This window comes from Centrocercus urophasianus, unplaced genomic scaffold (genome assembly GCF_019232065.1).
Source record: "Centrocercus urophasianus isolate 14NV4802_14NV808 unplaced genomic scaffold, USGS_Curo_1.0 seq_14, whole genome shotgun sequence".
NCBI classification, from domain to species: domain Eukaryota; kingdom Metazoa; phylum Chordata; class Aves; order Galliformes; family Phasianidae; genus Centrocercus; species Centrocercus urophasianus.
Genome location: NW_024884586.1, coordinates 39,822,820 through 39,894,908, shown reverse-complemented (window position 1 = coordinate 39,894,908; position 72,089 = coordinate 39,822,820). Strand labels below are relative to the sequence as shown.

The 72,089-nt window shown below is 37.7% G+C and overlaps 1 protein-coding gene across 3 annotated transcripts; it reads right to left on the bottom strand.

Moving 5' to 3' along the window:
• Positions 1–37,332: 37,332 nt before the first annotated feature.
• VRK1 (VRK serine/threonine kinase 1) lies at positions 37,333–70,142 on the bottom strand. Of its 3 annotated transcripts, none has more exons than XM_042814616.1 (13): positions 70,072–70,142; positions 64,309–64,470; positions 62,345–62,400; positions 57,814–57,883; positions 57,309–57,396; positions 56,093–56,201; positions 55,859–55,951; positions 54,751–54,883; positions 53,428–53,548; positions 52,295–52,353; positions 51,932–52,110; positions 46,412–46,505; positions 37,333–38,932 (listed from the first exon to the last, which is right to left on the bottom strand). In XM_042814616.1, the coding sequence occupies exons 2-13, from the start codon at positions 64,463–64,465 to the stop codon at positions 38,850–38,852; spliced, it is 1,242 nt and encodes a 413-aa protein (XP_042670550.1). In that variant the 5' UTR covers positions 64,466–64,470; positions 70,072–70,142; the 3' UTR covers positions 37,333–38,849. The 3 variants fall into 3 exon arrangements, with proteins under 3 accessions (XP_042670550.1, XP_042670552.1, XP_042670553.1); XM_042814618.1 differs by lacking the exon at positions 70,072–70,142 and adding an exon at positions 69,783–69,858; XM_042814619.1 differs by lacking the exons at positions 37,333–38,932; positions 46,412–46,505; positions 70,072–70,142 and adding an exon at positions 46,517–48,824.
• Positions 70,143–72,089: the final 1,947 nt, after the last annotated feature.

The following is a 72,089-nucleotide window of genomic DNA, read 5'->3' as shown; positions in this document are numbered from 1 at the left end:
ACCCCTCATTTGATTAATTCTAATAATTTTTAGTCATTATTACTTTTTAACATATATTGGTGCTGCAGATTAAATATTATTTATAGCTTTAATTTGTGTCCTGTTTGGATTGTACAATCACAGGGCTAACGTAGCCATCATTATTATCATATTGTTTTATACTGCTCCTAAAATTAAAATCCATTCTTGTCTTTAAATGTTTTATTGTAGTTGTCTTTCTTGTTTTGCATTGCATAGTCCATGATTAATTCCGTTAGCCAAGTGCATATGGCCTGCTTGGCTATCATCCATTATCTTCATCATTGTTGCCTCAAAATGAGCACTTTATTATTACCTTTTTCATCTTTCCAATTACCAGATGTGCTTTTGCATTCCCATACTTTTCCTACTAGACTGAGATCTACATTTAGAGTAAAAGTCCCAGCTCATTAGCCACTGAAGACAAAGTGAATTTTCCCTGACTAAATACAGAAATCTGAGGGTCAGTTCCAGTATTAGAGAAGCCTTCTAATTTCTGAGAAACAAAATCAAGAATGACTGTATTCTCCCATACAAGAAAAGCTTCAGTTTTTCTCAAAAGATGGTAGTTCAGTAGAGCATAAGAGGAAAATTTCCTCAACAGTTCCTTTTGCTACATTTGATTCAAGTATCCTTCTGGATCTGTCTCAGAAATCTTACCTAAGGCAGGTAAGGGCAAACCTCAGCAGCTATCCTGTAACTTATTTCTTGGAATGGCATCCAAAAAAGGAAAAAGAAAAAAACAAAAGACTGAAATCAGTTGTGCTAAACATCTACATAAGGCTGACAGCAGCATCTCTCACTGTGAAAAGCCTTTTTCAAAAATTCCATCCTAAGTTTTCAGGTTCAGGTGACGCAGTGTCATTCAGTGTGCCAATACCCAAACACTTCTCTCACTGAATGCAAACTCCTAACCATGCAGTGTTCACTTAGTCACAAAGTTAGCTGAGGTAAATACGACATGCAGTGGAAAACCTTGCCAAAGTAAGGGAAATACCTTTTTCTTGCTCATTTCATTCATATAATTTTAAGGAAAAATCACGTGTAGTTTTCTTTCCCCTTAACACCTCAGTTCACTCCAGTATTATTTCTCAAATTGTTTTCACAGGGCTATTAATTTCATTTGTTAGTAATTTTACAGTCTAATCACTGAGCATTAAAAAAAAAAAAATACCATATCATAAAGCCACAAATTCTTATGATTGATATATCTAAATGCCCATGAATTCCTTCTGTATCCTGAGAAAGGTTCTTTAATTGAAAAGGAAAGAAGAGAATCTCCACTTCTATTTTCTCTAAAAGCTTTGTATCATATATCTGTTTCTAGGCAAGAACCTCCTTACTGACGCACAAGGCAATGATGGAGCAAGACCTGTGCATAACCTGGGGATACATAAGGGAAATGTTATATGATAAGTAAGGGAAGAAGCTGCCAGACACAAACATGCTAGCTTCTGTCTTCTGACCTAAGTATGTTGCTTTGGGCATTTTAAAAAAATCTGTTAATAATCACTGTGAAGGAGGAAGCAAATATTACAATAGGGAAAAAAAAAAAAAACATTGAAGGGATAGCAGGATGTAGATTGAAATGTTTAGAAGTAACTAGGGTGACAAGCTTGCAGCCTCCCACAGTACTCTGGCTTTGAAGAGGCAAATACCTATTTGCTAAGGCTGGGTAATCAGAAACAGCAAGCAGAGCACCAAAAGCAGGGGTCCATTGCATCATGAGTTACCTTTGAAACTCAGAGAGTCCAGGAGAGGTCTGAGGACTGAGAAAGTGCTGTCACTTACAGGAACAACTTGCAAGTTCCTGTACTGTTTTCGCACTTAGAACAGGCTTTTTAAACTATTTTTTGGAACTCAACTGTTGAAGTGACACTTCATAATTCGCCTTTCTTGTGCTGACCACAGCCTCTGAAAAACAAGTTGTTTTCTGGACATCTCAGAGTTGAGACTCCCTTCTTCTCATAAAGAAGAAACTTTGCTCCTCTGGCAAATTGTTGCCCTTGATCTCTCTAGATCTGATGTTTATACCTTTATGACTCTCTATAGCCTCTTACTCCAGGCATGGTGACATTTACTTCAACAGAGCTCTGCCCAAGTGTTGTGCTGTACTGACATATCCAGACTCGGTTCTTCTGTGCCTGCAGAAGTAAAAGATGTCCCGTATGTATCAAGATGACAGGGCAATGTGTAAAGAACTTTTACATACAAAGTGTCTTAAGATAACAGATCAAAAGAGATTGTGGAAGTGATAAATGTCACTTACATGCTGGCAGATTAGTTTAATGGCAATGTCTGGTTTTTCATCTAAACACCAGCAGGAAAAACTTGACAAGACTGGGATAGTATGGCATGGCTACTTCTCTCATTTGGGCTGGTATTTGCTTTATCTATTCATCTTAATAAGTTTGCTCTGAGCAGAAGAGCAACTCTGCATCTTGCCTCCTGGCAAAAGATACACAAAGTACCTTTCTGATCTGAGTGAACAGTTTACATTTCTTTTTTGCAGGAATTCAGAAACTTTCTATTGCTAAAATATCTTCCCTATTTTTTTTAATTTTATTTTCTTGTAATGTGGTTGTATTACCAATGGCAGACTGTCTTTGGTAATCCTTTGTTCTGAACTTTTGTATCCAGACACTTTGTTACTAAAACTTCGCCATATTATGTTTTGAAGGTTTTGTAGCAGTAGAAAGTGGTGTGCATCTATGAGCATTTGTAATAGAGAAAAGCCAAGTGATAAAGTGCACCTTTAACGTAATGACAGTAATTCAGTCTCAGACAGTGAATGCCATTATACTTGCCTTTAAAGACTAAAATCAGTCAATTGAAATGACAATTATGATAATCCTCATGTAATGAAGATTATTTTGAAACAAAAATCTTTTTTTGGTATGCGTACCTCTTAATGTGTGTATATTTACTGCACCTAAGTACATTCTTGCCATTCTACTTGGCTGGAAATTTGATACAAGTATACAAGTATTCCTATCAATTCAGCTGGTTTCAGCTATTATTTGTGGTAAACTAATTCCACGCACAAAAGAAAAAAGCTAAAAAAAATTTTCCTAAAAACAAGCCATATATAAGTTTTGGCAAAATACTGTGAGCATACAGCTTGGAGAATTGGGTAGCCTTTAAAAGTAGCTCCTTTGGGTGGTCTTTGCATGTGTGACATGATAATCCCTCTCCAGAGCATTCTGTGCTTTTACCCTGTGTTTTGTCATAATCTTCTACAGGGAAACGCAGTGAGCTTCCAACAAACCACCTGGATAGCTCACAGTAAGAGATCATTCCAGAAAGCATTAATCTGCTGGAAGTCAGATGTCAGTGGATGGCCTGTCACAGTTACCTGTGCTGAAGGAGAAATACACCAAACATCTGATTTTAGTTAGCCAACATAACATTTTCAGAGATGTCCACGGGAGTATCAAGGCACATAATGCTACAAGACTACAATCAGAGTTGTGATTTTTCTTGGGTTTCTCTGAAAAAAATTGTTCAATTCTAACAAATTGAGGCACTCACAAACATTGTACAGACAAGTAAAATGTCACAAAACCCACAAGGACATACAAATATGGTGAAAAGGGAGATTTGTTGGAGTAAAGGGGATGATATAGCAGTCCAAGATAACCATAGGCAGCTTGGCTCAAAAGTTGGACATGAATGTTATGTAAAGATTCTGCGCTATGAAACAACCCTGACATGAAGTGCAGTAGAGATTAGTATTACAATTACAAAACACATTTGAGAGCTGTAAGAACACTTCTGTCTAACAAGAAAGGTACTTCAAGCTGTAGCTATGCATTTTGCATATTACTGGCTGCTTCAGTTGTTTCAGGTTTAAAATTGTCATATCGATACTCCCCACACATTTCTGAAAAATGCTTTTTAGGAAAATTGATAGGTAACTATTGCCAAATGCTTCTCATTCATGTTTTTGTACCTTCTACCTCTTTGTTGATTTCAAGGTAGAGAAGTAATGAAAATCCCCCAGGGAATCCCTTAAGCCAGGTGGTAGTTTACCTGCTATGTTTAGCAATCATTCAGAATGTATTCCTTCTTTGTTGAGGGATGGTAATTAGGACCACGTGAATTTATATTTATTTTGCTTGCAGAGCTTTATTAATGCGAACTACACTGGAAGTGGATGGATTTCAGATGGTTATATCTTCTTAGACCTGACCTAGTTCTAATAATTTGCCATTCAAAAGATGCAGAACTTACATCTTTGCAGGAAGGTTGTTACTATTTGTTGTAAACAGTGGCCTAAAAAGGTTGCTGTATGCAGTCAAATACACTGGCACATTGGGAAACGTGATCTTTTCTAAGGCTATTATTCTAATCATTTCATCTAGTCCCTTGTCCAAATATATTATGCACTGGTACAGAGTTAATTTAATTTTTTTTAATTCCTGCAACAGTACAATAAGCACCGTGACAAAGCAGGGTGTCAAACACATGCTTTTAGGAAGTTATTCATTGCCTGTTAATTGTACAGTGCAATTTTGTCAGTGGTCTGGATGACATCACTCTGCTGACTGCTTTGTGGAGATGTTTAATAGCTGGAAGGTTAAATGCAGTGGAATTCACTTTCAATATGTCGCGTTACTGAGAACAGTTTCACATGCGCACATTTCAGTCAAAGAACTGATTGGGCCCTCCTGCATTCTTGTTCCTTGAGTTTTTAAGCTTTCTGAGTCCTGATCCTGTCAGCAAACTTTCTCCTGGCTCTGCATGAGTTTCCTGTACAGAGAGCCTAATGCAGCAGAGAGAACTTCAGCTGGAATGTGTGCCAGGGTGCCTTCTTGGGCAGCAGAACAGCCCCAGAACTCACTAATAAATTTTTGGGGAGATTTTAAAAATGGTGTCTAAATCTTTCAGGCCATAGACTGTCCTTGCCTTACATCAGCAATCACATGGGATATTTCAGCTCTGCTGTTCTTTCTCGCCCTCCACTGTTCACGTGGAAAAGGAACAAAGTCCGTCTCTTTTTGCCACTCCATGAAGTTGCATTGTACCTGAAGGCCTGACACGAGAGAACCACAGGAGAGGACTGAATCACTTCTTTGCTATCCTCAGCTCGTGACTAATACTAACACTGAGAGCCTAATGCTGAGAAGTGTGCTGAGCACTTCAGTGGGAGTTAGGCACTAAAAGTCATCCAGACCCATGTACTTCACCAACATTTTGTCTTCGAGGTTCCACGAAAACATCAATTAATCCTCACAACATTCCTGAAAGCTATCCCTTACCCATCTTGTCCTGAAGGGAAACTGAGGGAGATAATTAAAGCCTTGTAATGAAGTAACACTTGATGACCTGGAGCCCAATCTGCTACTGGGTCAATAGGCAGATTATGTTCTTGGACTGACTAATTGTAGGTGCCTAATTGTATTAACACACAAAAGCAGCAATTCATGGAGAGAAGAAAAAAAAAAAAAAAAAAAAAAAAAAAAAAAAGCAAAGAAACTGCCACCCCCAACAGTCCTTCCTTCTGGGTGAATTACATCACCTCAGGGCTCTGATTCACCATCTCTGACAGATTTAGCTGTGGAAACTAAAGAAAGTACTGCCTCTACAGCTGCCTCGATAGGTGTCACAGATGACACCCCTCCCCAGAAATGAGACAGCAAATACTCTCCCTTATTAAGAATAAAATACAGCATTGCATGCTCTTATCTTCAAAAAATACTGTAAGCCTAGAATTGAAAGTGGAGACTACCGTACCTTCAGCATGTGCAAGAAGACAGAGTGAGTCACTGCCCACTTGTGCCTCCGCTCCTCTGTTTATATTTCCTATTGATAAAGCATTCCTCCTATTTCACATTTAAACTTTGTCACCTTCAACATTATGAAAAAATCACTAGAACAGGACTCCAACAAGCAAGTGAAGGGAGTTTACTGCTCAACTCCATCTCGAGACAGTGGACTGAACACTGGTTGCTCACACAGAGCTGCTTTGAAATTCCAGCCTTGACGTCAGTAATTTTTTTTTAATTTTTTACTTTTTTTAGAAGAAGCATCACTGTCTTGCTTAAGACTTACTACTGTTCTAGCTGGTCTAAATGATTTCAACTGAAATAATTGGGTTGCACCTTAGGGATTCAGTCAGAGCTGATTTCTTTGCTGATATATTTGCCAGAAAAAAAAAAAAAAAAAAAAATCAGTTTCTCAGTGGAAGAGCTCAATTTGCCAGTTCCATGGCAAATGCAGAAAAAATTAGATCGTGAGCAAAAGAGAATGCTCTGAAATTAAATTCTTCAGAAGTGTGTATTCTGATTTTCAATCCATTGTGTTGAGCACAGATTTCAGCAACTGACTGAAGTATTCACCAAACAATTCTTATCAATAACAAATACGCCAGTGTTCCATTATTACTGATCTAATGTAGGGGGGAAAAAAAAAAAATCTTTTCACCCTCAAGTTTAGGATGTGTTTTCCTAAATATTTTTCCCCCCTCCTCAGTATTACTGCTGTCTAAGAAACTGATGCATATTTTACTGACTTTGAAACAATGCTTAGGGTCACTCCAAGGGAAAAAAAAGAACACTCAGATGATACTACCTGTCTCACACACTGAAATTCACAGCAATTGTGTTTCATCAGAAATACATGATTTCTCACCCACTATTACAGTCAAACCTAAGTATAAAAATTCTGTATGAAAATTTAGACAAGCACTACATTCTGTAGTCCTGAGATTTCACAGAGTAACATTTATCATTTCAGAAGCATCAGCATAAACATGAGTGCAGATTGCTGGGGTTTCTATGCAGCTATACCCATCCTTCAAACTTTTTTAACCTACCTTGTGGCTAATGACCTCAGGTGGGAATATGAGAGTATTGCATTTAAAAAGCAGGAAACTTGCAGACAGAAGCCAACAGTAGGCTTTTTCACTCTTCTATATGCTCTGAAGAGACTTAATCAGAATGTTTTCAATATATTTTCGCTAGAGTTGGACTCAGCGAAACAACAAATGCTTTTTGATTTTTGATTTTCTGTTGCAGGAGTCTGACAAAAGCAAAACTGTGTGTCGGGTTCTACCTTCTAAAACTCTACAGAGTCACAGAACACTTCGTGATTGATCTCTGCTCTTAAAGATGGGGGCTTTGCTTCATTGTTCATCTTGACACCACAGCCCTGAAGGAGATGACCAGAGCCTGCTCCACATGCTCTGCTCTAACAGCGTCTCTCATTCAAGTGGCTGGTGATCACATGTGACTTAGGGGATCCCAGAGCCTCTAAGGATACCAGCCCATCTGTAGACTAAAGGCCAGCATTTATTAATGACCAACTTCGTCTGCTTTTCTTTTGCTAAACTTTACCAAGAAGAGAAACTGTGGTTTTCAGATTGCTCTGAGACCAGCTGGCTTTTAAGCATTGGGAAATAAATCCCTAGCTGAGAACCACCATTAAAGACAGCAAATTGATATTGTATTAAAAAATAGTTGTAAAAGCCACTTGCATAACTTTACATTTTCATACACTTAAAAAATGCCAATTTATTGAAAAAAAAAAAAAATAACAGTCCACTTCCATCTAGCAGACTAAGCCAATAATAGTGATGTATTTTACAACGTATGATTTTTGCCATGCAGTGTAGAGTTATCAAAAAAGTAAATAAATAAAAAAATCAATGCAACTAAATTGACAAGTTTGTCAATGACTGGAACTTCCTTTTTACTGTTACTTCACTAAACTGAATTCCATAGCATCACAATCATTAATTAACATCCTGCTCAGATGATTTGTGTAGCCAGGAAACAACTGAGTCATATCTGGGAACATTCAGGGAAAAGGGTATATTATTAGCAAAGACAGCAGAAGATAGTCATATGTAGCTACAAACAGTTTATTAAGTTCATTGCAAAAACTTTTGAAGTTATCAAGGCCAAAATTTTCAAAATAAACCTGCTGGGTCCTCAGCTGGACTCTCAGGAAAAAGTAGGTCTATGTCTTTCCAGAAGATCTGTGTCTGTCTCACACAGAATTATAGCATTTAGCCAGATAGAGGCCAGAAGATCAAGTAATTCATTTAGAAATTAACTAGCACAGTGGCTAAAGTACGTAGTTGTGTTTCATCAAACTCAGAGAATACAAAAGTCAAGAACAAAACTTAAACAGGATCACTGAAGAAAGGTTTGTAGATTCTGAATATAAACTCTTTGGGATGCACAACTCAACATTACACAGGGTTAATATGGACTCTGAAGGACTGGGCTGCTAGTGTTAGGAAACTCTCAAACAGGTGAGAGGGATCAGGACTTGCAGCTGTGATATGCAGCTATCTTATCTTCTTTATAGCCTTATTTTTAGGGGAGATAGTGAATTCTGTTGTAAAGATCCTTTTGTTTTGGTTTGTTTTCCTGTATACATTCCAGAGGACAAGGAGAATGATCCTTACAGAATAAATATGTTGTTATTTGCAATTATGTTTCCGCAGCTAAAATCAAGCAGCTGGATCAAAGAGATCCTCTGGGGCACATGCTAAGGACCATGTTTTTCACCTTGGTCTTTTGGGCCATGCCCTTAATTGGAGCTTAGTGTCCCATTAATGATTGTGCCCTCTTGGGATTTATATGATCATTTCAGAATTGCAGTTTTTACCTAACGGGCTGCTGAACAACAAAGAGTCCTTGTAGCTGTATCCCAAAGGCCCCCCAATTAAATATATGGCACTTATCAATTAACCTGATGTTTAAAAACCACAGTAGTGGTGGCTCTCTGTTTAGGAAAGTCCCTGGTCTAAACCAACACAATTTAATTGTCCTCTAATGCAATTCTGCCCTTATGCAAGGACCAGCTTGCATGTGATGCTAATAGTAGGCTTTACGTTTTGTGGTGATCAGGTTAACAGATTACTGCACCATAGGTATTAGTTTAAAGGCATTACAATACTGAAATTAACCTTGATTGTATCTCAGAGTTTACAATATCTGCAATTTTATAGAGTAAGCAAGTATGCAATGAGTTCCTATGAAGTTTAAGCCACTGCAGGAGTAATAAATCACAGGTCTTCCTGTTAGATCTGGAGGTGGATATGAAAACCAACAAAAAACCGAACAGATTATAAATTCAGTAATCTCAGTAGTAGAGTGGAACAACAGTGCTGACACATTTCCATGCTCAGGAAAGTGAATTCCATCACCTTCCTGAAACACCTGTGACAAATCTTGAAAAAGACTACTAATTATTTAACCACAAAGATACATACAGAACTATACAACAAGTCAGCTTGTCAAAAATTTTCAAGCATAGAAACTCATCCATGTTCCCGTTTTTATAAGCTCAAAGAAGATATTTCCATAATTTCCTAAAATATTTGCTGCAATTTCAGTTTCAAAAGGGTTTGTGACATAGCCACAAATAAATTTTTATCTGCCAATGCTCGGAATTTGTGGAAACGAGTAGAGAAAACATACATAAGGTTTATGTAGGACCAAAGAAAATGGGTCTGCAGCAGAAATACGTATTTTCATGGGGCTAGGAAGACAGAATTAAAAGCTTCCAATGTTTCTTGCTTAGATGGCTGAGTTTTTAGTTCCTAGCATATAAGGCCTTCCTAGCAGGTCAGTTCTCTGGGCCACACACTTCAACTGATAAACACATTAATAGGAAAAAAAAAATTGGTTCCCTGTAAAATGAATAAATAAAAATAAAGCCCAAAACATAGAACAGAGCAATCTTTGCAAACTTCTAGGAATTAAAACACAAAGCTAAACTCAAGACATGGAAGGAAACAACAAGGCATCCATGTTTCACCCACAACTTCATAATTCACCAGCACAAGGGATTTTCCTATTGCTGACAAACTTCCTCTGAGCTTCATTTCAAAGATCAAAGCAAAGATCTTAAAACTGAAAGCTTTAGGAAATAAAATAAATAAATAAATAATAATTTAAAAAAGATAGCTCTCAAATTCATTCAGTAGAAAAAAATTATTATTTTCCAATTATGTACACTGTTACGGGAGAAATCAACCTTGTGGCCAGGACAGTGTAATCAGCCTCTGGAGATCCCAGTGCAGAACCATAGATTTTTTATGTGAGCCTGATACCAGAAAACACCAACACCTAGATGAGTATGATTTCTTTAAAAATCCAAATTCAGTTCTTGCTAGTAAACTGTAAATTCAAGATGTGCACTATGTGAAGCAAGTATTGGGAAAGCAGAAGAAATGACATTAATTCTGAGCTGTGATCTGAATTTCTATTAACAGATTAAGCTTCACTCACCTTAGCAATTCCTTTCAAATGGATGGTCTTAGAGCTGTTTCATCACTCCAAAGCTTTTACATATGACAAGGATAATGTGAGGTCCTCTCCTCTAAATAAGGGTCAGCTGAGCACAGAGATGTAATTGGTCCTAGACAGGGAAAGATCTAGGCTGACTGTAGAGAACTAGAAGTTCTTCATCACTGATGGATGGAAATGGTCTCTAATGTGATGAGGAATCCAAGTAAAGGTCATCAGAAAAATTCTTAGGATATCTCCAGGATCCCAAGAATGTTTTGATCTGGCTCCTAAACTGATCTTTGAGTCTATCTCCAAAACCTGGAACATCAGATATATACAGGAAATAAAAAAGAGGGGAAGGAATGTGGGATTATTGATGTGGTCTCTCTGGAGAGCACTGGAGAATGGGGCAGTGCAATTCTGTTACACTCTCACTGCAGTTCCCTCCACTGTGCTTTTTCCTTTCCCTTTTTTGCTTCTTCCTCTGCTACAGCTCGTCTGACATTTTTTATCTGTTCACACCTTGCTGATTCAATTCATCAAACTGACAAGAAGATATCTACTTGTTTTTGCTGAAAAGTTTTCTATTTTTCTGATGTTCTACTTATTGAATCTCTTTATATATGATCAAACGAAGAGGTCAACGCAAGGTGAACAGCAGAGGTATATGAGCAGGAGAGAGAACAGACCTCCACCTATCAGCCATAGCAAACTATGAGTCTAGTCAACAGCCTAACAGCTCATTTCTGTCAAAATTAGGCGGGAGTACTCTCTTCATGCTCTTTCTCACCAGCTCTTCCTTCTTTCTGCCTTGCTACAGCTGCAGTTTCTGCTGGGGACCCCTCTCTTATTCAGTGTCTCTGATGTCAGCGCATCTCAATTATAAGTCAGCAGAGAAATATCTAATTTCCTTTTCTTTCCCTTTCCTTTCCCTTTTTCTTTTTCTGGTCTAGTTCTAGTTCCTCAGCTAGTAGATAGCTGAGTTGAATTGACTAATCAAAGAACTCAACAGGAGCCAGACCTGCTCACTGACAGATCTATGGAGCTGGGACTGGCTAAGAGTTAGAATGTAGGACAGTTAAGTTCCACTCCTGGACAGTGAAGGTTGATTCAGACAGTCCTGGAAAATGGTACACAAGAAAAATAAAATGGCTAAAAGTTAATTTCATAGAAAATTTTGGTGATGTGATTTTGTGTTCAACAAAAGAAGTTCCCACCAAGTCAACCAAATTGCTGAACCAACAGGAAATAAATGATGGCAAGTAAAATGAATTATTTTACAGACTTAAACAGATGAATTGGACTATAAAGTATCCCATAATTGCCAAGTTTTCCCAAGGGAAAGGACCACAGTGCAAAGCTCAGCCTAAGAAAAGGTGACAAAAAAAAAGGCATAAGTTACTGGTCATGGTTTACAACTTTACCTGGTTTATAACTGCTGCTTTGTGTGTCCACTCATCTATTATGCCTGCAGCAATTACAATGCATTTGCATGAACTTCTCTGTGAGCTAGCTAACATTGTTCATGTCGTACAGAATTGAGACATAGAGTTCAAACAATTCACATTAAGTCCCAGGGAAAATTAGGGGAATGCATAGAATCTGTCCCTAAGATTTAACAAGTTCTCTGGTGTTACAAAGGACATATTGTTCCTAGTTCTGAAGACCCCAATGAAGGCAGTGAGCAAAGGACACAAATAATAGAAATCACATGAAAAAGCTACCCTTATCAAGCTCCCCACAGAAGCCTTGATTATTCAGTATGTGCTGTCTTTCCTCAAGTGTTTGTATTATTAAAAATTTGTATTGTCTAAGATTTAAAATAAAGAAACTTCAGTAAGTACACTGAGAAAGCTGCAAATGCACTTAGAGGAGAAAGCTGCCTTTATCATTACAATAATAGCATGAGAGCTTTACAAAAAAAAAAAAAAAAAATCAAGTGTACAAATTATCCGACATTCATTGCGTGACATCCTGACAGCTATGTTAGTCCTGTTAAAAATATCCAGGAGGACGCACTTTGCAGATGGTACTTCATAATCCTCTCACTTAAAAACAGTCATTCTCTACCTCAGCTAGAGCACAGCTTGATGAAGGCCATAGGACACTTGGTTCAGCCAGTCAAAGCTGCTTGATGAGGGTGTCTTCGGATAGTTAGTAACTTATTCATTCATTCATTTTACACAGGAAAATTTTTTATGAAACTTGGAGAAAAAAATCATACCCTTGCATCTTCTTTTCACCTAAGTGTATCTGCGGCCAGAATCTACAATCCAGTTCAAATAATGCCTGCCTCTCTGAGAAATGCAAGTATGAAAATTAGGTTAAAATGCCCTAGACTTTCACCTCTGGAAACATGACCTCAAACCTGGCTTCCTATATGTTATTAGTGAAATGATTGACTGTTCAGTGCCACAAAGCCAATAAATTAGTGGGCAACCTGATAGGATTGATTGCCAGAAAATGTTCAGAAATGGAATACCTTGCCTGGGATGAGGTGTCCAACCAGAACCTTACAAGTAACCCTCTGGAACACTCAGCCTTACAGCATGCCCCTCTCTCTTTCCCATTCTGCTTTGCAGCAGAAAAATACATTTGCCTAGAGTATTATACAGTAGAATATTTTAAAATAATACCAAGCAGAGAAATATAATTTTCTTAGCAAACAAGATGTCAACTCAACAGTACAAATGTCATATTTACATTCATCTTATTAAGATTTATACCATTTAATGTTGGGCTTCAAGAATTACTCTATAAACAGAATAATTTTCATATAAAAGGGATAGTATATTTTTAAATCAATCCTGTAAAAACTCACTCATCAGTGGTTTATGAAACTTGAGTACACTGATGCTTCAGTACTCAATTAATGTCAGGCAATATGGATTTCAATCTGGCTTGAAATATATTTAAACAAATGAAGTAGATACAAATGTTGGCTCTTTGGCCAGACAGAGCTAAAAATCCATTTTCTACTCCATTTATAATAAGAAGTAATCTGAATGTAATTTATCTAAAGCACAATATGTTTCCCTAATTTTTACATGTAACCATTACTTATAGTTTAAGTAATAGTTATATCCATGGATCTTAGTGCACTTAATTGAAAATGCATAATATTAAAACATAAGGCTCCATCCTTCAAAAATAAAAGCATTATCTTAAGGAATAATTGAAGTAGAGGAGTGGGGACTGGGAAAAGGCAAAGCAAGGAACCTGAAAAAATTCTTTAAATGCAAACATTTCTTCCCCTTTATGTTGCATTAGGATCATGTTTGAATGAAATTAGTCTCTCTCAGTCCCATATTTCAGTTCAGATTACAAAATTCTCTCATCTGATTGTCACATTTTGCACTGAAGTCAAATCCTTCTGCAGCAGAGTGACATGTCAAGGGTGACAGTGACAAATTGTCACTAAGTAAGGAATAACACATGACAGGGCGTTCGGCCATAATGAGATATATGCATGCCTCGAGAGCGTTTGCAGGCATGAGGCTGAAGGGCGATTTCTCCCAGCACTCATAATGTTGTTAGGTCTCATTAAGACTTTACATGCACTGGAATAGATTTCTAGTGATTAGAAGAAAAGAAAAAAAGATTTATGAATGAGTAAATCATGGCAGCAAGTTTTATTTTTATTCATACTTACCTAGAAGTTTGTACAGATACTAAGGCTTGGGAAAAAACAGGAGAGAGGGTCTTTTATCTCTCTTTTAAATTTTTTATGCTACTGTCCATCACTGCACTGGCACAACTACCATCCTTTCTAAATGAATAGTATCAGTGAAATTTTTTGGCCTAATGAACTTAGTGGTGTTCTCTGACACGTACTCATTTGTAGTCATAAACTCTACAGGGGCAAGGTGTTACTCTTCAAATACATAATGGTTTTATTAATGTCCCTTTTTGTTGATGTGGGTTTAGAGGTAATAAAGGGGTATGCCAAAGTTCACATAAAGGTCTTTAACTTATCCTTTGTGATTTGATTTCTAATGACTTTTTAAACTTAGTACCTCTTAATTAATTACAAGATCAACCACTAAAACCTGCCAAGACTATTATAACATAGTGACTTTTATGAAGCAGGTCAGCCCCGTGGTAAAAGGGACATAGGAAGTCATATATTCAGTTCAGCCAGTGCCTCTCACCACCAGGGAAGGAAGAGAGAATTTTGGTATGGAGTTTATTGCAGTCTTCACACTACAGATCCAGTTGACTGAGGATTCAGGGCAAAGTAGTAGAGGTTTTTTTTGCAAATAAAAAGTTGAAGTCACGTAAAAAGAAGTGGGTAAAGCTAAAGTCTTCTTAGAGTCCCCACATTGGCAAAATCAGGTTGACTGACCTTTCCATGCCTCCATTTCCTTGATTATGAAAGGCTACGATGAAGTTTAATTTCTTCAGCACAGATAGCTTTTTTGGAATAAGAATACACCCATTCACAGTGCAAAAGTTTGGGATTAAACAGTACCAATTTGTTTCTCCTATTTTAGAGAAAAAATATATAATTTTTTTGGTCTAAAATTGAAAAGTAAAATCTCCTTCCATTCTTCCCTACAATATATGTTCTGTCTCATTATGCTTTAAAAGACAGAGAGGTATCAGGATACAGCCAACATTGTGATTGCTCATCAGCTGTCCCAATATTTAGGAAATTTCAATAATATTAACCAGATTTTACATCTGAATAAAGCTAGTGGATGATTCACAGAGCATTTGGGACACCTTATCCTAAACAGAAATCTCTTGTCTGTCTGAAAGGGTGAAAATGCAATCACGACACACAGTGAAATGGAAGAAAGGGCGCTTCGGATGAGAGGAAAACAAAGACAGCCTCATAGTCCAGAAGCTGAGACTGTCCCTGCTTGGATGCCTCAAATAAGAGTATGTGCCTGTTAAAACAAACCTCGGTGGCAACTTACTTTATTAGTCACAGTAATACTCTGAATTTCTATAGCATATGTCCTATAAGAGCTTCATTGACTCTTAGCAGAACAAAATCCTGAGCAGAACAGAAACCCATCATGATATCAAGTATGCGTCTTCATAAGCAATAGGGAAGTCACAGACTCAGCTAAATCTCTGGCAGAACAGAAATAGGGAAAACATACCTGCCAGATATAAGCCTACCAGAGATCAAGAAGCATTTGGACAACGCTCTCAGAAATATGGTTTGAATATTGAGTAGTCCTGTGTGAAGCCAGGAGTTAGACTTGATGATCTTTGTGGGTCCCTTCCAGCTTGGGATGTTCTATGATTTTTACCAGCAGTATATTCTTCTGGATATCCAGAACTTATTTATCAAATCTCATTCATGCATAAAAACGGAACTGATCTTGAAACCTTTTTCCTGTTGGATATGAAACAGAAAGAATTGGGGATGTGGCAATGCAGAGATGCTAAAGAAAATAATTTGGGCCTATCAGATTGGCCTGAGCCCATGCATTCAAATCCTTACTCATTCAAACAAATCTTGCTGAGGTATTTTTCTTCCTGACAGAGACAACAATTTGTGCCTTCACCTCTCATCCAGCATTTCCCAGCCTCTAAGCAGCAGTGCCGATCAGCAGCCTCGGCTCTTCCATTTAGACAGTAATAAAGTCACAAACCTCTTGGATCAGGGAACAACCCCTGTGGCTGGAGCTGACAACTTTGGACTCGTTGGTCTCTGTGCAATAAATGAGTTATGCAAGTACATAAATTTCAGTTACTCACTGCTTTGGAAAGGAATTTCTGGATTATATTATCTGCAGTTATATCCTTGGCAGTGGGACCATTCATGCATTTTTCAAACAAGATCGGCACCTGGGTCATGGCATTCACACAAACGGCCTGGTTTATGCTCTGGACTCTTAAATATCCCACAGAAATATGTTTCACAGATGGGATGGTCATTGAAACAAACTGGAAAGTGAACACAATGATGGCAGTTTTATGCATTGGCAACTTGTCTATCTTAATTTTAGACATTCTTGATGGTTGTGTTGGCCCTTGACAGCCACAGCCTCTGGATATTACAGAATGGGATTTATTTTTTTTTAATGTAGTGCCATTTATATCTATTATATTGTAGCCATCTACAAAGTAACATATTCTCTGCTGCTATTTATGGAGAAAAATTATGACTATAAGCTTAACTGCTGATTAACACCCATGGACTGCTTTAGTACTTTGTTATTTACATTACACCTGTTCTGGTGCAAAAATTCAAAGTCCATGCTGAGCAGCAGCTTGCTCAAGACTCTCTTCAACCTTGAACAGCTCCAGAGATGGGGCATCCACAGCTTTTCTGGGCAACTTATTCCAGCACCTCCCTACCCCCTGAGTAAATACTTTCTTCCTAACATCAAATCTAAATCTACTCGCCTTTAATTTAAAACCATAATCCCTTTTCCTATCACTACAGTGCCTGGTAAAAGTCTCTCCCCATCTTTCCTATAGACTCCTTTATGCACTGAAAGTCCACTATAAGCTCTTCCCAGTGTCTTCTCTAGGATGAACAAGCCCAACTCTCAGCCTGTATTCATAGGGGAAGTCTTATGGCTCCAGCCCTTTTTCCTCTCTGTAACCGTCCTCTAGAGCAGCTTCAACAGGTCCATGTCCTTCTTAGGCTGAAAACTCCAGAGCAGAACACTGCAGGCTATATCTCGCAAAAATGGAGCAGAGAGAGGGAATAACTTCCTTCATCATGCTGGTCACACTTTTCATGCAGCCTGAGATACTTCAGCTTTCTAGGCTGCAGGCACACACACACTGACAGCTCCCATGCAGGTTTTCATTCACCAACACCCTAAGTCCTTATCTGCATGGCTGCTCATCAGGAATTGGTTAAAGTTTCAAGGAGCTAGCTCGACTCAAATAAACAAAGCTAAAGAAACTGCATTTTGAAAGTAGGCAGGCTCTGGATCCCTTCTGAAACAAAAAAGCAGAGAGTAAAATGTGAGGAAAAATGCTAACAGGTCCACAGGAATGTGGATGGAGGACCTCAAAGGGTATTTACATTAGTGTGTACATTTGTGTGGACATTGTACATAGTGTGGACATTTGGATACCAAAATACAATCAGCAAATGCTGTTAGATTTTGATGAGTGAACATTCCTTTGTGTGGACATATATAATGTTTACTCCTGTTAGAGTAAGGAATACAGAGGAGGGTCTTAGATAAGGTAAGCTTTATGAGCAGTGCAACAAAAAGAAGGTGGAAAAGATCAACATTCCTAAAGGAAGAAGTTTTATTCTTGCTGAGTGACATTAAAACAAGGCTGGAAAATAGATCCTAGCCTCTTTCCACTTGATGTCATAGTTTTTCTTTTTTGCAGTCCATGGTAATTATATAAAGCTTATACTGAAGTGAGAAAAGGCTCACTGAAATGCTCAACACATTCTCAAAGCCTCTTCTCCAGAGAATATTTCTCCAAGGATACTGCTGCATTCAGCCCACCTCCGTTCCCAGACACGTACAAAGCTACCCAGGAGGGATGGGTAAGGAAAAGAAACAGTCTGCATAGCTGAAGTTTCCAGATTTATCAGTCTTGAAACTGAAGGTTGAAGTTAAAAAAAAATTGCTACTTACATCTTGTACAAGGGAGGAGATTGCTCAAATAGAACGCAATGTACTGCATATCACTAAAGAAAACACAGGCATGCAGGGCTGTGGTACGCCTTGTCTGTCACCTGCACAGTACCTGTCTGCTTGCCAGACCCCAGCCGTCACTCTGCCTGGTGTTTGCTATCTCAGCACTGCATAGCAGGCAGCATGAGAGGAAAGGAGCATAGCAAAGGACACAGCAGACTAGACAGTGCCACATTTGAGCCCTTAACTTCAGCAAGACTCACAGAGACTACTGCATTCCTTATGACAGGAGGAAGCCCACAGGCTTTTAAAACACTGGTTGCAGCCAGACCAAGTCCAGGGGACAAGAAAAATGGCATTTAGTGACTTTCCCACAATCTCCAGCCAAGCTTAAAAATCTGTTCAAATGGGAATTGAGTCCTGAGCCTTTAGACAGAAACCTCTTTGAGCTGAGAGTAAACCAGAAACAGTTCTAGGGTTGTCTCTTTTTTTAGTTTGGATGTGTTACTAACACAGTGTAACGCTACAGTCAGCTACACATCATCCCAACTGTAAAAATTAAAAGAGAGCTGTTGAATGTCAAGTGATGAAGCACTAAGTGTCACAACTTCAAAAGTCCTGCTTTTCTGGCAATATTTACTTATTCACATGACACATTAACATATGTAATAAGTACATAAAAGAAAAAATGTCATATGGAGAAGAGAAGTCAATGTGTGCCCATAATGTAGTGAATAGTATCAGATTTTTTTTAATTTCTTGACTCATATACCTGAAATACAAACCCTATGCTACAATAACACCTTATTCTTCTGTGACTGTATAGCACCTCTCACTGTCAAGGCTTCGTGACTATTACTCTCTCGTATGCCTACATCTAACAGAAAAGTTTCACTTTCACTGAGTTTCTTCTAAACAAATTTTAAGAAAAAAGATGGCATAAAATAAAGAGCTATTCTCTATGAAGTTATCTGAGCTCATCCCATCAGTTCTTAACTGGTATAAGCAGCGCATGTTGGCAAGTCACAAGGTAGCTTGTAGTAGACTATGGCCAAATCTTGAAAGTTCATTTTGTACCAGCTTTTCAAATTGCACACACTTAACTACACATACTTTGCTTGCTTCCAAATTATGTCTAAGGTCCACTACATGCGTTATATGGCAAAGATCAGCCACTTCAGTGAAACTTGTGTCTAAATATCATCGTTAGAATTTTAAGGCAAGAAAGAGGCAATTTTATTCTGCCAAATTTGAAGAACAGATAGCCTAAGATATATGCAGCAGTTCAGCTTCACAGTCAATGATCTTTATTCATCATTTGAATGTGAAAATAGAGTGCAAGAAAGAAAATGGTGCTACAGCCTTCCCCATATTTGACACTAACAATCAGTTCCTCCAAAGAGAACATTATGGTTTTGGTACATTTGCGAAGAAATAGAAACACAAAGGTGAACGCTGGAAATATATGAGCCAGAAACAAAACAAAATAAACAAAAAAAAAGCATTATATTTTAGGCCAGTACATCCTGGGCCCAAACTTCTCTCCAAAAGAATAAAGACTGCATTGATATTCAGCTACTAAGTTAGAACAGATACATGTTGCCGTTTTAGACTTCTAAAGAGTGTGGAGATCTGTGGTTAAATAAATCTCCCAATTTTTAAACTAGCAGAACAGTAGCAAAGATGGTGTCTACGTGCTATTCATTATATAAACTAAAACATTTGACAGTTGAACTGAGGCTCTCACAGTTACCTTCAAACTTGAACTTCGACTTGACCTAATCCCATATCAAATGATAACAGTTTACCATCTGTCCTTGGTCAGCCCAATGGAAGACTTCAAAGGATAGATTTAATAGCATATAGTTTGGCCTTGACATACAGACTGTATCTGTTCCTACTTAACGAACAATAAAACCTTGTATTTCATTTCTTTTTTTTTTTTAAACAGATGGAGGGCTGGTGTCTTATTCCATTCTGTCACCCCATCTGGACGCCTTAAATGTGATACTAAGGGAAGCATAGGGTGAGCCCACCAAAAGCTCAGGTCACGTTGAGATACAGTGAGAAAGGAAAGAAAATAGACTGATACCTATCGTGCTTCATGGTAAATTAAAGGCATTTAAGGCTGCCATAGGGGAATGTGGAGAATAAATCACCACTAACTTCTGAAATAACAATGAAAGAACTTAACAATGCATCATTAGAGTGCGCTGCAAGCTTTCAAGAAGTACAGATTCTTCATCAGTGACACCTAATTGAAAATATACCCTTTTGCCAGTTAGTTTATGTGGCATTTTGAAAAGCAACAACTTTCAAGTCTAAACAGCACAGGAATCACTTTCTTCTGAGATCTCACCTGGCTGAGTTTACCATACAAAAAATTTCTTTGGGGAATTCATATAGTGTTTTACTTTCAGTGCAAAATAAACAAATCTTCTGTTTTCTGAATGAAAATTATAATCAAAAGTTCACAACACTTTCCTGTGAGCCACTCCAATGCTCTAATACATTGACAGCAGTTTTGCAACTCAGAGTAGTAGATTTTAACTATTTGTTGTAGCTCATGAATGAAGTAGTCTAAGCTACTATAGGGCAAAGAATTGACCCCAGTAATTCCTAAAGGAGAATATATTTTTCGTACTATAAAAATAAATACAGTAATAGAGTAGCAGCATGATTATAATAAATATGTTCTCCGTGCTCTCTGATTCTTTTGCCTGTAGATATTCATAGAATCATAGAATACTCTGACTTCAAAGGGACTCACAAGGATCATGAGCCCAACTCGTGGCTCCATACAGGACCAAATAAGATCCAAACCCTATGTCTGACAGCACTGTCCAAACACTCTTGAACTCCAGCAATCTGGGGAAGTGCCCACTGCCCTGGGCAGCCTGTTCCATGCCCACCACCTTCTGGTACAGAACCTTTTCCTAACCCCCAAGCTGATCTTCCCTTGGCACAGCTCCATGCTGTTCCCTCAAGTCCTGAAGCAACAACTGAGGATGAGGTGTTCTCTTTTCACATCTCTGAAATATCTAGTATTTAAAGCACTGCTGGATAAATAGCAAATGGGTTTCCATTTGGTAAAAGATCATTCAAAATTTAATCTGGGCATTTACATATGTAGGCTTCAAAGTTCCCTTGATCTATGAAACAGTGAAGAAAAACTGTACCAGTGGTAGGGTGCTTTCATGCTAAAATGATGCCCCTGATACTATAAGCAAGAGCATCCACTCCCCAGTTACCTCTGCTCTAATACTTGGGCATACTGAGTTCTGACAAAAGAAAAAATCTTGAGGAAAAAGTTAAGGATGGAAAAATAACATAAAGGCAAATGAGTCACAAATATTAAGAATTCATTCGTATTCCTTCCCAGTGTCTGTATCCCTTTGTGTCCTATATGTCTGCTGGATATAAAAAAGGAATTTAATTCTCTTTCCTTCTACCAGAAGATGTTGGATCAATCAGCAAGGACAAAAATGTATCATAATGCTGTTGTGCCTACTGAAGCTTTTGCACACAATGCCAAATGCACTGACCAAAGCTTAGTAAAAGTATAAACAGTTTTCGGCTCAATGAATGTCTGTACAGATCCCTGAGAGCCTTTTTGAGAAAACTGTTTACCACATGAACCATAATAAAAGAAGAGGAAAAAAAAAACAAACTGATCCAGACCAAGTACATTTCTAAGTTTTCCATGACAAAGAAAAAACATTTTTTCTGTACTGAAACAAATTGTTTCAGCAACTTCTCAAAAAATGTGGAGAAAATGAAAGTCTAAACTGTTACAAAAGTGCTGCTGCCAACTTTCCTCGTTTTCACCCTTGACTTTATTCAAAATCTGCAACACTTAGGTAGATCACTTGGAAGTGAACAGCGCTGTTTTCAGTCTCCCAGGATAGCACCCCAGCCCTGAAGCAATGAAGCTGTTTGAGGTATGAATCTCTCCTACTGACGCTATTCCACTTTGGGAAATAAGCATTTCCTAGATCAAAGACTGAAACTTGAGTGGGTATCTTAAACATAAGACTGCATAATTACTTTATATAAAACATATCTAGCTTGAAAGCTCCAATGTAATCTCAGAATCAAAACACACTCTAGCTTGGGAGTTATGTACTCTTTTGACACACAGAAAGAGCTTGATTTAAATCCCTGTTGGTGGTTCTGCAAGTGATAGGGGACAAAGATTCCATGGACTGCAGCTTGGAGGTGCTGATTTTTCAAGAAATAAGAAAAAAACAACAAAAAACATCTGCATGTGTGCTGCAACTATGGGCCTTCCATGCAGTAAAGATCAGGAAAAAGGAGGAATTATACGAGAAAATATTAGACAGGCCAGGCAACACGAAAATAAACCCCCAAATCCCCACCTGAGCCATGAGGGAATGGCAACTTCCAGTGTTACAAAGGGGGAATCTTAAATGCATTTGCTTGTTGGCAAGGGCAATTTTTACCTCATTTTCTCTAATGGAAGTTTCGCCTGCTTACTTTCATGCCTTTACTGCTGTGACTGAGGAAGCAACCAAGCCATGCATCTGCTCTGAGAGAAACCCTGCAGCCATGCTTTGATGCCAGGGTTGGTGGTGAAGCGGGGAAAAGGAACCACTTCAAATTCCCATGGTCTTGGAAGGTTTAAAAGATTCAGCATTTCCAAGGATTTAGGGTCAGTTGGGCTCAGGAATATGTTTGAACGTTCAGATAACAGCATACTTGTTTTCTTAACAACCTGTCCTTTCTCATCTCCAGAGCAAAAACAAGTCAAGTGTGTCTTTATACACTACTTTACTAAAATGGATGTGCAGAACACACTTCATTACAGCCACCATGGGAATTAAAAGTAACTTGAGCAAATGGCCCCCAACTCCTAATTATCTTTTTTTAGACACCGGAAGACAAAAGGCACAAATGAACTAGCTCAAGGACAGCAGAGTCCTCTGAGTTTCCCAGGAAGCATTGACTGCATAAGCTATGCCCTGAGCCATCCCCTCAGAGCCTGGTGCCTCACAAGCTTCCTGGCACTGCAACCAGGGGCCAGGTAGCACCCAGAGGCCTTCAAAAGAAGCCCCTCCACGGGTATGCAGGACAAAGCTGAAAGGAATCCGGCTTTGTGTCTGAGCAATGCTGCCCTCCAATGGCATGCTCGTGGCCATTGCTCAGCCCATGCCTGCATGGACACCCCCTTGGCCACAGATGACTCACCTCCTATGTCCTCAGGCTCCGAACCCCACGGAAAGGCAAAAGAAGGGTGTACATGATAATCAACTGCTTACTATTTCTGTCTTAGGGCTTCTGCAACATACGGTCAGGTGTCTGTTTCAGCCAGCAGAATCCTGTATTCTGACTGTCCAGGCCCTTGCACTGAGGCCACAGCCCCACAGCCTTTCCTAGCCTGCTGGTTCCCTAGCATCTCATTAACAAGCAGCTCATTCCTCATTAATTCTTTCAGAGCTAATGCAAAAGCAAGGCCAGAAGCTGAGGATTTTAACTAAGAACACAAATATTATTTAAAAACCAAACATCCAAATCCTGACCGATCTTAAAGACCTGTCCATAACCCTGACCACAATTATGTGCTCCCCTACCACAGTGTTCACCGCAGTCCCGTCTGGGTCCTTAGGCCAATCCAATCTCTAACTCCTTTCTGACTTCCCTTATTGGCAAAGTTCCTCTTCAGCAGTTTTGTGCGACCTCCCTTCAATATAATCACTCAACCCCAATGGCCCTCTTTGGGTTTTCCTCAACTTACTAAAACATTTTTCCTCTACATTGCCAGTCTCCACCTGAGCCAGTCAGGACCTGTTGTTTATTTGTAGGACCTGGCTCTAAGCCCTGAATGTATGTGAAGATTTATTAGATAAATACATTGCTTGGTCTGTTTGAATTGTGGCTAAATGCTGAAGGCCAATACACGCTTCCACAATAACTGAGGTGCCACAACTTTTAGATGGACAAAAGCCCACAAAAAAATGGCTACATTTATTTGAATACTCTTTGTGGAGAAGGAGACTTGAACTGGGCACACTTAGTGGATTTGCAAGCAGCTGCAGAATATAAATGTATAAGGGAAAATAAATTATAAACAGGAGAAATGGAGCATGGTTGGGAAAATGGAAATCCATGTGCTATACTCAGATCCAGTCAGTGCTCTGCATAGTAGCTGTGCATTTTATGCACTTAGCGAAGCTGGTTGTATAAGGAGCTCAGATACATGGAAGCACTTTTAGCTAACATGAAATACTCTTCTGTCTTTCCCTCAAGTTCCCCCAGATACCTGTGAAATCATTTATCCAATACAGAAATAGGTCTGCCTTACACCACACCAGCCTGCTTCTCAAAATCTCTGGCTGGATTTCTGTAGTTCTAAGGAAAACCTGTAGCTGAGATATATATTTTAAAAGTAACTATGAGTTTACAACGTGCCTTCTCAGATGCTTCTTGCATCTGGAATGTTACTAGCGTAAATATATAGCTTATGTAAGTTTACAACTTCATACAATTTTAAAAAGTTTGGTAGTCTGTAAGCCAGAGCTGTGATGTAGGTCTAGAGGGACCTAAGCTAAGGATCAAAATGCTGGGAAGTTTCAACTGCATTTATGGACTTGCAAGCAAGAGTTAAGCAGAGGCTGTAACCCAAGTGAACAGGATTTCTTCTGTATGTAAAATCCAAGGTTTTCCTACAATAAAAAAATATTGACTGAGCCTCACTGTAGCCATTTAGATGACCAGATTTCAGGCAGCGAACTCCTCCCATATACTCTCCCAGCACTCTGAATGGACACATAGGCTGTCACTTCCCAGTGTCATTTTTGGTCACCAGACACCTCAGATCCTCGGCAGCCCACACTGCTTTGCATGTGATATGGCCATGGTCTTCCTCAGTCAGGTGGGAGGGTACTTTGCATACCTTAATGCCAGCCTTGCAGTGCCTGAATCATTATAGACTCCCAGTGGGAAGGGGAGGAAGGGATGGTCAGCAACTGCCCATCCAGTCTTGGATGCAGAATTCACGGTTAATCTTTCTCAGGTTTTGGTCCCACATCCCAACCCCAAACTTCCCTGGAGCAGCAAATTCTTCCATGGGTTCTACTGTTCCCATTCTTGCTCTTACATTGAGCCATGAGTGATACATTCTACTCTATGGTGAACTGGCAACTGGATTTAGAACTTAGATCTAATTAAAAAATCCCTCATCTTGTGTAACTGTATATTAGTCTCTACATGGGCTACTACGTACAGAAAGATTATGTCACTACTATCTTCTGCTTTTACCACCCCACTGTGACATGCTCTTGAAACCTAAGAAATTACTTTTAATGAGAGGCAATAGCTGGCTTCAAGCAGGCAATCCAACAAGCAGTGGAACCTTCGCATGTAAAGCTATTAAAACACAAGGTAACATGAAGGATCAACTTTACATAGCAAACAGAAAGAAGATAAAAATGGAACATATTTCTGTAATGAGCTAATTGCACTTAATACAGAAGAATGCTGGGATGTCTTCTTGGAGAGGCTACATTCAATGCTGATGGATCTAGGAATGTTGGACACTAGTTTGCATTCCTTACAGTACTTGCGCATCTCTTTCAAACCATTTCCTGACAAACTAATTTCCCACTTGAAATTTCAGAAGACACCAGTTTTGAAGCATGGCTTTTTTATTAGCGTTACAAAACACCTACCTTTTAAACCTAACTTGTAAATCAGCAGATCATCTACTGCTTTTATAGATAATGAAAGTTATATCCCCATTTTCAGAAAATAATATCTATGAATATACACAACTTGTGCACTTATACTACAAACCGATGAACTGATTGCAGTCAAGACGTGACTAAAAAATTAACAAAATGTAAATAATTATTTCAAAAGGTAAATATACGTGGTCTTTTACTCACAGTGTACTAGCAGCTTACTGTAAGTTGGCAAGTATGATTTTGAAAAGACCTTCAAAACGCAAATAAAATAAATACCAGTTCACTTTCCCTATTTGTACAAAGTGGAAGGTTTTGGGAACACAGTGGGAAAGGTTGTGCTGATAGTTGCAAATAGTTAAACAATCACAATTTTCATTGCATTCTTCATCTATAAAGCACAAAGAGCCTCACAGAAGAAGACTACAAGTTTTCCCAATTCCTTTTGCAGAGGTACAAAAGAAGGCTCCTAAATGAAGCAAGTCTCAGACAGACACCAAACACAGCAGCACATTCACTTCCAGCACACTGCTGTAAGCAGAGACAAGGAGACAGAAATGTGGTAACTTCTGCTCTCTATAATACCAGGGGAGTTCCAGAGCTACAATTATGGTGAACACACAATCTAAGTCAACCATTTCCTGTTCACCTAGGAAATTATATTTCAAACATTAGAAGGCTCCAGTAAATTGTCAGCCATGCGAGTTTGCCAGCTTAAGGTGATTAATGTAATTCCCAGCCTAGGAAAGGCCAGACTGGTTCACTGCCATGACTGGTACTTACAGGCAACTGACCAAGAAGAGAGAATCCAAGACATGCACACCTATCCCACCATTCACTTCTGGCAGGCAAAAAGGTTTACAGACTATACTGTATAAATCTCACTACAGACCAATCCTTACATTTGACTGAATTGACTGAGGCTATTTTACTTCACAGGCCCTCCATAGGATATTAACATTGCCCCTAAATTATTTAGCTGTATCATGAATCAGGAGCTTTTCAAGACTTGTGTGAGGGACCAGGAGAGAAAGTGACATGCAATGGTTGGGGATTTTATATGCAGTTTAGCACCTGACTTAGCATGTGATGCTGAGCAAGGTGAACAGTGTTTCTGGTCCGGCTTCCCTGTCTTTAAAGGAAGACAGTACCTAGCTTCTAGATATGAAATCCTCCTACAAAGTCTGTGAGGCTCAGTGTTTGTAGTACAGATTGAATTCTTTGGAAGAAAGACGTACAAAATCATTATTGATCCCAAATGTTTTGTACACTATGTTGCTGCACTCAATAGCACAATCAAATATAGAACATGTTTCTGCAAAGCCAGCATGTAGAAAATTCTCCTTTGTCTCTTTCTACTTTATCAAGCAGTCCATGGAAATCTTTAGAAACCCTAATCAATACTAGTTAAAACATCAAGACTGATTTTATCTTCCATATTCTTTGTAATTTCTCTCAAACAGGTAATACCCTTGTAGGAAGAATACCTTCCCTTCATAATTATAACACACAAAGCTTCAGACATGCACATTTTAGATGAAGGCCTCAATTTCTGAAGGCTCACATTATCTTTCCAACACAAAGATATTTTCCTGGGGGCCACTGCTTTTGTATGGAAAGATGTGTATTTTGTTTTCTTTCAATTTTACAGTGAAAGACAATGTCATGACCATCTCATAGGCTTACTAGCTGTTCATTTCATGAACAATCAAAACCACCTATTGCATGAGTGCAATTTTATTAGAATACAAGAGCCCATAAAGAATGGCCTACAAGCAGAGTGATTGTTCCTTCCATATAAACAGTTTCCAGTGCATGCCTTTTGGATTCACAGGGCTAGTACATGCATTTCGCCAACTCTACAAACTATTCTAAATCAGATCATCACATTCCAACCCAACACTTCTTTTCATTACAAAGTTAATAGCTTGAAATGGACATTCTAGAATTAACACTATGACTGATTTAATTGGTGATAAGAAGAACATAAAAATGCAGCACAAGTGCAAGTCCGAGTGACAGCACCTAGCAATGCTTGAGGCTCCACTAGTAGAAGCAATATGGGAAAACTGAGATTGTTGTAGTTCTTCATTTCTCCTCTCAGCCTGTGAAAGTCTGCTTTCCATAATTGACTTCCACATGCTACTTATGTATATTTCTCAATAGGAAAACATCATTGATGCGACTTGGTCATGTACTTGGTTAGTCTGAAAGCAGAAGTGAATTTTTTAGAAAGCAGTATACGACTCATAAGACGGGAGGGATATGCAGAGCTGCCCAAATCCTTTTGACCAGTGCCTGCATGATTTCCACCCAACCCAGTAACAGATGAAATTAAAGTAATACATGTCAGGGAAAAAAAAAAAAAAAAAAAAAAAAAAAGTTATTTCTTAAATGAAAAGGGGCTTTATAATTTCTGTCCAAAAATAAACAAGCAGAAAAAACAGAAACCCTAATTTTTCAGAAAGGTTGTACTCTGCAGGTTTAGCTACCTCACCAGATGCTAATGAACAAATGAACAATAATACTGGCACAGTAAAGGAACTGGGACTCCTCTACAGACCCCATGCAACCATTAGATTGGTTCAGCTGCAATGTGAATTTACTCTATGACTATCTATAAAAATGTGCGAGACAGGAATCAACTGAAGGATTCTCATTCACTGAGTATAGGACTTGACAGGTCTGAATGTGCATTTTAAATGCCTGAACAATGAAGGAAAGAAATTCTGGTGATGAAAACTTTTTGAACAACAGAAAAAATCCAACCTGAAGTCACAATGTATAGAGCATTAAAGACATCCTTTTATCTTTGGAAATTATTTTACAGTTTACTGAATAACGACTCTAGAAATAAAGCCCTTGTTTACTGTTGCTCCTTGGATTTGCAATGGGAAGGGTTTAAATAACTATAGTTGATCCATTAGGTTTGGGAACTCACAGTACTGTACATTGTTTTAGTGTACTAAATATAGTTGACTTCTGTCACTTTCAATTACCCTTCTGAAAAGGACAGGCGAAAAATAACATCTCTCTTTATATTACTTGGTTTGCTGTTGATTAATTCTTCTCTTCTAGTGCTTGCTTGTTTCGTAGGGTAAGGAGGACAGAATAGTTTAATGGTGGGGGGAAAAAAAAGCCTTAAAAAAGCTCTTTTATGGAATTTAAGCTTGTAGACTTTCATACTTATATTTCATCAGTAAAATGTCAGGATTGGTGATAAGGACACGAAAGTCAGAAAGAGAATGGGTTGAATTTTAACTCTTCTAAAACAGGCCTTCTGCAAGAAACCCTGGATGTAAAAAATTCCTAAGCAGGATATCTTCATTGCTAATGAGAAGCAGAACTAAATACAAGTTTTACATATTTAATATACTGACTTACTCAATTTTGCCATAGCAAAGAACTGTATAGGAACTGTATGCCCTAATTCTTAAAAGAACTGTGCTTCCCACCAGAGATGCTCTCAAACATTTCAGAACTAGTTCAATTCCATTTTGTATCACTTGTGGATGTGCCCTCAGTTATGTACAACTCTTAACACCCCTCAACCTCTCAAAAAGAGGTAGAAAGTAGGTATGAATTCTGGGACAAGTCTTGAACTCAGCTTTTCCTTTGCTAAGGATACAATAGTGGAAAGCAAAGGGTTTTTGACTATGATGTCCTCCAGCCATCAAATGGTAATCAAATGTTTTGATGAGGAGGAAGCAAAAAGATGAATGTATTTTAGTGATCTGTTTAAATCTCCACAACAGTAAATGCTGAACTCCTATCAGAAAGCTTGTTCTGAAAATAGAAAGAAGCAGCAATGATTTGCTCCGAATTTCTCCAGAGTCTAAAATGATAAAAGATACACTGAGTTTTTATCCTCCCACATTGTTTCATTGATCAGACTGGACTGATACTCTAGAAAGATCAAAGAAGAACCTTCTTTAGGGGAAGAAGGGCTCCATTGGAAAGGTTAGAAAAGTCTGCCTTACTACATCTGAAATTGCTTCTTTAATTACCAGGAGTATCCCATCACTGAAATCTCATGTATAACATTCAGCATTGATCATCTTCTGAAGAAATGCAAGGCAAGAAATCCAGATTTGTTAATAAGATCTGGAAGAAGCTACGACAGGGATTAAAAAAATTCTAGAACATCCTATGATAGTGTTGGTGGCAATAAATTGGGCTCATCTGCAAAGGGGACAAAGAGGATGGTGATAAATATCATTTATATTTCTTCATTTTCCTTTGGCCAAGTAGATTGGACTCACCAAGTACAAGATTATTATGAAAGACAGAGGTGATGACATAGATGTCTGCATGGAAGAGCTTGGAATTCTGAATTCTGTGGAACAGATATGTTGGTAACCCTTTTTCCCAACCATCCATTTCTCAGATGTTCCCTAAGCTTTTCCATGATGATAATCTTCTTCAGCCATTGGAATGTCTCTGGGAACTGGGAAACAACAGACTACACCTGTACTGAACTCTGCTACAAGGTATGTAAGTACACAATTCTGAAAGTACACAATTCTGAAAGCCCACTATTCTGAAAGTGGGCTGATGGCTTAAATAACCTGTTAGCAAATCATACACTAAAAACCTGTTCCTGCTTATGATATAACAGTAGGTGTGTTCTTGCTCATAACTGGAATGCCATGTTTAGGGCAGAGTTTGAAGCATATCAGCTCAGAGAAGGATATCTTCTTCAGGTCGTGACAAAGAAAGAATGCAAATAACTTAATAGAGATTCATTTATATTCTGTATGAACAATCTATTTTATGCATGTTTATGTTGTTTCTCCATTAAAGCCCCCCTTCATGAACAGGCAGTCATTCTCAAGACAGAAAATGATGCAAGTCCCTTTGCCACCAGAGGTTCAGATCCTTGTTTCGTTGTTGTTCTACTAGACTGATCAACTGTTGGGTACAATATCCCCTGGCACTGCTCTGAAGAACTCTTACATTTAGACAATAAAAACTGCAGTTTTAAGATGTTGGATACCCTCCATTGCTTGCTGCTGACCTACATGGGCTATTCGTGCATTGGGCTGATTTTTGCAGTAAATAAGGTCCCAGTAGAATATGAGATTGTATACAAAAATATTTGTCCATCTTCCAATGTAGATACTTCAGAACTCATGAAATAATAAGGGACTTATAATCTGTGTTGCCTCTCCCCTGGGGAGTATTAAGACATGAAGGTTTACAAACACTCCTGAGAAGTAATATCAAGACAATACATCCACACGAAAAATTATCATGCCTACAAACTGAAGGAATACTCTGGTGATTTAACGTTAGACAACAACATGGCAATCAGCAACTGGATAAAACTGTTTTCCAGAAGAAATCACTTCTTTGGTACAATTCTTTCATTCCCAGTTTGAGTGCCTTTTAGAAAAACTAATGGGATTGCAGAAATACCATGATGTAAAAACAGTGAACTGTAGGCTTCTTAGATGAGTCTTCAGATGTGACTGTGAGTGAGAAGTAAAGATGGATGGAAGAGGGAAAGCAGTGTCTGCAGGTGCTGCAAAAAGATGGACAGAGGAGATGCTGGAGTGGAACCGAAGAGTAGGACAGAAACTAAGGCAAAGCACCAGTTCTACACCTGACTTCTTGAGGGTTCTCTGCAATATCACAGACCTTAGCAAGCAGTGAAATCCAGCTGACTCACAACGATTTAGTGAGTTCACCAGTAGCCATACAAGACTCTTCTGGTTCCAGGGCTTTGAACACTGTACGCATGGCTTTAATGAAAGTAGTGCTTCTGATATCATTTAGAGGTCTCTTCACTTAAAACAGGAAGAAATCAGATCAAGTAAGACTGAAAGAAACAGACGAAGGGAAGACCCAGGGTGGATGGCTTTATCTTGCTTTGCCAGGGAGACATGATGAAGAGAAGGCAATGAGACCTACAACTGCTATTGTAGGAAAGGTTCACATCTTGAATCTCCAACCCTAGGCAAGAGAGCCTGTCCAGAGCAGCAATCCCATTTCCTCATCTACGTGCACAACAATCTGCACTGGCCTGCACCAGTGCCTGCCAATACCTCAGATCCGTTCAGGCTTCTCTTTTTCATTGCTCTTCAGGGCAATGTACATTTCAATGAGGCTAATAATTAGACTAATTAAGTTAAATAATTAGTCTAATAAAGCCAAACTACTTCTTGGAAATCCCAAAAATTCCCTTGGAAAGCAAAAGGACAAAGCATATTGACTGACATGAGGTAAGGAAAATAATAAATAGAAAATTCATCCAGCACTCCAAATCTCACGTTCTAATACACTATGTGCTATGCATATGAGTAGGAAAACAAGCACCTTTGCGAAAGAGCTTAAAACAAAGCAAGCCAGCATGCAAAATCTGTGAAGAACACAGTAAAAAGAAAACACATTTCAATATCTTTGTTTCTTACTCCTGTGATTCCTCATTACCTTCATTATGGTACCCTTAGTTAATCAATGATGTTAAGTTCAGCTCAAATATAAGTTCTGTGAGCCAGCTTAGCATTAGCATATTCATAGAATAGTTTGATTTGGAAGGGACCCTTTAAGGTCACGTAGTCCAACTCCCCTGCAATGAACAGGGACACCGATAGCTAGATAGGTTGCTCAGAGCCCTCTCCAGTCTGACCTTGGATGTCTCCAAGCACAGGAGATTCACCACCTCTCTGGACAACCCATTCCAGTGCTTCACTGCTCTTATCGCAAAATACTTTCTACCTTCTTAAAAACAGGTCTGACATTGCCTTTGTTCCAGTCACCAGGAATTTCATCCAACCACCATGACTTTTCAAATATCACGAGAGTGGCCTGGTGACTATGTCAGCTAATTCTCTCAGGACGCAGATGCATCTTGTTGGGACCCATAGACTTAGGGAAGCTCAGACACCTCAGGTGGTCGTGAGCCTGATCTTCGCATAAAGCAGGAGGGGCATCACTCTCCCAGTTCCCACCTTTAAACCATCTGCTTGAGGGCTACGTGTTGAGTAGTCACTAATGAAGAGTGAGGCAAAAAAAGTTGTTGTGTACCTTAGCATTCTCCTTTCTGTTGTTCACTCCCAGAACAGAACAGTTTCCACATGAAAAAATAATAAGAAGAAAAAGTATTCTGGTAAGAAATTACCTAAATCTACCTACTCTTAATAAACGGAGAGATTCCTCTAGTGAAGGGATAAAATGGCATTCAGGTGCATATCTACATTTTATCTGCTCTGATTTGAATAGTTCTGCAGGGAAGGCATATGATCTCACAAAGGCTCTAAAAATCCAACTTGTTTTTTACTCTGCCTTTTGAAATACATGTACATGTTCCTTCCTGTTCTTTTCAGTACCTACTGCTAAGTTAAATGCAGGATATAGAGAAAATGTGTTGTGCTTATGCCAGAAATGGATGACAAGTTTCAAAAATTCTTTTTAGGAGGAGTTTGGCTTGAGAAAGGAAAAGAAGCAATCAGTAAGTTAACTCACTGCCACACATAGAACTAGCTAATGCATGAAGGTAACAGGCAAATGGTCAAATCTGTCAAGTGGTATATCAAGTGTTACCAGGGTCTGGATGAGTTCCAGGTTTCACCTCCTTCCGGGTCTGGAAACACCAATTTAAACAACAAAACAAAACAAAACAAAAACATTTAAATTACTGATTACCAGGGCCATCACTGACAGAAGGAAGTAACTGTTAGATCATGTCCTGATATTTTCATCACCATATTGTTCTCCTAAGTATGGTAGTTTGTTTACTCTATGCCGCTCACTATGGCTACCACCAAGCATTACTACAAGTCAGGGTTTGCACATTTGCTATCAGACCAACTCTTGCTGTTCTAAGTAAACAGCCCCATAATAGAGAGTAGTGAACTGGAAGGATAAAGGCATTTCTATTTTTTATGGATATATTTGTTTTCAGAAAGGAATTTGGTTTGTTATTAAAACTATTTTTGTTCAGGCTTAGCAGCAGATCGAAAAAATTAGCTGGAGGGTTACTTACTTTCACGTAGATCCAGTGTTCCACTCTTCTGGCAGAAAGGAAAAGGAAAGTACCTTCAGGATCTCACGAATGTGCACTTCTTGTGCTATCAAGTAATTTCTTTTAACATTCTGCTGTGCAATTCAGCAATTCCCAGAACTGCATGTTATAGTTTGCATTCTGAACAAAGCTAAGTACCTTCCCTTCCAGGGTTCTTTTGTCTTCTAAATGAATCCTTGTTGGTTGTATTTCATGTTAGTCTGTTCACACTGCTTCTGTATAAATGAACATATTAATCCTTAATTTTCTAGGGTTTTTGTTCCATTTGCCAAAGAAGCATTTTTCTTCTCTCCAAAGCTGCAGATGCAGATTACCACTGTGCTGGCTTCTTCCTGTCTGGAACGCTCTGGCAAAAAGAATTAGTTGAGGAAAGTTCACATTCATAAAAATGCGTATTTTCTTTTCACTTCTACCATACGTCACAGCTGTCTCTTTGTGTTCTCACCAGTTTTCTTTCAAACATCACTTTTATGAAACCTACCATTGCTGCTAGCGTCCGAAGAAACTGGAAAGCTGACCTTCCAAGACAGGGTGTAGAAATATGGGTCCTATCAACTGACAATTCCTCCACAACTCTTTCACCTTTTAGTGTATCTATGAGGAAATGTAAACCCTCAATGTAGACTTATTAAAGTATTCACAATGGTGGAGAAAAGCTGTCTGGATTCACCAGTCGGCAGTTTGGGCAGTTGTGGAACTTGAGGTTCATTTCAAAATACTTGAAGTATTTGAGCAGTTGAGCTAGGTGCAAGAAATGAATTCAAAAATGTTTAAAATCTAGTGTGGAAGCCAACATGGGTAAGATATACTCCAATTTGAAAAGAATCAGGTTTAGGTTGGCATGAGAGAAAACAGAAATAAGAAGTACAAATGATACTCTGGTGAGTTCATGTTTAAAAGTGTGGCATGTCAGCATAGAGAAAACTGGTCTGTACTATCCAGTTAGAGCTGTTACATTTTATAAGTCTAGCATGCTCTGCATTGAGGAAAAATTCCATTCACAGAAATAATATATTCCCTCTGCTATGTATTCCTTCAAGAGAAAGAGAAAAACAAACGAAACGTTGATATAGAGATGTCATCCAGAGATAAAGAAGGCCTAAAATGAAGCAAAGAATTTAAGGAATCCTCCTCTTACAAAATCAGATAGAACAGACTCCTTCTCCTTTTGACTATTTTGATGCAAAAAGCCCAACACTAACAACCAGCACAGTAGGTGAAGGGGCAGGAGCTTTTCAAACCAGTTTGATCCTCCAGTCCAGCTACAGGCAGCAGAATCTCTCTTAATTGAGTACCAGCTCTATGTCTTGTTTAACAGCAGCTGGTGCACTATGGAAACTCTAACTTAGATGTCACGCTGCATATGCTAGAAAAAGAGTAACCTAAACTGGTTCTTCAGATGTTGTCTGAAGTTTGCCCCACTTCACTCACAATGAAGCAACTGGTACTAATGTATCATCACCCACACAGGGTACTGCAAATCACCCTTTAAGCAAATATCATCTGGTAGACTCTCTAATAAAACTGTAGCCTGTATCAGTCTAGCATCCTCAAAATAGTAAAGATACATTTTTTCTTAAGACACAGAAATGTCTAAAATACTATTTGTTATAGGATGTTCCAAAGGCTGTTAATCTCCTGCCTACACCTTAAGAATGAAAAAAAAAAAAAAGCAGAAAAATCTAATTTAAACATGTGCTACTAGGAATAAAAAAATTCAGGTTGGTGTTACATTAAATTACTCAGGAGGCTGAGGTATCCAGCCACGATCTTCAGAAAAAAGAAAATTATAGGGTCTATCAATTAGAGAAGCAGTGCTCTGAGCCTATGTGCTGGCATGCTTACGGTTTTTTTAATGTCTGGCAGGATGTTTTACAAACTAAACTCAGCAAGATGACAATTCCACCAGAAGGTGCTTCAGATGGTTTTGCTAATAATTTTGATCAGCTGAAATGGAGAAAAACATCACTTTATTTGGCTTTTCCAGAACCTGTCAAATCTGAGCAGAGCTATTAATTGCCCCCTTATGCATCACCCACCAGCCTTTCCCACTTTCTTCAAGAAAAGACATGCTTCAATTTATTTTTTTCCTGAAAGTATTCTGCATAATCAGCCTTTGTTTCCAAAACGCTGTTTGGTCATTCTTTGTGCACTTCCTTTGCTAGAAGGAAGTACCATTTCTTGAAAATATTCATTGGAGGCTGGTATTGCTACTGCTAGAAACGTGTAAGTGCTAACCACCATATATTGGCTTTTGTTTTAATAGCCTTTTAACCAACTTTGTTAATGGACTGAATGCAATTTAGATATGGAACTTGGCTAAAATGTAGCTTCAATTGGCTATTAAAATTTAAGAGCCAACTAAGATAGCTAATTACAAAAAAGCTCCAGTGATAATGCTAAGCAGAATTAGTAATAGCAAATGACAGTCTGTCTAGTCTTATTCCCAAAGGGAAAGAAACTCTTAACTGAGAAGTCAACCAGACAACGTGCAGAAAACCTAATTGCATTACTGGTATTATAGCATCCCAAATCTGTCAGCTCACTGGGACAAAACAGTGAGTAAAGTCTGTCAAACTACTCAGGAAAGCAACTGACCCCCTCCCTTAATGCCAGCTGCAATGGTTACAAGGAATTATTTGAACTTAATAAGAAATAGTCTTGAAAAAATTATTAAAAAAAAAAAAAAAAAAAAAGTACCATCTGAAAAATATACCTATGCTGAATTTGATTCTCTCTCCAGATATTTTAGAGAAAAAAAAATACAATCTGTCTGCTAAATGTTCAAGCACTAAAAGAAGCATTCTCTGCTTCATTATCAATATCCTCATTACACCATCAGTTGAAGTGCCAACTAGTTCTCCTGTGAAGATTTATCATGTATGGTGGCCACTTTGAAACATAGGTAGCAGAGTCTTTAACATTCCCTACTCAAGTGTCTCCCTGCTGTGCCTGTAAATGTCAGTCCAGTTTTTTCACGGCTGTGCACACAGATTAGAAACAGCAGGAGAGCTTGGGAGTATGACTACAATACCAGTAAGGACACTTGTCTTCATGGCACTGCTCAAGTGATGCTTGGAATGCAGGACCCTGCTGTTTTCTAATATTTACACACAACTGGAGTCATCAAGAGCAGTAAATGCAGTCTAAAGGCAGCTTGCTTCTTTTGTGTGAGGGGCTTTACTTTCAAATGGGATGTCAACAAAAATCTACTACACGCTTCTCTTATAAAGTGATGCATTCCCCCATCACTGTTTTGCAAAACAGTGAGAACACATGTACAAGCACATGCAATATGCAATACATACAGCAGTAATTCAGGATCTGATCACAGCCTTTCACTTGGTCCATCCTTGACCACCCCAAAGTTTAAAGATTTTACAGCAAGCCAGAGAAATTCTTACCTACGAAGACTGCAGATTTGCAGGGTTTTTTTTTGTTGTTTGTTTGTTTTGGGTTTTTTTTTTTTTTTTTTATATATGAAATGGAGACAAAACCTGCCTAGAACAGAAAGCACTTCTCAGTAAAAACTTTTTTCAAGACATTTTGGGTGGGAAACGGTAGGGGCAGTTTATGAAATCTACTGCTCAAAACATTACTTTCAAAGATACAGAAATCTGTTTATTGCAATTGGTTTTGGTAGCATCAAAAGAAAACACACTCCTAAAAACTTGACAGGAAAGAAAGCAAATTTATCAGTAAATAAGTCACTAAAAATACTAAAATCTGAAACAACTAAAGTACAAAGAAATTGATATATGCAAGATAAGAGAATAAAATATGCTTTCTTAACAACAGTTACCAAGAACAGCTTAAAGCTTTTTGAAAAAAATACATTAAATGAGTTCACTAAAATAATAGCTTGATTTGAGGAAATTCACATGAGGGACTTCAGCAATCCTATTTTTGTTTCTGAAATAGAATGCTACACTTAAGAGACTTCAGCCACACTTTAGTAATACCTAGTAAAATGAGCCCATACAGCAGTCTAAACAAAAACGACAAGATGCTAGACCTTTTGAATATGAGTTTCCAGTTTTATTTGAAAACAAAAAATCCCCTTGTTTTCAAAACATTACCTCATTATTCATTCAGCATTTTATGCTAGAGCATTTTTTCAGTGTGTAGCTACTCAAACATTATACTATCAAGCAGGCAGTACACTGGACACCCACACAAAAACCACTACCCATTGGCTCAAATGGATTCCTTTTGGTTTGTCAAACTTCACAGTGCACTCTCTCCAATAAGAATTATGTTCATGCCCTAATTATATGCATTTCTGTGGTACGTAAACAAAAAGTAGAGGTATTTCACACTGAAATTACATACTGGGTTTTTTTGTTTTTGTTTTTTTAAACTTACAACACCAAAAAAAAGACTCAAAGCCAAGCAAAGAAGTGCTTTAAAGAGATTTAGGAAGCTTATATGTTTCTTAGCTATTAAAAAAAGGAAAACCATTATTTTGTTATGAGAAGTGCACGTAAGTCAAGCTTTCACTGGAATTAGATACCTTAAAAAGTTATAATTCACATTTGTTAACTTCTTCAGGCTCTTCACTGATATAAAACAAAACCCTGAGAGGTGAGTTGAGGAGTACTAGTTCTCTTTCTTTCTTTCTTCCCTTCCCCCTCCTCCTTTTCCCCCTCCCCTTTTTTTTTTTTAAAGCTCTGGGCCCTTCTATCTGAAATTCTGGTTTCTTTATTCCAGAAGAACTCTGAATAGTGACAAAATGATACAAAACAATATGTATTTTACTATTTTGTTAACTCTATTAAAATACTTGAGAAATATTTAAAACACCTATTATTTCAGTCTCCTGACTTCAATCATCTCAGGGTACATTTAAGTGAACTCTTTCAAATTTATTCAAAATTAAAAGAAATCAGATGCCACACTATTGCTCCTTAAAAAGAACCACAACAAAACTACATCATAAAGCAGGAAAAAAAAAAAAACACACTCTCTTTTAGTTTGCATTTATATACACAAATTCATCTTAGAAAATAAAAATGCACCTTCACTCCAAAGTTGGCAAAATTTTTCATTGTTACTACAGCAGACATAACTTATGCAAATATTTTACTAAAACATTTATTCTTCGAAAAAACAAGTACAAGCAGCAGTCCAAGTTTGTTTTTTTTTTAAACAGGAATTATTATGTAAAAAAGGGAATGAAATAAATTCCAGTGCTACAGTAACTGAAAAAAAACAAACAAACAAAAAAAAAAAAAAAAACAGAGATGAGCTGAAGAGCAACTTAAGTTGTTGCTGCGTTCATTATTTACTTCTGAACTCTCTTCCTGGTTGCTGCGCTTTTCTTGGTTTTTGGTGACACCATTTTTCGTGTTCTGGTAGCTACTGCTTCTGTAATTCAATAAAAAAAAGAAAAAAGAGAAGATCATCTGTAAAATAACAGGAATGAATCACAATAAATTACGTTGCTGCATTTTAAGAGGATAGATCAACTCAAATTACTCGTTTGGTTTTGATTTATGAGAGGATGGAAAAAGAAAACAGGAATTTAACAATTTCTGGGAACCAACATTATCCTGAAAGCAACACATCATACACTTCAGTTTTTCAAACCAATTACATACAGGTTAGCAAATTTAAAAGCCCACCTTCAGCAAAAGATGAAGAATCATTCAAATCCTAAATTCCTCCTTTCTCCCCATGTGCTAAATCACAGTTGAGATGCGTCCCAGTGTTGAGTCATTTTTGGTGCTCTCTGGATCTTGTGCTAAGCTGACCAAGCTGTTTAACCTGGTAAAGAACTTTTCTGGTCTCCGTACTCTGAAAGCTTAAACGAGTTGCAGCAGCTTAGATTGCTCTGAACTAAGAGTATACACGAGAAAGGCACACAGGTAGGAAAGAGCAAGACTTGTTTGGCAGCGTTGAGCTGTTAAGTCAGCTCAGCTATCAGTGCAACTTGGTCTTCAAATTTAAATCTGTCATGGTTTTATGATTTTTGTATTTGGTCATCATAACATCACGCGGAGCACTGAGAGTTAAAGTGTTAACAGACTGTCAATAGTTCTGGGTAGCTAGCTCTCAGAAGAGAAGAACTACATCTCCCAGAAGTCCTTCACTGTTTATTTCCATTTTCTGTTTAGAGGGAAGGTAAAACTGCTTGCAAGTTATGAAAAGTCCTCTTCTTTTATTGCTCCTCTCTGCATGCATGCGCTCTTGCTGTCTCACCTTCAGCATTAGAGTAAGGCCTTCAGCTTTGGAGACTCTCTCATTTTATTTATTAGCCTCAATTCCAATTATATTGTATTACATCATGTAATTCTGCATTCCAACATTGTATTTACTAAATTAACTTTCTTCCTCAGATCACTGCTGTTTGGTTTTCAAGCCCACGTCCCTCCCCTTTCACCTTTTTTCCCCCCACTTCCCCTTTCCCAGGGCACAGGTCTCTCTGCACCTCAGAAAAAAACTGACAGTTCTGATGATGGTTTCTTGTCATTGAAGGGAGAAGCTTTATCAATGAAAGACCTACTCTGGCAAAACAACATACACCCTCCAATCACGACTGCTATTTAAAAATCAAATCTATTTTGGTAAAATACTTACAAATACTGGAGTAACTGAAAGCAATGTAAACAGGTATCAAATTAAAATAGCAACTCAACTACGTAAAACATTCCTTTTCTGAGACATATCGCATCATATTCTCAAGTATTAGTTCATATTTTTCAAAGTTAAGATTTCAGCAACTACAAGTGTAAATTCTAGCAAGCAACAGAAATACCTGAGTTTTTAAACTGAGTAGCTTCAGTGGCACGTAGGCTAAATTATTGGAACAGGTTGCCCAGTGATGTGGTGAAGTGTCCCATCCCTGGACACTTTCAAGGCCATACCTGGATCAGGACCTGGGCAATCTGATCTAGCTGTGGATGTCCTTGATCACTGCAGGGGAATTGGACTAGATGACCTTTAAAGGTTCCTTCCAACTCTAAGGATTCTATGATAAGAGCTTGCCCATTTTTAATTGCTCTTGCAACACCAAAAAGGAGAAGATAACAGCCACCCTGCCTCCGATTTTTCCTTTATTTTTATTGCATTAATGCATTAATCTCAAAGCTTTTCTAAATAAACATGCTCGTGGAGAATCTCCAAAAGGTTCATAACAAAACAAAAAACAATCCTCGTCAAGGTCCTTTTATTCATAATTTCAAGTTTAAATAACAGCAATATTGGCTTAAACTATCTGATTAACTTACGTTAAACATAAAACATCTTTAGCTTCAAAGTTCGCAGCTATTTCAGACTATCTGAAGATCTGTACCAAGAAGCCCACCTGCTTTTTCAAAATTAGTTAGTCCAGTAACACATATTGCCTCCCCACAAATTTTCCATCCACTGTTTACAAATATAGAAACAGTCCCGTGTGGGCTGCACCAAATGAGGATGCAAACAAAGCTATTACAACTGAAAGAGAGGGTTCTTATAAAGTAGATTAAACTGAATTAGGTTCAAACAGCAATTTAAATGAGGAAGAATTATATAGGCAAAAAATAAACCAGATGGTGTCACTACACAACTTGTTTTTAGACTGCAACAAAGTTCAGTAGTGGCATAAAGAGTCCCACAGGCTCTAGAGGAATTATTAGATATGTTTACTATGGTATCTGACCCTCTCCGCATAAACAGTATTACACAAAAGAAATCCAGCAGCACTGTATGAAGTTTTGGGTTCTGCTCTTCAAGAAAGCAGAAAAATGAGAAAAATGGGGGGAAAAAGTGTGGTAATCACGGACTCAGCAAAAAATAAAATGAACTGAACAGAGGGAAATAAAAGGAGATGTGAAAGTGCAGCCTTCAGTATTTATCAATTGCGCAAAGCAATGCTGCAAAAAAAATGAGCCATTTTCACGTCCATGGTGAATATGATGACTTATAAGCTTAAAATGTCAAGAGGAAAAATTCATATTAAATACTGAAATTATCAAAAGATAATACTGCATCTCACAAAGCCATTTGCAGTAGTAAGGATTGTTAAGTGTCAGACGAGGCATTGACCAGGACTGTTTCAGAATGTTCACCCTTGAAGTTTTAAAAGAAAATTATGGTATGCATCAGTATTAACACAGTTGTAGGTAAATAACTTGTTTTTAGACTGGTGTATGGAACAGATCATCTTTTGATGATGTTTTCCAGTTCTACATGAAGTATGAGAAATAAAATAACACGAGTCCAAAAATGACGTTTCTATGAACGAGAGTGAGAGATTCCGATAGTGAAATCACAGCTCCTAAGCAGAAATCTGTTACAACGTAGGTATCAAAAGAGACTGAGGACTACATCATAGGTAGAATATTTTAGCACACAACCACATACAAATTTTAGACTCCAAGAAAATACCTGGTAAGTGAAAAATATATAGAAGCATGCATGCTGCCAGTTAGCAGCTCATCACTTGCATATGCTGAATTTACACTGAAACAAGACGGAGTCCATGCAAGTTTCTGTATAATGGTGCCAGAAAAATTACAGTCTATACAAGCTCTTGTAGTGATTCATCGTTAAACAGTATAGCTATCACCTTCTGCCCTCAAAAGAAGCACAAGCAATTGAGCACACTGATCAGGTTTCCTTTTATTTTTGCCCCCCCCTTCTCCTTTGAAAAGGAGAAATAAGGAAGCATGTAGTCCTCTGACATGCCCTTTCCCAACTCCTTCACAGAACTCTGCACAGCTAATAAAGACCTGTAGAGTAAATCTTCTGAAACAAGAATTTTTTGGTACTTGGAAGACTACTGAAGTGATTGCAAGAGGAACTAGAAGTTTTACTTAGTTGGCTTGTTCCCTCTTAGCTTTTTTTTTTTTGTCTAACAACAACAACAAAGAAATTGAAACACTTCAGCAAAAGAAATAGACCAGAAGAACTGAAAGACGGGCTTGATTCCAGTAAACATGAAAACACTAGGGGAGAAAAGAGAGAAGGAAGAAGGGTGTCAGAGCTGTAGGATGTGGTTTGAATGTCAGTACCCTGTTATGAGTCCTGTTGCTCAATGATGTTTGCTATAATAAATGAAATCAATTCATTTTCATAGGAAAATATGGAAACACATAAGGACACAAGAACATATAATTTCACTACTTTTATGCCTACTTGTTTCCTAAAGATATCATTGACTCCGAGCGCTCTGAAAAAAAAGTAATATAAAATTGCTCCAGATAAAACTGAAAGACTTATTTACTCCTACTTGATGAAGAGCTCCAAAACATAACTGTACAAACTTATATAAAACAGTAGTCACATGTAGCACGTGTTTAAAAACAGCCTTCCTCTTCACCACACAGCAGTTTGCAGGAGGAATAAAATTTAGGTTAAACAAGTACCTTAAACCTTGAAAAGGAGACTGTTTCCTGTATGACTCTGGGTCACTAAATGGTTTTTTTCTGTCTTTTCTGGAGAAAAAATTTACTTCCAGGATTTGTATCTGAGTTTAAATTGCAACATGTGTTCAAAACACTGCGCAGCATCTTCAGGTCACAGAACAAGAAAAAAGCAAACATCTCTTTTACTCTTAAATGAGATAGCTATACACATTTTCTTCAGATTTTTTTCAACGCTTTTAAAACACTTTACATTTAATGCTTTTCATTAGCAGCAAATGAAAGAAAGTTCTGTGAGACACAATAGGGGACATTACCGTATTTTATATTATAAAGGTGTTTATAGTCTTAGGAGTCTGGAGAGACTGCACAGAAATAAGCTTAAGATAAGAAAGAAACTGTTCCAAGCAGACAGGAATATACAGGAGTATTCCTTATTTTACATATAGGAAATTGAAAATAGGCACTTATTAAGACGAGCATGATAGTAAAAGTGAAAGAAGAGAAGAACAACAGATAATCAGAACTACTGTAAAGAATAGGTTTTTGCTGAAAATGCTTATACTAAGGTGTAAGATTAAGGGGTAGAAATCTAACAGGAATGTGTGCTTAGGTGTGAAGTACAAAGATAAGTAACAAGTAGTGCCACAGACAAGCTCAAAAAAATCCTATTATTTGCTTACTCCTAAAACTTGATGACAAGACCAACAATCCCTTAAATATAAAAAGGAATCCAAGTATAGATTTAATCTAACATTAAGTAAGCAATCTTGCTGGAATAAAGAAAAGATTTCTAAGACAAAAACTGAGATTCTGGTTTATGCAAAGCTATGGAACGTAAATAAACACAAAGCTAAGTATCTATTAATTAAGAATTGCTACTAAACCCTCACATGGATTTTTTTGTTGTTGCTGTTGTTTTGTTTTTTTAATACACTGCAAGAGTAGCTGAAGACTCCAGCTAAGGCCTTACAATGTTAGATGTTGTGTAGCAATATAGCCATGCACAATTCCTACCTCTGGCAGTACTACTTATTAAAAAATCCCATTTAAAAAGTATTTCCCATTTCAGGCCTACTTTAAAATTTCACTCTATTTCACTCTACTCCAATTAATAAAATCCAAAATTATTTTCAAAATAATAAAAAAAGGAAATGAAAGGTATTGTATAAAAAAAAGTATCTATTTGATACAATCCAATCTTTATCACACCCAAGATTAAAACTCCCAAAGATAGTAGCTTTGAACTCTACAGGTTGCTTTGAACCTAGGACTGTTTACAGATTCTCGTAAAACTCTTATTTATGCTACTTTCACGGAAGTTCTCTATAGTAGCTGCCTAATCCACACACACTGACTTTAAAAAAAAAAAAAACATACTAGAACTATTAATACTATGCAATACACCCCTACAGAAGCGTTGGTGGATTCACTGCATGGCAAAATTTGCTTTTTTGCTCTAACAGCATTATTACTTGTAAGTTTGCATATTTTATATCATACATGAAAGTAGCTAACACACAAAAAAAACTATAGCAGAATGTAAAAAAAGCTCTTCTTTTAAATTGAAGTCATGTCTTATTTTTACTGGTGGAAAGAGATCAACTAATAGATTAATTTATTATCATCCATAGTATCTTGAAATTCTGGCTTTCAGGAAAGGATATGGAAGGCTATGAGTTCTCGTTACAGAAAAGAAAGAATAAACTGATTCCAATATGCTAATTTTAACTTTTTTTAAAAACAATTTTCATTATTCATTTAAGCAAACACAGCTCACTTCTTGAGGCCTTTCTGAAATTCAGCTGCTGAAGAGTCTAACACTCCTGCTTGGCAGTTTCAGAAAGACCGACAGCAGACATATTAAGCGAGATGGCGCTTACTGTACTTATCTGAAGTGACCGCTCTTACAGCAAGAGCCAAAAGGAACAGATGAAAAAAAAACAATTTCTTCTGCTCTTTCCTATTCCTCCACCAAGCTTGAGGCTCTCTGATCACAGTACCAGGATATTTCTTTACTGGCAGAATCCCTTACAGACCTCTGAGCACCGTGGTGCACTCAAACTGCTGCACAGCTGGATTGGGACCTTTTGGGACTGGATTAGACAACTAAGGTTTTCTAAGTAGCTGGATGCAGATAGCATTAATTAGCTAAACAGAAAAAAGCTGCATGACTCTTCTTGCTACTCTTAAGTCCAAATACTCAGGAAACATTTGAACACCTTAGGAGTAACCCCTGTTATGAGTAATGCCATAATACACATACCTACCACATGTTAGAAACCAGTCAAACAGTATTAAAAAAATTTTTGAATGTTCTTGCATGACTAAACCTTAATTTCTAAGAATGCATCAAGAACTTACCCATGTTAATGGATAGTAAACTTTAAGGTATCTTTTAGTCACAAGACTAAACACATAAGAGAAACAAGTCCACATTAAAGTAAAATTAGTCCGATTAGGAAATACAGTTCTAAATATTTCTGTAATCAGCTATTTTCAATCTGACAAAAGCATCAGTTCTAGGATTATGAAACAGCCGCCTTTTCTTTCAATACAGATTTATGAATCGCTTTTAAAGTGAGTTTTTAATGCCAAATTTGAAGAGAACAAAATGAGTAAGTGCATGTGTATCTTTTTCATCAGAAATCACCCCACCCCCGCTTAGTATTCATTAAATTGAGGAGCACAAAAACGTGAAACTAGAACCATTTCACCTATAAGGCTACCGAGAGAAGGTATAAACATAAATTTACGTCCATCACTTGTTTTAACTACAGGATGCTAAAACTACCCATCCCCTCCCAAATAACTTCAATTAGTCTGAAGAATCTTAGCACTTATATAGTTGATGAGATTTGGATTGCAATTTCTGAAGCCTTTTTTCATTTCAATCTATGAAAATCTCAATCCACAATCACAGGGAATTTAAAGTCAACATATACTACCACACTTCAAAAGTGTATGTTCTGCTCACATGCACCAAATCATAAGTAGCAAGTAGTCAACAGAATTTAAACTAAAAAATTGTTTCAAGGCCTTCAATAAAATGTTAAAGCAAACAATTAAAGTCAGCATCATGTCAAATTACTATTTCCTTCAAAGAAAGTATAATCTAGCTAATTAACATTATTTCAGCCTCTGACAGACTAGAAAGTTCTTAATAAATTGAGATCAACAATTCAAAAGGCATTCAAGTAAGAGAAATAATCAGAGATTTTAATGATTGCTGTTCCATAATGTGAACAGCTGAAAATGAACAGAGCAGTGTCACCTTCTGGAACAACACTAGCTTAATTACTTGTACTTTGTACCACACTGAGTAAATACACTGGAGTAATTCCATAACTTAACGATATCACTGCTTCTGAAATGTTTTATTTTTCCATTCTGCCATACACCTTCATCAATTATTTTTTTAAATATGGAGATTTGTTTTGAGGTAGAGTCTATTACAATCGCTTTATTTTTAGAGTACTAGAATGATTTTTTGACTTACTGGAAGAAGCACGCTTCTTTTTTTCTGGACTTCCTGCATCTTCCATTTCTGCTTCACTGCTCTCATTGGCTGCAGCTGCTGCCTTTCTTTTTTTCTGTAAATGAAGTGGCAATTGAACTCAGAAAGTATAAGACACATTATCCTCGCAAGATATTCTACAATTTTAACCATCATTTCCTCCTATAGTTCAAGCTATCAGTTGTAGAGGACACCTATTCATTTATCAATGTAAGAATACCAGTACTAAGCAACAAACAGTTTAAAAGTTCAGTTCTCCTGTTTACAAATCACATCAGTTGGAATTTTCATATATGAAAACGTAAGATTTTATGATAAACATCTATTTTATTTACATTGGCTAAATGGTTACAAATGGATTCATCAGAAAAAGCATCTCGAAGAACACAGAAAAACATTTTACCCCAAGTTTATGTTAATGGCTTTTCCTTAAGCAATTATACATCACTAAATTCAAGTTTATCTGGATTCTGGCTTCTGAAAGCTTGCTTTGCACAGCTTAAAAGTTGATAACATCTGCTAACAGTATGTTATTATTTTTACCTAATAGCAATGATAAGTTCTATTCCAAAGAGAAGTTCAACTCTACTCAACGTACCTTATCTTAAAATCCCTAAATTGATAGTAACCTTATTATTTGTGTGAGGAAGACTGTTAAGCAAAACAGACCTGGCTCTTGAGCTGGTCTCCGTCATTTGTGTAGTACAATTAATCTTATTTTAGCAAACTATTCGTAAGGTAGTTAAGAAAATATTTCATTCAAAACCTGTATCATTTCTGCAAAGGATTAGCTGCCCTATATTTGTAGCAGAGATTTAACAACAGTTGAGGAACACTAAAAGAGTTTACTTATTTTTTCCCCCCAAACTGTGTAAGACTATAGCTTTACTAATACAGCTTCTTAAGTGGTTACAACTTCACGTGGCTCCTGAGAGAAGGGGAGAGTGCATTACATCTTTCCTTTCCAAAGTGTTGCTTCATGATTACCATCTAAACCCTGCTGGGCTGAACAGATTGGTTCGATAATTACATACAATAACTGCAGTGGGCAGGTAACCCTCAGCTGGCACAGGGCAGCTCCCCTGTGAGAACTTCCATATGCAAACTGCACTGATGGAGTGCATTAGGTACATCTTTCCTGCCGGTGCACAGGCCTGATTACCGCCAGCCAAGACTCCAAGGTTAGCATGTCAGCAGATTTGTGATGCATTAGGCAGGAATAAACACAGACACTTTTGTTCATTCTGACCAAAATTAAGGAAGACTATTTCAGTGCTGCACTGCTTTTATGTGAGAGATAATACATTCCTCGCAATTGTACTAGAAAACATTTTAAATGCTCATCAGAAAAACGGATATCCAATATATGCCACACAAAAGCAAAATACATTTATCTTGTTTCCAAGCTTATTTAATAAAAATGGTTTCTTAATCTCGATGCAGGTGAATTACATAGTAATAGAAATCAGGCTGCATTCATCTAACAATAGCTACACCTGTGTATCTGAGGCCCATCATTAAATTAAAAACCACATTTCCCAGTTGGTTCCCAGTATTTCCCAGCAACTCTTCGGTACCAAACAAAAGTAACATGCAGTCCCTGCCCTGAATAATTTAGTATAGAGTTCCAGATATTTTGTTCAATACACAGGATTGCAAGTTTTCTTTCAGCCAGAACTATCACAAAATACCACACAATCAAACCAACATGCATGTATTTTAAAGAAATGAAAAAAGAAAAAAAAAAAAAAATCCACCAGCAGAACTGTGGACTGTGTTTCATTTACTTAAGCATCTGGGAAAACTTGAGTCATTAGAGTCGTGATACTGAAAACAAAATGTTAACCTTTAACATAGCAGGCATCTGTGCATTTTAGCCAGATACCAGTGCTGGAGAAAGAGATTCCACGCTTATATGCAATGAACAATGCACATCATGGCTCAATTACTTACATAACCTGAATACACAAGAGAATCCTACATCCTAACAATTAGACTGAAGTTAGAAATTCTCATCTAGTTAGGAAATACCAAAGTTTCAGAACACCAAATGACACTCAAGACAGCATTACAGTAGATTGCCCTAAAAGAACTGAAAAGTAGGTGTTTGAAGACTTAGCAGAACTGAATGATCGGTACAGCCAAAACGTCACAAACACTCCATGCTATACAGGTCAACATCTTTTCAGAAGTGGAAGCCAGACTCCATTTTTCTTTTCCAAATCAGACTTCAATCACGCCAAAAGAAATTCAGAATGTGGTGAAAGATACTGGTTTTCTGAGGCAAGATGCTACTAATCAATGCTAAATTATCTTTACAGAAAGCAGCTTCTAACAGTTTGGATCACAGAGAGTGCTCATCTTTCAAAAAGTCATCAAGCTAAGCTTCTTGTCACTGTTAAAAAAACAAATATTTTTAATTAGTATATTATGTTCTTCCTTTTTCCCTCTGTCTACCTAATTGTTCAGCAATTCTGTAGTTCAGATCTCTGTCAACTAGCACAGACTTTTTTTGTGAGGGAAAGGTGGGGAGTGGGGGAAAGTACAGAAAGAGGTCTAAGTGTAAAAACTAACCAATGCTAGCACAAAAGAACCCATGGAGAACTATTACTATACACTTTGGTCTTGACTGATACTGGTTACAGAAATAAGACTTGGGTAGTTTTATTCCAATGGAAACGTTCACCAGCCATCTCTGCTTGACAAGGATATTAAAGGTCATAGATGTTGGCTCTGCAGCAAGCAAACATATTCAGCAAATAACCCAGTCAACCATTAAACAGGTTTGGGGTTTTTTTGTTTGTTTGCTTGCTTTTCCAAAACACTCAAGCCATGTTGATCCACAAACAAAAAAGAATTTATGCTAATAAATTCTTCTTTTGGACAAATCTTTACACTTAATTCCACAGAAAATGAGACCAAAGCCACAGAAGTTCAGCCAGAGGAAACTGAGAAGTTCACTGGGCAAAAACGAAGAAAGAAAATCTGGAGATACATCTTAAAAAACCAAGAACCAACAACATTTTCTTCCCCAATCACAACAGTAAACGGGCAGAAATTTTGTCTTTAGGTCACTCCAAAGGTAATGCCTCCTATTTATTTTCATGGAAACTACAGGTGCACAGAGCACAATAACACTACTTGATAGAGCAAATTCTTGGCTACAAAGCACTATTTTTCAACATAGTCACCAACATTAGCTGATTCGTGTAGATGAGCTGATTGAGATGCTCTTCATATCATGGTGTAAAAGCTGCATAGCCATCCAGAACGCAGCTTGGCTTCCATGTCACTGCCACCACTATTGAAATCACCAGCCACTGCCTCATTGCTCTCAGAGCTCTCACAGTTTGGTCTCCAGAAATGTTCAGCAAGTATCAGTGAATGTCAATGGATTCAATTTTTTCTGCACGAAGGAATTCAATTCCACACTTTTGCTTCATACTTCAACGTCAGACTCCATTTTCTCAGACTGCCACTCTGCTGCCATCTGTCACATGGCAACAACAAAATGTAATGGAATACTGGTGGGAAGGTTCAACCTGTACTACCATACCACCACCATTTCCCTCTGGAGTCATGGGCCAATATAATAAAATAGGAGGCATTACTTTCACGGCAGCTCTCTTAATTCTCAACTCGCTGGTTCATGCTAAAGAAACCAATGAACTCTCCACTTTTTAAGATATGTAGTTAGGTAATAAATACAGTTTGAAATAGAGGGTATTTATTATCAGTTTGAAGTAGAGGATATTTATTATTCAACTGCTGGCCCTTTTTTTATTGTTATTAAAAATCATTTTATATCTTATGCAAGTCGTATTCTAAAAAGCTTTTACACTGCATTCAAATTTAAGTCCAAGTCTGGAGTTTGAAGGCTTCTTAAATGCGAGAAACAAAATACTACCAGGCTACCATTAGAATTTGGGTTCATAAATAACATTACATCATTGTGACTTCAATACGTAAGCATCAGTAGCAAGGGGCATAAGAAACTGTATTTAAAACACTGAACATCCTTTGGAAAGGAAGCTACTATCATGAACTTCAACAAGTGCACACGGTGCTGCATCCTGGTCAGAGTAATCCTAGCCATGAGTACAGACTGAGCGATGAATAAACTGAGAGCAGCCTTGAGGAAAAGGACTTGGGGGTTCCAGTGGAAGAAAAACTGACTAACAGCACACATCTGCAGGCTGGAAAGCCACATGTATCCTGGGCTACAACAAAAAAAAAAACAAAAAAAAAACCAGAAGGTGTGGCAGGTCAAGGGAAGTGATTCTCACCCTCTGCCATTTTTTGACCCCACTTGGAACAATACATTCAGCTCTTGGGCCTCCATCTCAAAAAGAATGCAGAGCTGTGGAGCAGGCCCAGAGGAGGGCTAGGACGATGACTAGAAGTCTGGAGCACATCTCCTATGAACAGATGTGAAAGCTTTGATTTTTATTTTTTTTTTTTTTAGCCTGAAGAAGGCTGCAGAGAGACCTTAATGCAGCCTTTAAACAGCTTGTTCTGAAAGTAATGCCTCCTATTTATTTCCACTGAAACTACAAAAATCCAGAGAGCACAATTAACACTATTTGATAGAGCAAGTTCTCAGCTACATACCATCGTTGCCAGTGCACTGAAGCCAATATTCAGCTCCGTACAGAGTTCTCTGGCTGTAATCCCCAGATTTGAGTGGATGAGCTGATTGAGACACTGTTCATTTCTTGGTGTGACAGCTGTGCATGGCCGTCCGGAACGTGGCTTGTCTTTCAGGTCATTGTCACCACTGCTGAAACGCACCACCCACTGCCTCACTGTGCTCACATCCACTGTTTGGTCTCCATAAACGTTCAGCAAGCGTTGATGAATGTCAATAGGTGCAATTTTTTCCGCATGAAGGAATTCAATTATGCACCGTTGCTTCATACGTGCTTCCATGACAAATGCCATTATGTCAGACTGCCCCTCTGCTGCCATCTGTCACACGGCAACAAAATGTAACGGAATACTGGTGGGAAAGTTCAACCTCTACCGTCAAACCACCAACATCCGCCCCTAATGTCATGGGCCAACACAATAACGTAGGAGGCATTACTTTCAGAGCAGCCCTCATACTTAAGGGGGCTTATGAGAATAACGGAGAAACTTTTTAGAATGGCATGCAGTGATATCAGTAATGATTTTAAACTCAAAGAGAGTAGATTTACTACGAGGCACTGGAATAGATTTAACAGAGAAGAGGTGTTCAAGATCAGGGCAACCTGGTATAGCGGAAGTTACCCTTGTCCATTATCTGATATGAAAGTACACCTACAAACATCATTCTGGATTAATTTTTCACAACAATTAGTGCAGTTAAGTCAGAGAAATGAGTATAACTCGAATAAACATTTCACTACTCGCTTATTTCCCACTTGATGCAGTAATGACACCTACTGCCAATATAACTAGTTTTTCCATTTAGCTCATAAGATGCATTAAAAATTGTCAAATTCTTAAGAAAACAAAAACCTTTTGTACAGGGTTCGTTTGCACGTCTCCGTTTTCTGACAAGCCAAATTCAAGTACTCCATCATCTTTTTGCCCAATGGACTTGAGTCCTTGCAGAAGTATTTCTCGGAAATGTGGATACACAGGTTTCTCCTCATAGCTCAGTTGCTTCACCTTTTCCATATATTTCCTTATTTCATCTAGAGAAATAGTACTTCTGGTTAATTTCTGTATGTTTCTGTATTTCTACCATGAAGTATGAGAAGTTACACATGCATTAGTTATGCTGCTTACTTGAAGTTGCTTTTATAAACTCATTATGACTTTATTACAACACATTTTAGAAAAAAATTAAGCTCTGTAATTTAAAATAGCTCCTCTTACCTGGTTTATTTTTCCCAGGAAAGCATTTGTCCATCAACTCTGAAATGTTATCTCTACATCTGAAAAAAGAAATTATTCAAAACTATTATTTCTTTCAAGTTTCAAAACTTACAGCGTACTGACACTCTTTATGATGCTCCACTGTCAGAGATGGGAAACACTACTAGATAAATCTTTGGTCTGACTTAGTACAGCCGTTTTCAGGAGTGCAGGCTGGAGAACCTAACGAGTGCCACAAAGGCTACCAGAAATATGGCCAGTTTTTGTTCACCAGTTTCAATTCTTACAAAAGTCAGCAAGTAGAAGACTGCTGTAAAAGCGCTGTTCCACTACAAAATCTCACATACCAGTGCCTTTATTTCTTCTTGCTGGAGGACTATTTCTCTAGCTACATTATTCGAGCAGATTCTGGGCCAAAGCAATAATGAAAAGGGGGGCAGAACTGCAGAGGAAGACAAAAATAAACATCGCTAACATTGATGGAAGAAAAAGTGTGAAAATTAGGGAAGAAAGCCAAGTAACAAATACTTCTTTATAGGACAGAAACTGCTGTGCTGGGTCAACCTTCTTTATATGAGAAGTTTGAGTGGAAGATTAGTGGGGAAAGTGAAAAACTATTGAAAAGAGTGAGGGAGAAAGGCAAAAAAAAAAAACAAAAAAAACACCACCACTTAGTAGTCCTGTAACTGGAGTGATGCTCAAAGATGTCAAAGATCCATTTTTAGGTCTCATTTCTGCCACTGACTTCAATGTATGATGCTGTTAAGGCTACTCATACGTCATGCTTCAGTTCTCTTTTTCTAAAGCATAATTAATGGTCACCTGCATACTGATAAGAGTGCTTTATGCTATTACCATGGTTGTATTCTAAAGCAACAGTACTGGGGGATAAGTAAGCATCTTGCTTGCAAAATACAACAGCATAACAGTACAAATAAACAGCACAACAGTACAAATAAAATTTTACTATAAATCAAGGATGCATTGTATGCAACAAAAAGAAGTTGAGGCATATACAAAACAGCACACTGACCAAAAGGGAATATTCCAAAAGCACAAAACATTTCTCCACTAAAATATTTTGATTTCTATTTCAAAAAGAGGGGGGAAAAAGGGGGGAAGCAGTTTCTCACCTGATCTTTGACTCTCTGACAAAATTTGGATCTTTCAAATTATCCTCCCATGGTAGATGGCCACTAAGCCAATGAACCATACAGTAACCTAAGATCTCCAGATCCCCACGTCTCGATGGTGCTAAATAGATACACATAGATTAAAAAAGATCTGTAATCTGTAAAGGTAGCTAAAAAAGAAATGAAAAATCACGCAGAGTTGAACGAGTTAAAATTCGTATATGCATTAAGACAATAGAAAGCCACTGCTAACAGTGTAATGCTACTGAATCTGTTATTTATTTTAAGTGTGCAAAAGTAAGAAAGGAAAAAAAAAAAACACTGCTTCTGCATCTGGAAGGATTCATTTTCAAGTCCTTTATCAACCTCCTTCTTCTACTGAAGGATATGACATGCTGCAGTTATCCCAATTTGGGAAGCTTTTTAAGTACTCAGATTGTGGAAAAAAATTGAACAAGCTACTGAAGTGACTGACTTTCTGTTCAAAACAGTTTTTACTTCCTTCTCTATAATAGTGCTGAAATACTTTAAGCGGCCTGAAAACCAAATATAGAACAAAAAGATACTGGATTTTTAAGTCTCATCAAAACAAAAACACCTCATATATTGGATACAAATTACACTTTAAAAGGATAAATAAGCAATTCAGGATTAACTGTTCTGTGCTTGAAACTGAACATGGACAAAATGACTTGAGGTAATTTTCAAAATCTGACATTTTTGCAAGACATATTTTGATGCTAATTAAAAAATAAGAATGAAGAAAATAAAACTGATATCCACTAGAAATAAACAAGATATATTCACACAAATGTTTCAATAGTCAACATTTTTTAAATTCTTGTCTTCTGATTTTAAATGACTATAGGCACAATTATTAATATCCATAATAAAAGAGCTTTGTTAAAACATCATCTAAAAATTAATCTGTGAAGACTGTGCATCTCTATCAAATACGAAGGAACAATGCTCACACTCATAAAGGATTTCTCTCCTGAAAACAGGAACGGTTTGTCTATCAAGATCTCATAACCACTATTCCATTTCTTCCTAGTTAACAAAAAGCAGTACACTAAATATCTTAACTGACCTCATAAATTAAGGGAATCTGTTTAAGAAAGCTGCTTTTAAAACTACAGAAAACTACCTTCAAAGCAAATGTCAATAAGCTTAGCAAAAGGAGTATGTTCATATAGCCCACAGAGAATTTTTAATAGCTCCAGAAACCTGGTCATTTAAAAACAATGCAGCAAAGTCTTAAGTATTTCTTTTTAAAAGGATGCACAAGTGTTTATCACTGAGAAGAAAGTTTTATATCCTTACCCACACCCTTGTGTGCATCTATACTGGTGTACTCAATAGTGCCGTCATGACACCTTTTAGGATCTTCCTTATATGCTTTGTGAACTCCTTCAGGACAGTAGCGGTAGGCAAGCCCATAATCCACCAAATACACCTAGTAATTTCCACAAAGAATTCCAAGGTTAAAGAATTATAAATACAAAAATATAAAAATAATAAATTAAATCCCAACTATTTCTCAGTTCTTAAAAAGACTGAAGAATTATCTCTTTGTTCATTTAAGTGATCCTCATTTTGTTGAGATCACTACATGGGATTTTAAACAATGCCAAGTTCTTTTTTTCCTATTGAAGTTTGATCTGAAGAGCATTTCTTGCCAATGACAGCAAAACAGTCAGTTATAACCAACAAGTTTCATTTCATTTCAAACAAACAAAAAAACTCTACCAAATCTCAGTGTTCAGAGTTATTCTGTCTCTCTCACTTACTGTCCTACCTCCTTTTAAGTCAGTTGACCCTATTTAAACAATACTGACTACTATGTACCTCTCACATTATCCCTCACTGACATCAGTGACTTTAGGAGAACTGATATCATTTTATTTATTACCTGAGTTAAAATTTGGGCAAGAAACACTCAACTCTGAAATTCTAATACACATTTTTTGAATAGTGAAGAAAGTTACAAACGCAGGAAAATGAGATTTCTGTAAATCAAGTGGAACAATCGACACTTTAAAGACCAATTTTTCCAACTAACAGAACACTTATCTGATGGATTTCTTGAACAAAGGAACAAAGTAACAAGGCAGACAGGCAAACATGATTTACTGGTGTGCTATATAATTTTAAGCTTCCACCTGCAAATGCCTATTTGAGAGTCAAATTTTTTTTTTAATCTTGAGAGCTTCTCTAGATTATTATTTAGGGCAAATAGTCAATTTGATAACCGTCCAGCAAACTGCATTAAAAAATCGTAGAATATTAACTAGGTATAAATGTCAAGCAGAAATAATGTTACTACATACATTCTTAAAAATGAGCTTCTGCTAGATTTCACCGGTTCAAAGCACTTCCACGTGTTGTCAAACAGAAGGTTTAAAACATGAATAAAATGCATCAGAAATACCTGACTAGGGTTCTTGTAACTCTGAAGAAGGTTTGAGGCCTTGATGTCTCCATGCACATATTCATGCTCATGGATGTATTCCAGGATATCAAGCTAACAAAACAAAAAGTAATATAAATGCAGTACCCAGCTCCACCCAGCAGAGGACCTGTACTCAGCACAAAAATGTGATTTAACTGAACGAGCTACACAAGGAAGCCAGGTTGTTAAAAATAAAAAGAAATTTTAACTTACTATTCTCAAGCCTAACTGAAGTACAGTTTTATGAGCAAATCGCTTTGCGTTCTCTTCATACACCTTCTGAAGATCTCTTCCAAAACGATCCATTATCATAAACCGATAGCTAAGTGCAAGGAAAAAAAACAGCAAAGTTAATAAGTTGTTCTTTGTAAAGTATTTTATCTATGTGTTAATTGTACAAATGACTGAATGAAAACATCTCAGAAGATAAGCTGCAAGTTCAAAGAAAGCACATTTACAGGAAATACATCTTTTTATTTCTTTTATACAGTGATATATACTACTAGCTTTTCTGCATGAGCTAATCACGTCTGCCCATTTAAAAGAACAGTGTCTGTTCTTATGCCCAGCTGGTTACACGATACCATACTCAGACAGGAAAATATTGCAATTCACCATAGGTAAAACCAAGCACCAAGTACTTACAGAAACAATTTTTTTTTTTTTGCTTTCTAAACGACCAAGTGATTGAACATTGTTACTTTAAGAAGTTAGTTTCTTAGAATCTATTACCACCTCTCTTTTGGCCTACCACGAAAAATAAGTCTCTTTTGCCAAAGATGCACTGACATTACTCACTACAGCCAAAGTGGTTAATGTAAGAGCTCACAGTCACAAAAGAGCTTTACATACTCAACTGTGAATATAATCAAAAATTTGCTCCAAAAAGACATTATTATATTTACGTTTGTCTTCCAAAATTTAGTAATTTTTACACAAGATAAAACCTAACATACTGCCAGAGAACTAGTAAAACTTTATGGCATAGCAATAAAAGGAAAGTTCACTAGGAAGCCAGGTTTTATAAAGAGGCAGATCATTCAATACCAAATAATAAATACTTGTTGTGAGAAAGAATGCTAAAAACTATTCCTGAAGAATTTTAGTCATAATAATCATGGATATACAAAATAAAATTTTATTTTAATTCACATATGAACAGCTTCTAATTCACATACACATATATGTAGCCTTACTGTTTCCAGCAACATTTGAGACAAATGAAAACTAAGATATACTCTACACTGTTTCTAATTCATTTGTGTATCTATTCATCCATTCCTTACACATGCCCTTTCATGAATTTTTATTTTGGAAGTGAACAATACTAAGATAAGTGAAAAATACATCTTAAACCAAATCAGGTTAAAACAGATGGTGGGTGTTGATAAAATAAATCCTCGTATACGCCAACAAAAGATATAGTCACCTGTTTCCACTTTTTTCATGCAAGCCAGAACCCCAATATCTTGGCACACCTAAATATTTCAGTTTATGGGACTTAGTCCACTTCTGAACTGAAAATACAAATAAAAGTAAGTTCATGAATTTGCATCAGAAGAGTTTACACAGAAGGAGGGTACTCATCACTTACAGTTTCTGTATACATGTGAGCTGCTTATTTTATGGAAACTACTGTGCCAGTTGTACTGGAAAATGAACAATGCATCATTTATAGGGACAGAGATACAACTAAGGTTTCAATTTAGACAATGCCATTGATACCATTATAAAGAATGCATTACCAGACCCTCTAGTTCTACTATATGCATTTACCATATGCCTGGAGATTGCATGCCTATGTGTTTTTAATCATTTAAAAATAATTTTGAAAATTATCTAAAAGGATTGTTTTAAAGATCAACATTACTCCTGTACAGTCCATTTTCCTAAGTGCTTGTTGTTCATTAAAAACATTTTAATAGACTGCTTACTTTCATCTGGCTTAGCAGCTCGCATGTAGAACTTTAACTCAGTAAAAAGAGGTCCATTCTGGCTGGGTTCCTTTAAGACAATTTAAAATTAGTTAAAAACTGCTGTAATTATTAGGCATTAGCACTAAGAGCTAGAAAAAAAAAAAAAAAAAAACAACTATCTTCACCCTCTAAAAGCATATTAATATTGAATTCAATAGAATGATTTTTTTTAATAAAGTAAGATTGGCTCTAGAAAGTTATTTCTATTACAAATTACTTAACAGTAAAGGTATCAAAATTCTTTCCTATAACAAGGAAGAATAAAAAAATAACAACTGAAACATATAGAAATATTACCAGTAATTGGCAGTAACAGTTTAGGAAAAGACATTAAGCAACATTTATTATCTCAGATTTCCCAAATTAAAGTCAGATTGCCACAGCTGCAATAGTTATTACTGAGCTTAAATAACACCTGAAATGACTGGAAAGAAAAACCTCAACAAAAGTTAAATTCTTGCTGAACATGAGGTATTTTGTGCCTTTTGTACCTTAGGTGATCAAGGTAAAAGTCACGTAAGATTTCATGAGTTCTCTCTAACTGAAGATCTACACTTATTTTGATTTTAGCTTAAATGCAAGGTAGACCCTTATGCAATGAATTTCAGTTTAATCTTCTTTGGACAGGCTATAGTAGCTAAATATTACATGTGAAATGCAAGTGCGAAACTGGTCTGAAAACACCAAAGCTTTGAAATACTTCAAGAACTGCAGGTATCCAAGTACCTTAACTGTACATTTTCAAAAGTTAGTGAAGAAAAAGAAGAAAAATGACTTCAACTCTTCAACTTAAGTGACTGATTCTGAGATAAGCTTCAGCAAGTTATGTTAGTCTGGTTACTCCTATGCCCAAACTCATTCCTTCACAGTGAAAACATCCATTTTGAAACATCAAACATTAAAAAAAAAATAAAATAACCCAAATTATGTGATTACCAGCAATGACAACCGGAAAGTCTACAATCGTATGACAAACAAACTTTTCAAGATATACACCACTGATCTCAAATGGTTAAGAGTGTAATTTCTAAATGTAGACGCAGCAATCCAGAAAACTGTTAAATGTCAGACTACACCACAGCAACTAAAGGTTTACTGCTGTCTAACATTTAGAAAGTAATGCAAAGAGATCAAACATGCTGATGAACAAGGCCTTCAACGTGCATCTGATTTATTGGTTTACAGGTAGAGTAAGAAAACCAGTCACAATGAGACCAAATATAAAGCTTAGGCACAAGTCCTAGACCTGGACATGGTTAAAAAGCCTATCTTCACCTCACTTTCTGCAGCAGCATTGCTCTGACAAACAGCAGAACCAAGACAACCATTTTCCGACCCCTTCTTGTGCAACCAAGCTTTAGACCTGAGCCATGAACCAGAAAAAAAAAAAACAACAATGCAACCTATTGATATATGCACAGAAACTTTGGAGCATGCATAACTGCTTCAACTTATCTACTATGAATACATATCAATTATAAGTAGTTTATAGATCATGGAGAAGGGTTTAACATTTGAATTCTTTTATTTTGGTCATATTGGATGAATGTTACCTGACCTATTCACTTGTTTCCACACAGCATATTCCATTAGTACTCTAAATGAGAACATAAAGTCTACATATGTTTTTGATTTGATTTATCTATGTTCGAAGAATGCTATCGTTAATAAAATTCAGGGAAAAACTGTAGGTGTTAACAATTCTTAAAACAGTTATCTTTAAATAAATTATCAAATCTCATGTCTGCTGAAAAAAAATTCTCTAGTCAGAATAAATGCTGAAAATATGGAATCTTGTCATACTTGAGGAAATTATTTAACCATAAAAGAGACATTTATGTTGACTATTATGCTGTTCCCTATAACATCATTAGTTCTATATTAAGACAAGCAAACGTATTAAAAAGGACCACATGATTATATCCACTGTCTCCATACTACTTATCTTACAACACACTAAGATCAGAAAGACTTTAAACACAAATTTCTACAACTTATGCCCGCAGTCACTCTAAACACACCACTTGTAGAACTGAAATTAAGTTCTAATTAGAAAAGATATAATGGAAGAGATTACAGAGAACAAGTCAAAACTCAACAAGTTTCTTCAGGTAGTATTTTAAGAATTCCAATCTCTGTAAGTCAGCAATTTAATTGAGCATTATTAAACTCTGCATCCACTCCTGAACAATGACATCTGAAAGGTCCACATGTTTAAAAAGCATTTCTTTTTAAATAAAAGCTATAATTCATTTTGTACTGCTCAGACATCAATACTATGAGGATATGTCAAAGACTAAGCCAATTTCCATCCAGCTTTAATAGCTTAATTTGAAGAACATTATTACAGAAGCACATATTTTGTTTAACACTAATAATTGTTCAAAGCTGTTAACCACTCCGCTTTGGATCAACTAGGAATCAGCCAGGCATTAGAAAATAGACCCTTATCCATAGTCATGTTATACTACACTGTAGAGGCATAATATGTTATGGGTCATTTGTGAGGGCAGCACAAAACTGGGCTACTCTTTATTGCCATCAACACAAAATTATAAAACACAAATTAAAAGCAAGTGGTCAATAGGGAGATTAGAAATGGGGATATTTACAAATGGCTGCAACAAAGTGTATCCAGCATAAAATCAAACCAAAAGTTTTCATAACTCTTCTTATTGTCAGAGCCCAAAGTAGAAGGAAGAAAAGGAGATGAACCTTGGGGAAAGAAGGTGTCAGAAATGACGCACAACATAAAATAACATATCTCCAATGATTTTACAAGCAAGTCAAACTGGCTCTCTACTTCATCAGTTTCAACTGTCGAAGCTCAGCATGAGCCTGGTGTTTGGAGCCACTGCCCCTCAGATGCAAAATGCTGATGATAACTTGAGTGTCTGCTCCTTGGAGCAGAATAGGCAGAATGGATGCTCCTTGCTTTGACAGTGGTAGAAGGTAGGACACCACCATACAACAGCCCAAGAGCTTCCAGTGCCCAACCACCCTTCTGGGAACCACCTTTCCCTAACCCATACCAAGCCCTGCCTTGATGCAGCTCCACATCACTGTCACACAGAGCAGAGCTCAGCGCTGCCTCTTTGCTCCCTGCTCTGGGACGTAGGCCACCATGAGATCTCCCCTCAGCTCCTCTGCTTTGGGCTGAACACAGCAAAGGCCCTCAGCTGCTCCTCATACATCCTCTAGACCTTTCACCATATTTGTAGCCCTCCTTGGGACACTGAATGCACTGTAGTTTGACACTTGCACTGTATGCAGAGTTTGTTTTTCTTTTCCTTTAAATAAGAGGCAACATTTCAGAAAGAGTCACCACCAACTGTGTCTTGGGCTGTCAAAGCACCCTACAATTTCTGTGTAGACAACTTATATTAATATCAAGATTAAAGGCAAATAACAACTGAAATGTAACTATTTTTAATTAGCCCCATATTTTAATTCTGAGGGGAAAAAGTTAGGAATATAACATCTTTGCATAAGTTGCAAGCTATCACAGTAAAGCATTTCAGATCAAACTGCCACACTTCTGAACTGTGCTGAAACACAAACTTTTCACAGAGAAGTTCTTGTAGAGTTTTCTGATGCCTACTTTCATCACAGGGCCAAAAACTACCAAGACAGCAGATCCAGACCATTCATTATGACCATTTCCACATTCCTTTCTTTTCTTTTTACATTGATTTTACAATATTGTTTTATAACAGCAGGATCTATACAAAATAATCCAGCAAAATTCAAGGAAAAAAAAAATTTACATATTTACTGTAGGAAAACAGCATTATAGTTAAATCAAATTAAACCTTAAGTTTAACTTAAGTTTAACTCAAGTTTGTTACCTTAATATTAAAACAAAAGACTATTTTATCTAATAAAAAGGACCTGCAGATTTACTTCAGAGGACTAAAATATGAGCTACCAGCCAACACTACTGTTTCTTCTAACTGCTAGGTTAAAAAAATCACGCCTCCATACATTTTAATTCACTAGAAAATAGAATACGTATGTGTTTTATCATAAGATATTTAAACAACTTTATATCTGTGGGGACACTGGGAATCAACGTTTTGCTGTTTCCACTCCCAAGCCATCTGTCAGCTTACCAACATCCAGTGAGCAACAGTTCACACAGACTCACTGTTGAATCACAGAAATTGTCCAAAAGCTATCCAGATTTCAGGTTTTTTTAATTATTTTTTTTTTTATTTGGGCTATTTACAATAAGCAGCAAACAAAACAGAATCTGACCCATTTCATGAACTCTTCAACTCTACTGATGTTCCACCATTCAGCTCTTATACACAAGAATTCTGTATCTCAGAATTCCTCTGTATCACCACAGTTCTGGTTTAGACTTAAACAACGCACATTTCAACAACACACTGTGAAACTGTATTATTTTTAGTGAGAAGATGTTTTAAATTACATGTTTTTTGAAGCATTTTCAATTTGTGAAGTAAAGATTCAAATGTTCTCTTACCACTTTCACAACATAAGGTGCATCACTGCCAACCGACTTTGAAGAATTAACATCAGCTGTTAAAAAGAAAGTATATTAGTAATATGAGAGGAAGCTGTCACAAAACATGTACTTATTTGCTATGCAGGAAGAAATGACTGAGCAATTAAGTACTGACATAAGCATGTATCAGTACCTTAGACTTGGGCAAATGAACTGCTATATATGGCAAGACTACTTTGTATGGACATGGTCCATACTCCCTTCTATTTGAGAAAAGGCAGTTTACTAAATAAAGGCTTTCTTCATCTATTATTTAAAAACTTTTTCCCAGTCAATAGCACTTCCTTCACTTTCTAGGACTGTGATGAACACAGAGTCAAGAGCATAAAGATTAAAAAAAACGTTGTCTCTACTTTTTTGTCATGTTACCTATCCAAAAGTGACTGTGGGCACAAAGCTTTTGATAGCTGTCACAAAAGGAGAAAGAATCACAGAATGACCCGGGTTGGAAGGGACCTCAAGGATCACGAAATCTCCAACCCCCCTGCCACATGCAGGACTACTATCCACCCCTTTTAATGCTAGACAAGGCTGCCCAGGGCCTCATCCAATCTGGCCTTGAAAGTCTCTAGGGATGGGGCATCCACAACCTTTCTGGGCAGCCTGTTTCAACACCTCACCACTCTCTCGTAAAGAACTTCCCCCTGAAATCCAACCTAAATCTTCCCTCCCTCAATTTAAAACCATTTCCCCTTGTCCTGCTGTTATCAACCCTTTCAAACAGTTGATTCCCCTCTTGTTTGTAGGCTCCCTTTAGGTACTGAAAGGCTGCAATGAGGTCACCCCGCAGCCTTCTTTTCCCCAAGCTGAACAAGCCCAGCTCCCTCAGCCTGTCTTTGTAGGGGAAGTGCTCCAGTCCCCTGATCATCTTTTTGGCCCTCCTCTGGACCCTCTCCAACAGATCCCTGTCTTTCTTGTACTGAGGGCTCCAGACCTGGACACAGTACTCCAGGTGGGGCCTCACAAGAACAGAGTAGAGAGGGACAATCACCTCCCTGTCCCTGCTGGCCACCCCTCATCTGATGGAGCCCAGGATACCATTTGCCTTCCGAGCTGCCAGAGTGCACTGCTGTCCCTGGAGGTGTTCAAGGCCAGATTGGATGGGGCTCTGGGCAGCCTGGTCCAGCATTAAATGGGGAGGTTGGTGGCCCTGCATGTGGCAGGGGGGTTGGAGACTCATGATCCTTGAGGTTCCTTCCAACCCTGGCCATTCTGTGATTCTGTGGATCACCTTATATTTTATCCCTTCACAATTGTTCAGAAAATGACTAAGAGCAAAACAAGGTTTTTTGATTCTCTGAGTTATCCTTGAGAATTCTACTCATTTGTTCAAAACACAGATATACCAATTATGGAACACACAAAAGTTTACACTGAATTCAATAAACAACACTGTAAAACAGGGTGTTCTGATGCTTTAAACAGTAAGGTCCAACACTACAATCTGTTCTGAACATTGAGAACATGACAAAGTATGTCATGCGAGTTCATGACTCGCATCAGTTTACAATGCAGTGAAGAAGTCAGTATCAACGCAGAAGTCAAAAACGGCCAAATTGCTATCAGTAGCCTTCACAGAACACGCTTCGGAGGTTTTGGTTCACGAGATAAGTACACTCACATTAGTATCCCTTCTTCCAGCCTGACCAAAACTTTACTTAAAACAAATATTCAACTATCTTTTCACAACTAAAGGAAAAGAAAAAAGAAAAAATAATTACCACTGGAATCTCTTAAAACTCAGTGTTTACAACAACCATTTCCGCACTCCTGTCAGTTTTTTCTAAGAACATGAACTAAGCCATGGTTCTAGCCAAAAAAGTAAGTCGAAGATTCTCTGGGTTTCTAACTTAGGGACAGTTATTCCTTGTTTTGAACAAGCATAAACATCTCACTTTAATACCAAAGGTCAACAGACTTACCAAGGTACAGGCGTCCAAAGCCTCCTTGCCCTATAGGAACACCTAATTTCCATTCTTTCCTTGATGTGTCCGTTAGAACCTCCCCCAGAGCAAATACTTCAGCAAGTTTCCTTTTTGCAGGGGCCTTTTTTCCAGCTGTCTTCTTAATATATGGCATCTTCACTGCAGAGGGGGAATAGGGATGAAGGGAAAGAAAAATAGACAAAAGCAAGGATTACGTGCTGACAAGAATTATTTTCATGTTATTTTGTGTGACAGTGCTTTATGCTTGCTTTCACTTCTGATGGCTTGCTACATAGATTGTTTAATTTGTTGCCACGAAGATACTTTACAAGAAATACAGTAAGTATTTTCATTTGCATGAATTCTAAACAAAACCGGCAAATTTTTCCAGGCTTCAGAAAAAAAAAAAATCTGAAAGCAAAAATTTCACATGAGAAAACTATTAAAAGATTTTGTATAACACACAATAGAAAAACTTCAGAATCTGTTATACTAAATTGATCACAACTGATTTTCATTCTGAACTTAGAAAAAAGTAAACTAATGAAACAAAGCTCATCAGTTTTCCAGGAGTTTAATTTGCTTAGCAAAGAAATGTCAAATAGTCCAAGTTTTCAGTAATAATAGGGACAGGTATTAATATTTACACCACAGCAAACAAACCAGTAACATTTGCATTTCTCAGAGATTCCTTCTATCTGAATGAAAATATGAGAAAAAATTCAAACTGTTAATTATTTTATTCTGCTACATAACTGCAAGCAACAGGAGGGCGTCTACTTATTCACAGGACAGTACTTAATAGATCACCAAAAAGCTACACCTAACTAAGTGTCTGGAGACTACAGATGTAAAATTAACGTTGCTGCAACTTTCCAACCTCAGGTTCCAGACAAGCAGCATTTCTAGAAGTAACATAACAGCTCATCGGAACCAACAAGGCAAAACAGACCTCACTATGACTAAATGCATGTTTGGGCTCTTTCACAAAGCCAGCTTTTGAGTCAGTAAAAAAAAATGTGCTGAATGCATGGGCGCACCAAGGTAAGGTGCACACAAGCTCAAATTACTTGAAAGTACTTTCATTTGTTTTTACAAAGACATGACCTTTCCCACTACCTGATGAAGATGAAAGGTATGCTAACAGCCTCAGTTATTTCATAAAAGGTGTAGTTCTGACTGTTGGGACTTTCATTTTGTTCTGCTTGAAAGCAGGAAGGAATATTAATACACAATTCAAGAAACTTTTGGATAGAAAAGACTATGTAATTAATTTTCCTCATTAGTTTAGGTAATCAATACAACAACCCTAACCCAAATGCATTTCTTAACATCAGCATTCTTCTTTTAGTTCTATTGGACTTTTTTCTTGCAGTCCTAAAGATCTTCTTTCAGTTTTCCAAATAATAATAATAATTAAAAAAATCACATAACTGTAGCAGCTGTTCTGAAAGCATTCCACCCTCTAAAAGGACCTTTTCTCAATTATTTATACCTTCAGGAACTTTCCTTCCCCAAATAATGTCCACCACACAACATCCAAAGAGAACAGTCCAAGCCATGTTGAATACAAGATTAGCTCTTGTATTTCCAGATACGTTGCCTAAATCTGCAGATACTGTAGCCATTCAACATAGGAACAAAGTGAAAAGGCAAATGATTCTAGGCGAAAGAAATGTATTGCTTCTTCAGGGTCCTTTTTAACCTGAGAGGCACTCCTGAATACCTACATGGATGAAACAACTAACTGCAACAAAGCAGTATTGTGGAACACCCACACCACAGGAACAGACTGGTGTCTACTGATACCTACAGTGCACTTGATTCCTCATCATAGGATGTTTTAATCAGCATCACTTTTCCACATTTCCATTTATTTAAATACAGTAACATTTTTCCCCATAGTCAAGAAACAACTTTGACATTCTACACTTAAAATTTAGAACTAACTTTGCTCATAATTTCACCCCTATCCTCTTGTCTTTTTTTTTTTCTTCTCCATTTTCAATGGGATATATACCATGCTGTCTTAGAGGAAGATTCTTCCTCCAGCTATTCTACAGAAGAAAAATGAGACTTTCAAGCATCAAATGCAAATTCAACTAAGACCAGGAAAATGGGGAAGTGATGCAGTCAAAGCACCAGAAGAAAGAGAGGTAGGAATGGCAATGTATTAATACTGGCCTACAAGGCAAGCAGCTTCTCAGGACATCCAAATCAGGAAGGAAAATTATCAGAAAGCACTGACTGAAGCCATTAAAAGAGGTAAGGGGAAAATAAGAAAAGTTTGGAACTCTTGAACTAACACAGGTAAGGAAAAAAACTGCAGGAATCAGCAGTTACCCAATGGACTCAGATACACATGAAGATTCTGATCACTATCATATTCTAGAGGATACAAAAAATGCCATATCAAGTGAGAAAATAGGTCTCAAGATAACAATTTGAGAGATATGAAGAGGACATAAAGAGGAGTGGAAAGACTGCAACATGACCTCAGAGTTACTGCAAATAATTCTAGAGAGACTTGGATAGATGGAATTAGGGTGCCTGAATGCTGGACAGACCACTGTACAGTAAAAGCAAAATTCACAGCATCTTCTTCAATAAAGCCAGCAAGCCAGTCAAACTGAAGTACTGATACATTTAGTATCCTTGACTTTCACAGTGATTCTGTTGATAGTGGATTCCCTTTGAAGAGAATTAAGTTCACTTGAAATAGGTCCACAAAAGTGTTAAGGAAGGAGCTGGCATTTCTCTTTTTGGTTATTGTCATCATTCAATGCAGTCAATAATTAAAGGCCTGAAGGTATTTAGTTAAAAAAAAAAAAATTAACAATGACTTCCCTTTACCCATAAAAACAAAAATTGAAAATGGACATAAGTTTGAGCATCCCCAGCTGGGATCTCTGCCCTTAACAAGTACACTGGATACACATACATGGTTTCTTGGCTGTCTATATTCATATCCATCTGTTAGGATGGCAGTGTGCCTACTTACAAGTTGGTCAAACTATCAGTAGGCCAGAGGTGCCAAACACTGATCACTTTCAAAGGCAGCATCCACAAGACTATGCAAGCACTCTTTTACAAAAAAAAAAAAAAAAAACAAAAAAAAAAAAAAAAAAAAAGCTGTTATCCATTGAAATATTTAAGCAATGACCACACATTTATTTGGATAGATCAACTCAAAGACACTCCACTGATTAAAAGCTGAAAGACCTTCAGGCTGCAAAATCTTTCCACACTGAAGTAGAAAACAATAACAAAATTGATAGCAAAAATAAAAATAAAAATCAGATTCTGAAATTGTAGTACAAATTCTGCCATTCTACATGTTTTTCCCAAAACAGCAAACGTGAGGTGTTTGTCAGGAAACTTATAAACCTGCAAACCTAATGTAGAACTGCCTACCTGTACTTTCAACAGCTGGAATAGAGTCATCTACTCTTCCCTAGAATTATCTTTAAAATTACATTTTAAAAAATTACCTTTACCTTTCCTGCATCTCAATTACTCTTCCCCATCAGTAAATGCAAATATTTTCTATTTAACAGGCATTGTGAAGCTCAGTTCATTTGTGTCTGTTACCATCTGAATTCCCTGAAAAGGTTGCCATAGATGCCAAGTACTACACTATTAGACAAGCATCAGATAGATAGGATCCCACTTAGCTAAGTTATCCGATAAGAACAAGGTGTGTGACTGCAAATTGCAGCATTTTATGTGGTTACTCTATGTTCTAGACAAAGACCTGACTTCCAACAAATGTAAACAGCAAAAGTCTATTTGCCTAAGTTCTCGCTGAAACATTCTCAGTAACACACAGGCTATTTCTTCTTCTCCTCCCTAAAGAAACATCTTGTAAAAAAAAAAAAAAAAAAAAAAAAAAACTGCGCCTGAGATACGCAGACAATTTTGCACCAGTAGTGCTATTAGTACTGTTATCTTCATAAATGCTGTCTGCAGCAGCTGCAATTCTAGATATAATTAAACTCTTAGAAGAAACATGAACAGCCACTTCTCGATTTGTGTCAGCGTCCATTCGCAATCAAACTTTGTAATTAACGTAAATCAGATTTATTTTGAAGGATGTACTTCTGCTGTGTGGCAATTCAGACCGGTTTCTTCACGATCTTCCTTTTACTCTCTAGAAATTGTCTTTTTTATTGTTGTTGATCTCAACAGGGCCCATTTTCACTCCCAACAGTATGAAGGCATGCTGGTGACCTGTGCTCCAGTTCATGAACAGGCAATTCCAGCAACACCTTTATCGTACGTGTTTATTAATAATGTTCATCAGTCATGGCAAGACATCTAGGTCTGCCTGCGAAAAAGAAAACAGACAACCTAACTGAGGGATCATCCTTGAGAACTAAGGAGATAATTTATCCCTACAAAGAGGGCGCCAGTCTTTTGACACAGCAATAACTACAGGAAATCTCACACAGGAAGTTTTTATATTATTGTTAATGATACAAAAGGACTACGTATCACCATGAAATAATAAAAAAAATAAAATTAAATTAAAAAAAACCTAAAGCACAAGCTGAAAACCGAAGACAAGTTAGACACGTCTGCTATTGCATCTCAAAAAGAAATGCAAAGGGCAAGACACAGGGAATGAAAACCACAACCACTGCCAGAACCAGCTTGGTCCAGTTGTTGCACAACTACCCTGATCCTAAAACTGACGAACAGTGACTTGGAGGTTTGTATATAGGAGGAATACTACCTAGATAACTCTGAAAGTAACGCATCCTATTTATTTCCACAGAAACTTCAGACACAAAGAGCACCATACCACTCAGTCAAAAGAGCAGAAGCTCAGCTCCAAAAGCCTGCTTCTCAACATAGTCATTACCATGAGCTACGCATTTTCGCCAGCAATGAACAAGAGCCTGCATGTCATACTGCTAACAATTTGCACCAGTGGAGGTGACCCACTGCTGAAACGCACTACCCACCGCCTTGCTGTGCTCTTTCCCACTGTTTGGTTTCAGCAAACATCAGTGAATGTTAAAGGGTGCCACTTTTTCCGCGTGGAAGGATTCAGTGACACACCTTTGCTCCATTCACACACCTTATTTTGTAAGACCGCCCCCTGCTGCCGTTTGTCACACGGCTATAAAATGGAACGGCACGTTGGTGGGAAGGTTCAACCACTGCTGCCATGCCACCGACATTCTGACGTCAGAGACCAACGTAATAAAATAGGAGGCATTACTTTCGAAGCGGCTCTCCTATGCTTACTAAAAGGCAAAATTCAGGACTGCTTCGCAGCCACGGCAGCGTTTTGTGCGTCGGTCACGGATCTTCCTGCGGGTGATGGAGCTGCCGGTGACACTTTTACTCCTCCCTCACCTCTGCACTAAAAAACAAACGTGAAATAAAGCCATTTAGGCCCTGCCGCCAAAAGTGGAAGCAGCACAGACCACAGGGAAGCTGCGGAGCTGGAAGCCTCCGCTCACCTCGCCCTGCCGGCCCGGGCAGGCTCCCCCGGGAGGAATGGCGAAGGACCGGCACCGCGCGAACTCCCCGGAGAAGGAACTCTCCCCGAAGAGCCCGGCCGCAGCCTGCCAGAACGGCGGAGGACGCAAGGCAAGGCCGAAAGCGAAGCGGGAAGGCGCAGCAGATCTCAGAGCCTAAAAAAAAAGAAAAAAAAAGAAAAAAAAAAGAAAAAAAAGAAAAGAAAGAAAGAAAGTAAAAGGAAGAAGAAGAAAACGCAGCACCCCCAGAAGCAGCCGCTGCTCCCAGTACCTCCGCCGCGCCCCGGGCCCAGCTCCCGCTCCTCCCGCGCCGTCCGAAATTCCCGCACTGCTCGCGATTCTCCAGCGGCCCGCCCGCCCCCGCGCTCACGTCCCAGTATCGCTCGCTCCCATTGGATGCTGCCGCTCGCCAGGCCCGCCCCTCCTGGCGCGCGGGGCATGCTGGGAGGTGCAGTTCGTGAGATTGCTGGGCTCGCGGTTCTGAGATGGGCATTTTTGTCAAGAGTTTCAAGCTGAGACAAGGCGGGAGAATGGCTCTGTCAGGCTGATGCCGCGCGGCGGTGCCAGTGTGGACAGAAGCCAGTGTGGGACAGTTGCTGGTGAGGATTAAGAGCACAGCAGCGCGGAGTAGCCCTTGGCAGCCATCTCTCTGGTCCTCTGTAACAGAGGGGTTGGACGAGAGGGAATCATCCGTGACCCAGTGCGCACATCGGACCAGTGTGGATCTGCTCCGTTTTCCCAACTTGTCCCCATTTCTTGCGTCTGAGTCTAATCACTAAGTGCTGATTTACGTAGTGGGGCTGACTTGCTTGTCACCTGGTGTTCTTTGGCTACAAATTCATGCACTCCCACACCTGGTCTGCCAAGCTGTGTAGCTGGAAACAGGCACATAACAATGCTTAGAGGCATTCCCAACAGGGAACCCGGGATGAGGCAGAAAATAAAAGGACACACCACCATCTCCACGTGGCGCAATCTTAGTGCGTACTGCTTAAACCAAAAGCTATCATTACACAGTATGTTCAGCATAATAGTAAAGAGATGATTCTTTTGAAAGCTTAGGCTAAATGATGAATAATACAAATCTAGACTAGGGATCCTGAAGAAATTTAAGGATTTGAGCCATTCTGAATGCTGTCAAATCTTACTGCACTAAAAAGACTGCTCAGAAATAGTGGAAGATGCTACCACATATGTCTAGAGAAGACTGAGATAGGACCTTACCAACACTTACCCAGAAGGATGGATGTCAACTAGATGGAGCCAGGCTCTTTTCCATGGTGTGCAGCAACGGGACTAGAGGCAGTGGGCACAAACTGGAACACAAGATATTCCATCTGAACATGAGAAAGAATTTCTTTACTTTGATGGTGGCAGAACACTGGAACAAGCTGCCCAAAGAGGTTGTGGACTTCTCTGGAGACGTTCAGAACCCACTCAGACACTTTCCTGTGGAACCTGCTGTTGTGGAACGGTTGGACTAGATGATTTTCATAGGTCTCTTCCAGTCACCTTCTGTGACAGTGTTTCAGTCAAAGGACCATCCTTCCTAGTTAATATCAGACTACTAGAGTCATGAAAACATTTTAAGTTGCCAACATGGAAAATAAAATGAGATATTTAATAAATATTCAAATTTTACACACTAATCTCTTTTTAATTTAATATGACTTAGTGCTCTTGTTCCAAAATAAAATTATCAGAACTACAAAGAAAAGCTGATCTTCAGAATGACATTCTGAAAACAATCTTGAGAACAAGGCCATAGAGACCTGAAGTAATTCATGTTATCCCATCTAAAGTTGGTCCAGAAAACTTTCTCACATGAAGAGAGAAGCCTGGACCTCTGATTTTTCTGTTTGGCCAGAAAAATCTGTTCAGTTTTAAGCAAAAGTTACATTTATGATACACAAATCCTGGTTCTTTTTCTTAGAGCCGAGACTTTTCTTATGTTTCCGTACACTAAGGTTTGGGCTTTTGTTTAGCCAGTGTGAAAGCGTTTGCTTTAATACTGCTATAACTGGAGATTCTTCAAGAGTTAACCAAATTCATAGTGCCCACAACTTTTTCTTGGATGACCACTACATACTATTAATTTTTTTACTAGATTTCAGAAAAAGCAGGTATTGACCAAACTATCAAAACATTGTATGGGTTTCTCATCATCCTTTGCTGTATTGTAGAGTAAGCAAATTCCTGGAATGTACTGACTACAACTTTTAAATATGCTTTAAAATTTATCTTAGATTTGGTAATTGTGTTCGATTCCTCTCCACAGAAAGGATATCC

Bases quoted from the DNA above. Each gene is read 5' to 3' on its own strand.
- VRK1 (XM_042814616.1), bottom strand. From the start codon at position 64,465: ATGCCATATATTAAGAAGACAGCTGGAAAAAAGGCCCCTGCAAAAAGG. The intron at 52,354-53,427 runs GTGAGAAACTGC...TTCTTTTTTCAG, and splicing joins GTCAGAGAGTCAAAGATCAG to ATGTAGAGATAACATTTCAG. The intron at 52,111-52,294 runs GTAAGAGGAGCT...CTATTTCTCTAG, and splicing joins TCCTGGGAAAAATAAACCAG to ATGAAATAAGGAAATATATG.